Source organism: Solanum dulcamara, chromosome 2 (genome assembly GCF_947179165.1).
Source record: "Solanum dulcamara chromosome 2, daSolDulc1.2, whole genome shotgun sequence".
Lineage (NCBI taxonomy): Eukaryota > Viridiplantae > Streptophyta > Magnoliopsida > Solanales > Solanaceae > Solanum > Solanum dulcamara.
The window spans coordinates 62,358,548-62,430,636 of record NC_077238.1 but is presented as its reverse complement, the minus strand read 5'-3'; the positions used below and the strand labels follow the sequence as shown (position 1 = coordinate 62,430,636).

General features: G+C 35.6%; 2 pseudogenes; both read right to left on the bottom strand.

Moving 5' to 3' along the window:
• Positions 1 to 35,853: 35,853 nt before the first annotated feature.
• Positions 35,854 to 39,213, bottom strand: LOC129872154 (uncharacterized; annotated as a pseudogene).
• A 429-nt stretch (positions 39,214 to 39,642) lies between these two features.
• Positions 39,643 to 51,298, bottom strand: LOC129872143 (uncharacterized; annotated as a pseudogene).
• Between the last annotated feature and the right edge of the window lie 20,791 nt (positions 51,299 to 72,089).

Sequence of the window (72,089 nt, the reverse complement as noted above, 5' to 3'; positions counted from 1 at the left end):
TACCATAGATCTACCTCGGCTGAGACACTCCCTATCCTAGTGCTCTAGTGAGCCACAATCGAAGCATCCTGAAGCTAAGCGACCCGTGATAACTCGTTCGCGGTAGGAAGGAAGCAGACCTGATCCCCTCAAGCTCTGCCCTGTGGTGGAACCTCCCAAACGGGGATGACTACTCTTAACTACTAGTAGGGCAGCCTCAATTGGCCGGCTGGACTAACCCTGCTGGTACTTATCCTAATAAAACCACTGGCGTGGCATTTTATAACTATCATGACCTCTAGAATGGGACCCACTGTAGCTACCCTGATGTTTGGGTCTCTTATTGCTGCCCTCTTAGGCCTGACGATGAATAATCTCGATCATGTGGGCATGATCCACCACATCCAAAAAAGAGCGGTTGGCAAAAACAAGGTGCCCGGTCCCCAAACTCAGGTAAGGTCCCAATCCGCACACAAAACATCATACCCACTCCTCCTCAGTGGGTAAAATCATAGTGGCATATCAGGAAAGCTGATGAAATCTAGCTGCATACTCTGCAATCGTCATATGGCCCTACTCCAATTGAGTAAACTGATCCAAAAGTCGGTCCCGAAAACTTCTAGGGTTATATCGAGCCAAGTAAGCCTCTGAGAACTAGGCTCATGTTAATGGTGGTGATCCAGTTGGTCTGGACTACAAATAAGAGCACCACCACTGTCTGGTTACCTGTCTAAATTGGTGAGCAGTGAAGTCGGCGCCTCTGGACTTCACAAGACCCAAGGAATGGAGCTGCTATTGATAGGTAGTCAAGAACTCCATGGCATCATTGCCAATGGTTCCAGAAATATCGGGGGTGACAGCCTCTGAAATACCCCTAACATATTTTGATCCTGTAATGATATCATACCCTTTGGAACTGCTGGTGGGGGTGCAATAATTGGTGGAGGTAGATGAACCTCAAATGCTGGCTGGACGAGCAGATCCCGCGGTGCTGGTATGCTCGCTACTGGGTCGGGGCCTGTGTTACAACCCCAATAGCTATGAGGAGCTGCACAATCGCTACCTGTAGTACTGGGGTTATAACTGGTGCAGCTGGAGGCTATGCTGGTGGTGGTGGTCCCTTTGGTAGAGTAAGAATAAGAGCGTCCTGATGCTCCTCTACCAGCTCTGCTCTATCTTCGGGTCGGGAACTGGTGTTGCTCCCCCTACCTGTCCCACGAGGATGACCTCTAGGCATGTCAGTCCTTGGTGTGTTATCACGACCGTTAGTACCGCACATATGAACCATTCCTGTGAAAGAATGGAACAAATGAGATTTCACAAAATCAATAAGACATAAATTATTCAAAATCATTTTATTTATCACTTAATATGTTTGATATAGTCAATTAACATTCAAATTATTCAATTAAGGTTAACTATGCTAGGAATTACTCGATTTATTGTATGTTATGAATAAATTACTATGTAATTGTATAAGATAACCACCAAACTCAAGTCTAAGTACTATAATACATAGTAATCACTTTATTTATCACTTAGTATGATTGATATAGTCAATTAACAATCAAATTATTCAATTAAGGTTGACTATGCATGCAATTACTTGATTTATCGTCTATTATAAATAAATTACAATGTAATTGTACCAAATCACAACCCAACTTTGTCACGACCCAATTCCTTCGATTATGATGACACCTACTATAACCCACCAGTAGGTAAGCCAACCCGTCAACTCGAAACTTTAAGTAATGGGTTTGAGGGCAGAAACTAAATAAGAGTGATGAATTATAAAGATAGGCAGAAAGAATAAGCGGAAGTAAATCAAAACATGATATAAACAACTAAAGATCACTCTCAAAACCTGGAAGTCACAAGTACAGAGCTACTACAAAATAAAAGATGAGTACTAGTCTCGAAAGTGGACCAAAAATATATATAACAAGTGACAAGTCTTAAAAGGCAAACGACGGGCCATCCATACTGAAGGAGACTGAAATCATCCAAAAACGTTGTTTGCTCACCCTAGTCTCCGAAGCTGACTCCAACAGGCTTGATTTATCCATGGCGATAGCTGGTGCTCGGTACTGCATCACGAAAGTAGATGTAGAGTGTAGTATGAGTACTAAGACAATAGGTATCCAGTAGGCATCATAGGCCGACTGTGAAGAAAAGGTAAAAACAATATGAAAAAGAGGAATAGCCTAAATAGGAGTCAACATAAACATCAAAAGGAGGAAAGAGTACTACATATCAGAACTACAGCTAACTATACCCAACTGGGCCCCCATAAGCCCAGTCGGGACACTCGTGCGCAAGTTAAATAAAAACCCGGATGAAGCCCTATAAGCCCGCCGAGTACACAGAATAGCTACAACTACCAAGGCTAGAAACCAAGAATCTACGATGTTAGAGCCAAAGTACTATATCATTTCCAAACCCAGAATCTCCAAGAGCCAATTGATCTAGGGGTGCCTTAGGGGTCAAGGTTGGGATTGGGACCAAGATGCTCACTCGAATGTTCAAAATGGCCAAGGCTGGGACTGGGTACCCGAATGCTTGCTATAATACATAAGTACAGTCGAGGCTAGGACTGGGTACCCGAATGCTTGCCGTAATACATCGGTATGATCGAGGACAAGATTGGGTACCCGGATGCTCGTCATACTAGCAAGTCGATAGAGGTCGGGGCTGAGTACTCGGATGCTCCCTGATAATTCAGAATGGAGGCCGGAACTTGGTACCCGAATGCTTACAGATAATTTATCAAATGATGCCAAACAATCTACTTCCCAACTAGAATACAACATTACCAAAAATCTTTTCTCAAATAAGTCAACCAATATGCCACCCAAATTGGAACCGGATCCAAAGTCAACGATCACGAAATCTAGCGTTGTTGGCATATCACGAAAGTCACGATTATACCGATTTATGAATGAGGATATTTTTAAGAGCAAGGGTAACACCTAACTAAGTCCAAACTACCAGACACTATCCCGCTACACCATTCTATAAGAATATAAGTCCACCGAAGCGACGCCGAGGTATCTAAATCAAGTTTACATCCCATACTAAGTCCAACATACTCCACAGTATCAACAACATGCTCATTCAACTCTCCTTATAATACTAACAAATAACGACAAGATACACATGCTTCTAAAATTCGAAAAACTTGATAACAACCTAAAACATGATTTCTAATAGCTAAAATATACAATCAAACTACCCAACCCAAATTCCAACTATTTCAACATGCTTTCACATATTGCAGCTCAATCTAAAGAAAGGTAAAACCATAGCCTACCTGTAGGCTAAATACACAAGCTTCAAATTACTGTGCTTGAACTTTTCCCTTTCGAACGGCCTCGGAACACTTCCAAGCTATCAAAAATAATCGTTTAGACACTAATTTCATAATTTTTGGACATGGACCAATTTCGGAGTCTAAAATAGGAATTGTGGAACCCGCATTGAAATTTCAGGTTTGACCCCCCAAAAAGGTTCCAAACGTCACCCCAAGCTCAAAATTAGGATTTATAACACAATTTGGGGTGAAAACATAACGCAAGACGATCAAATAATCAATTCTCACATTTTTAAACTAAGAAAACAAACAAGGCAACCTCTTTATGCGTTGATTTCTGAAAAACAAAAATCTCCCAACCAAAACAAATTATAACATGACGTTCTTTGCGAAAACCCCCACAATTTAGCCTCAATCATCACTCAAAATGGAGTTATATTGACCAAGAAACACGCTTCCAAAATTCAACAAAATTTAATTCTGAAAAATACTAAATTTGTAGCTAAAAATTAGTTTATTACCTCGAAAGATGTGCCAAAAGAAGATTCTGAAACTTCCACGATGTTCTCCTCAAAACTTCACACAAGATAGCCTCTGGAATCACCCAAATCGGATTTATATAGGTTAAGAAATAACTTGTCAAAATCCTTTAAAAATTCAATCCGAAAATGGACACTACTGCAATTACTATCACAATTTTTACCTTAATTGAATGCTCCGAATCCATTTTCAAGCTCCCCAATGCATTCTTCATGGAAAATATCACATATTTGCCTTTTGAATCACCCAATTTGGAGCTATATAACTCAAGTTATGGGGTTTTAAAGTTGGAGAAAACCCAAAAAAAACAAAGGGCTGTTGCTGCAATTTTTTTTGATTTTGGAAAATCCAAAATCTCCGATGGGGTGCTCGGAATTCATTCGGAATCCGATAAAAATAAACCATATATGCTACCCCAATAAATTCGATGTTATGGACTCAACGGAGCATTCAAAATTCCCATACGAGATTATTTTAATAAAAATGGGTCCCACACCCAAGAACCATTTTAAGCCACATTCCACAACGGGTCTCCATATTAGTCCGGAAGCCTCGAAAAGAGAACGAAGGGTCGTTCTACACCAAAATAAATATTTTGGAACTAACCGCGCTATCAAAATTTTTATTTGAGTGCGTTTTCCAAAAATGTTGATCAAAGTCAACCATAGGCTAACTTTCAAAGTCAAAAGTGTCAAATGGCCCCAAACTCATATCGATTGCCTCGATAGTCATTCCAACAGTGCTACTAGCCTAATTTGGTTATTCCGGAGCTGATGGAACCATCATAATTTCAATTTGAGATCTCGATGACCCAAAAATCGAAAAGTCGTAACTAAACCAACTTAGACCTTCAAAATACCAAAATGGACTCGAGACCTCTAAAAATTCAACCAACACTTCTTCTAGACCAAAACCCATCTCCCGAATCCAACGGAGTCGTCGGAATTCCATTTTTACATCGGAACTCCAAAAGTTAAGTAAAGTCAAACCTCGACTTAAAGTTCCTCAAATTCTCAACTCAAGGCCTCAAATCTTCGTTGCAACTCCAAAACTAATTTCGTAAAGTCTCCTAAGCCAATCTCGACATTTTGGAGCTGTTGGAATAGATGGAATTCCATTCTGAGACCCATAGCTCCGATTGACCCCAAATACCACTTTTTAATACTTAAAGCTTATGAAACTCAAAATTTTCAAGGACTTAACTTTTCATAGAATTTTCTAAAAATCAACATCTGATAACAATCAGAAATGACTCGGGGCATCTAAAGGGAGGGGTAAAATGGTCATTTTACAAAAATTACAAAAATGACCTTTAGGTTCATTACAAACTCAAGACGAAGTACTACAAATACATAACAATTACTTTATGTATCATTTAATCTGATTGACATAATCAATTAAAAACCAAATTACTCAATTATGATTGATTATGCGTTCAATTACTCGATTTATCATCTGTTATGAACAATTACTATGTAATTGTATAAAATCATCACCAAACTCAAGTCTAAGTACTATAATACATAAAAAATATTTTATTTATCATTTAATATGATTAACATAATCAATTAACAATCAAATTAATTAATAATGTGCTAAAAACTTACTCAGCAAGTGCAACAGTCCCTGAATTAAACAACTACTTGCTGATGAATTATCTTTGCAAGTCGCGGTATGATTCAGCAACTTCTGTACTTACTAAGACAAATTTCAATAAGTTAGGCAAACTGATCCAGCAACTGTTGTACTTGCTGGACCAATTCTTAGCAAGTAGGTAGTATGACTCAACAACTGTTGTACTTGCTGAGACAAATCTCAGTAAGTTACTAAATTTGTTGCAGCAACTAAGATACTTGCTATTATTCTTATGTATAAGGTCATCACTAAACTTATGTCTAAGTACTATAATACATAAAAATCACTTTATTTATCACTTAATATGATTGATATAGTCAATTAACATTCAAAATATTCAATTAAGGTTAACTAAGCTTGTAGTTACTCGATTTATTATCTGTTATGAACAAATTACTATGTAATCGTATAAGATCACCACCAAACTCTAGTCTAAGTACTATAATAAATAAAAATTACTTTATTTATCACTTAGTATGATTAATATAGTTAATTAACAATCAAATTATTTAATAATTTATTCAAAAACTCTCTTAGCATGTGCATAAGTCGTTGAACCAAATAACTACTTGCTAAGAATTGCTTTCAGTAATTATAACAATTGCTAAATTAGAGATTCTGCCTTCTAGTAATTTTTAAAGTAATTTTAGCAGTTGCTGACACAACTATATATTTGGTAAGATTTTTCACAGAAAGTGAAGAAGTTGCTTTAACAGTCTGCTGCAACTTTTTCATTTTTTTTCAACAAGTGAAACAGTTTCTTAAGCTAGCAGAGATTTTTCTCAGCTAGTGAAGTAGTTATTGAAACAATTTGCCTACTTGCTGAGATATTTTTCTCAACATGTGAAGCAGTTGCAAAAGCAGAAAACCATTCAAAATAAACATAAAATCCATATCAATTTTCAACAACATAAAATTTATATGAAATTTTTATAAACAATGATTCAGTAGAAACATCACTTACAATAAAATAAAGGTTCAACATCAAGCAATCATTCAAAATAACATAAAAGAAAAATATAGTTTGTCTCCAATCCTAAAAACATACATAAAAGCCATATCATTTTCAACAACTCACCTACTCACCCTATGGTGTCAATTCTTTTTTAAAAACGCCACTGTCCATTTCTATCACATCCAGCTAATAGTGTTATCACTCATCAAGGTCATAGGAGTTTGAGTAATCAAGTGCTCGATATAAGCAATGAGTATGAATCGCAAGCCGCCCTACTTTCATTTTTGGGAGAATCTTTCTTCCGATCATACTTTCATTCTTCATTGATCAGATTTGCATGCAAATTTGTGAACATTTCGAATTGCTTCAATAATCTATGAAATAACTCCATTAGTGGCACCATGAATAGATTGAACTCATATTCCGCAAAAATGGAATGTTTTAATCATAAATATTTACTACTGTCTCATCGATTACAAACTTGAGAGCGGCGATATATTTTTCTTTAGATTCATCAAAGTATAAATGTTTTTTACACCGATCCATGAGACTCGGCAGGAAAAGGGCTCAATTTCTTTGCAAAATGCCATGTAAAACTCACTAAACACATGTGTATTAAGATGATCCTTCAATGAAACAACACTCTTTTGCATGCTAGCATCCAACAACTAAGTATAAAGATCTTTGAAAGAATTATAGAAATTGAGGTCTAGAATTATGTCTATTAGGTCATAGTGTTGGGATAGTCTATAGGCCTTATTTGCATAAGACATAATATCTCATCTACATGATGCAATGATGAATATAAAATCAATTAATAAGTAAAATTGTTGCTACATGTTCAATATTTGCTTAAATAATTTAACCAAATTATGTATAACAGATGCAACAACTAATGCTGCAACATAAACACACAACAGCAGTTGCTACAACTATTCCATTAAGTTATTGCGGTAGGCACAATAATTGTTGTACTTGTTGTAATAATTTTATGAAAAGATTGTAGTATCTAATGTAGCAACATAAACACACAACAATAATTGTTGCATCTCCTGCAACTATTCTATTAATTTATTGCAGCAGGCACAAAAATTATTGTACTTGCTGCAATAATTTCATAAAATAATTGTAGAAACTAGTGCAGTAATATAAACACACAACATCAGTTGCTCTATCTCTACAACTATTCCATTAAGTTATTGCAGCAGGCAAAACAATTGTTGTACTTGCTATAATAATTTCATAAAATAATTACAACAACTAATAAAGCAACATAAACACACAACAAAAGTTGTTGCATCTACTACAACTATTCTATTAAGTTATTGCAGCAGGAACAACAATTGTTGCACTTGTTGCAATAATTTCATGAAATAATTACTGCAACTACTGTAATTGTTGTAGTAGCTGCAATAACTAAATGAACTTAATAAAATTATAATTTAAATATTAAATGAAATTGTAAAAAACTGTCATGACCCGATTCCTCAAGTTATGATGGCACCTACTCTAACCTACTCATAGATATGCCAACCCGTAAACCCGAAATGACAAGTAACGAATTTTAGGGCAGAAACTAAATAAGAGTGGAAAATTTTAAAAGAAACAGAATTGATAAGCGAAAACAAACCAAAACATTATGTATACAACTAAAGATCCCTCCCAGAACCTAGAGGTCACAAGTACAAAGCTACTATAAAATAAAGTATGAGTACAAGTCTCAAAAATGAACAAAAAATACATATAACAACTGGCTAGTCTCAAAAAGGAAAAAGATGGGCCATATATACTGAAGGAGATAGAAATGATCCCAAAACTACAAGTGCTCACCCTAATCTCCGAAGCTGAATGCAACATGCTCAATCTATCCATGATGGTAACTTGTGCTCGGTCCTGCATCACGAAAGTAAATGTAGAGTGTAGTATGAGTACCAAGACAACAGGTACTCAGTAGGCATCATAGGTTAACTAATAAGAAAAGGTAAAGACAATTTGACAATGAGGAATAAGCCTAAATAGGAATCATAGTAAGCATCCAAAGTGAAAAGGGTACTATCTAAAATACTACAGCTAACTATACCCAACTAGCCCTCATAAACTCAGTGGGGACACTCGTGTGCAAGTTTAAATAAAAACTCAGATGAACCTCCATAATCCCATATGGTACACAAAAAAGCTACACTACCAAGGCTAGGAGTTAAGCATCTGAGACACCAAGGACCAAAGAATCATGTCATTTCCGAAATAAAATCTTCAGGAACTGATGAACCAGGAATACTCTAGGGGTCAAGGTTGGGACTGGACCCAGATGCTCGCCTGAATATTTAATGTGGCCAAAGCCGAGATTGGGTACCCAGAGGCTCTCCATAATACATCGGTACTGTCGAGGCTGAGGTTGGGTACCCAGATACTAGCCATAATACATCAATACAGTTGAGGCTGGGGCTGGGTACCTGAATGCTCGTCATACTAGCAAGTGGGCAGAGGATAGAGCTAGGTACCCGAATGCTCTCCGAAGGAATGGATGCTGAGACTGGGTACCTGGAGGCTCATAAATAATTTTGTTCAATGGTGCAGAATATTCTTCTTTCCAACTAGACACTAATAGTTCTGAGAATCTCCTCCCCAATGAGTTAATCAATAAACCACCAAAGCTTGAAACAAAGATGAAATAAAATGATCACAAGGTCTAGTATCGCCGACGTAACTCAAAAGTAAAAATTATGCTACATTATGGATAAGGCTATTCATACGAGAAAGATTACCCCTAGCTAAGGTCAAACTACTAGACACTAGGCAACGACATCCTTGTACAAGGATCTAAGCCCGTCGGAGTGAAGTCGGGGTATCTAAATCAAGTTTACAACTTATACTAACACCAATATGCTAAAAAATATCAACAACATAATCATGCAACTCCCCTTACAATACTAACACATAACAGAAAGGATCATTTGCTTCCAATTACCCGAAAACCCAATGAAAGCCTAAAACATAATTTCTAACACCTACGATATAAAAATAAGCTACCCAATCCAAATTCCATCTATCCCAACATGGGTTCACACATTCCAGCTCCATATACAGAAAGGAAAGTTAAAGCCTACCTTAAGGCTGAACACGCGCGCTTCAAATCACTGTGCTGAAGCTTTTTCCTTCCGAACGACCTTGAGACATTGTCATACTGTCAAAATCAAAATCACAACATCGTTACAATCGTTTAGACACAAATTTTATAATTTTTGGAGATAGACCAATTTTGGGTCTAAAAATAGAAATGTAGGACCCAGAATTGAAATTCTGAAATTGACCCCAAAAACTAGTCCAAAACAGCACCCTAAGCCCAAGGATCAAATTACAACACAATCCGAGGTTGGAAAACAACACGAATCAATCATGCAATGAAACTCTCACATTTCAAGCTAAAAAGATGAATATGGTAGCATCTATAATCAGTGAGTTCTCAAAAATAATCTCTCCCATTAAAAAATAATTCACCATACAGTTCCTTGCGAAAAACCCCACAACTTAGACTCAAAAATAACCAAAAAGGAGCTAAAATCACCAAGTTTCAATCCTCCAAAATTAAACAAAAAATTACATCTCAAAAATGTATAAAAGAAATGGTTAAATTAACAACTTATCTCAAACAAAGCTCCTAAACAGGTTTCCAAGCTCACCAATGGATTCCCCATGTAATTTCCTTGAATTTAGACCTTGGAATTACTTAAATCGCATAAATATTGTAGGAGAAATCAAGTCTCAAAGATAGACTTCAAAACTGAAATTCGGACAAGAAGTAGCCTCAGGTGTCACAAAAGAGGACACCCGGTCATCGCTTAATTGACCTCCTCAAAGAGGTGGGCCTTGCTTAAGCTAGGACCCTATCATTTAACCGAGGGGTCACTTTAGCGACCTCTTGTCGCTTTAAAGACACTTGCCCATAGGTCCTAGGAACTTTAGCGACCTCCTGACCGCTTTAGCGGCGCTCACTTTAGCGATCATAAGTCACTTTAACAATGACACTAGACTCAGCTGGTGCAAAATGGACTTCGAATGTCCAAATTCTCCGATGAGGTGCTCAGGATTCGCTTGGAACCCCGTGTGTGCAAACAAGATATGCTACCCTACAAAATTCAACATTTCAAACTAAATGGAGCAGTTAAAATTTCCATACAAGTTCATTATGACTAAAAGTGGATTCGACACCCAAGGGCCATTTTGAGCTAAATTCCACAATGGGGCCTCGGAATTAGACTAAAGCCTCGAGAATCCAACGAAGGGTTATTTTAGACCCTTCGTTCGATTCTCGAGGCTTTAGTCTAATTCTGAGGTCGTAGCATATTTGAATAGGACTAGCGTAGGTTACTTTATTGTATTTTCATGGAAGGGGAGAGTCTCCCTCATTTATGCTTTCTTTAGCCGATTTGTACTGGGATGAGTCCTCTCATAGGTTTACTGCTTTCTAGTTATAGTTAACCCCTTTTTTGTACCGGGGATGAGTTAGGCGACCTTAGTAGGTTAGCCGACTTATGAACCAACATAGGATCGGAGGTAAGGTTTTATGTCCCCCTCCTTGTATTTTTACTTTTGTTATTTATGTTAAGGCTTGGGGGTGTTGCTCAACCCCTGACTGTGCACGAGAGGTGGGAGCGTCGTGTAGGGTCTGTTCCCATAAAAAAAAGGGTTGTTTTAGACCAAACTCAATAATTCGGAGCTAACCACGCTGTCAAAATTTTCTTTCAAGTGCATTTTCCAAGAATGTTGACCAAAGTTAATCATAAGCCAAATTTCAAAAGAAAAAGGCCCAAATGGCCCAAATTCGTACTGATTGCCTCGGTACTTGTGTCAACTATGATACTAGCCTAATTTAGTCATTCTGGTGCTTATGGGACCGATAGAATTCTATTCTGAGGTCATTTTCCTGAAGTTAAGACCAAATTCAACTTGTTAAGTTATAAAAGCTATGAAATAGGAAAATGAGTCTAAAACCTAAACGGACGACTAGGCAGCCGAGCTACTAGTGCCAGCAAGTCACGATGAAATAGAAAAAGTATTAGGAAAATAACATGGAGGTTTATTACAATATCCACTACTAACAGAACTTTTATACGCGAAAGTAAGGACATGGATATACCTAGAGACTCAAATAAGATGGGGAACTGCTCCCTCATATCTTGTTCAGTCTGCTAGGTAGCCTCCTCGATTGCATGGTGGCACCATTGAACCACAAGGATGGACCTAGAACGAAGCTAGTGAACATATCTAGCTAGAATAGCAACTGGCTCCTCAATAAAAAACAGGCGATCATCAAACTCAATAGAATCCTAATGAAGTATGTGGGACTCATATGGGATGTATCACTACACCACAAAAACATGGAAAATAAGATGTATAGCTTAAAATACTGGAGGCAAAGCCAGCTTATAAGCAACCTCTCTAACTCTCCTTAAAATCTCAAAATGCCCAATATACATGGGGCTAAGCTTACCCTGCCCACCAAACCTCGTGAAGACCTGTTCGAACATCAATTTAGAATTTTGGATCATATAAGAACCTGTTGATTGTAGTCTCTAATATATTCACTAGCATGCCTCGAACTGTGACTTCATTAAATGGCTATTTTTTTAATGCTAAAGCCCTCTTTTTCTTTTTTGAGATCCCCTTGGCTATATCATTTAACATTGAGGCCACATAGGCCAAATATAACTCCCGAACTAGATTTTCACCGTAATATCCAGGGTCTTTGGTCATCCACCAAAAATGAAGCTTGTAGAAGACGTCTTTGAGATCGGGTAGGGAGGAGAGGTTATCAGGGACCACCCGAACCTCTGGCATAATATCTCATTTACAAAATCCTATAAAACCTTTGGTTAGGCCATTTAAAAAGATATCATATTGGCCTGAAACCAGCAACCTATTTCTCAGAAAAGTAATGACATTTCAGCGTGCAATTGGGTCACTTTCCTTTGCATGGGAGAACCTCTCTAGAGTCAAGTTCGTCATCCCCAGCACCAATAGCACTCTCATCACCATTATCACTGTCCTACTCTCCAAATTTTGTATCATCCCCGTTTACCTCATTGGCCGAGCCTACTACCTTCTTTTCAGACTAGGAGGAAGTGGCCTCAACCTCGGCAGCTTCTTTGGATCTAGTCTTGGGAGGAGTGTGAGGAGAGATGTGGGTGTCTACCTATACCTCAGACCTACTGGATGCATTATTTCTCGACCCCTGCTTCAACTTATGATCTGACTTATGCTCCAATTCTTTGGATGTAGAGTCATGAAGGTGGTATTAGGAAGCGTTCTTGGTGCGGAGTCGTGCCATGGTACCTGCAAAAAGCCTAAGTGGTTAGTATTGGAACAACATAATGCGACGAATTAAAGTGGGTACTCCGACTTCACCATGATTCATACTAGCATGACTAGAACCCTTAAGAAATGATGTCGCTCAATTTATCATAGGGTGATCGCAAGCGAAAATTGAAAAAAAAATAATTTTTTTTTTGTAATTTTTAGAATCTCAGAAAACTATTAAGTTTTTCGGTACGGGAGACATTCACAGGCCGTGAAGGTCATCACGGATCGTGAAGGCTTCCGTATTTCCTTCCAGAATCAATGTCTCTGGGTGATTTGAAAAGTTTCTAAGTGTAGCAACCATGGAATAGCACCGCGGCCCATGATGAACTTCAAGGTTCGTAATGCCTTCCAGAATCAATGTCTTAGGGGTGCTGTGAAAAGTTTCTAAGTGTAGGAACCACGAAATAGCTCAATGACCCATAATGAACTTCATGGTCCGTAATGCCTTCAGTAATCCTATATTGGAAACTTTCAGTAGGGAGGACAACGGGCCTCTACCACGGATCGTGAAGTGCAATATGGCCCATGGTGAATGTCATCGTCCCCGACCTCTCAAGTCTACCATTAGCGAACACTTCTCAATTGCAACCCATTATTTACAACATTGGAAGTAAAACATTCCATTGAAACATATCAAACAACAAGTACATATTCATGTTCAAACTATTATATTTATGAACTTAACTCCAATGTCGCATTATCACAATCCGAATTTAAATCATCACATTTAATCGAAAAATCATAGAGACATGAAATATGAACATATTCTAGTTATTGAAAATCTCATTTTTCATCTCCTTATAGTCTTAACAAGATCACAGCATCAATACAAGAAATTGAAAAACATACTCACTTGATATGTTCAAAATCAACTACACCATTCCCGTTCTAAGGCACGCAACTACACCCACAAAACACTATTTGGACTTTGAATCTTTGGAAGGGGGAAGGGTTTTTTTTACCCCAAGGAATTTGGAGAGGAAGAATTTTGCCTATATCGTTCGCTGTGTTAATTCATATTGAGGGAGATGAAGATTGACTCAGATTTTTGGTGGAAATGGGTAATAAACCAAAAGCCCTAATTTATTTGAACCCGAGTCTAAACTGGGTCTACTGAATATTATTTAGCCAACTAGGCTTCACGACCCGTAGTGGTTAATCATGACGAGGACCACTGATCGTATTCCTCATTTATGTTGTGAGAGATGGAAAAAATAGAGGTAGTTTACCTGGGTTGCAAGGAGAAAAAAATGGTCTGTGAAGTCTTTCACGGACCGTAATCCCTACCGTGCTCATGGACTTAACAAAAAATGAGGGACCTTACCTGGGATTCACGAAAGGAAAAATAGTCTATGATGTTCAAAACGGAGCGTTATCCCTCCGTAATCCTAGAGTTCCTCAAGACCCTGCGCACTTTGCCTCACCACCACAGGATGTGGTGATCTATACGGACCATATAGGGTCCCGTGGTGGGCAACCTTGGCCACCTTTTAATATTTTCTCTGTCTTTGAGATCCTACACTTACTGAACACATCATGACACTATAAAACATTAAATAACAAAATTTAACTTAGCTAATATTAATACAATCATGGGTTGCCTCCCAAGCAGCACTTGATTTAACATCGTGGCACGACGCAGGTCCCTTGACTACTCAGACTTCATCAAGTTGGAGTTCTTCAACCACTTTAACTTCATCAGGAGATCCCAAGTACCACTTCACTCGCTAACCATTCAGTTTGAACATATGACAATCTAGATCTTTTATTTCAACTGCTCAATGAGAAAATACTTATGTGATGGTGAAAGGTCTAGACCACTTTGACCTTATCTTGCCTGGAAACAACCTCAGCCTTGAATTAAACAGCAACACTTTGTCCTCACTGCTGAATGGGCACTCCTTAATATGCCTATCATGGTATAGTTTCATCCTTTCTTTGTAAAGAACAACACTCTCATATGCGCGCAAGCAAAACTCAGCCATCGCATTGATTTTATCTAGCTTCATATGCACAACTTCATTCCACTTCAAGTTCAGATTCTTCAAGGCCCACAATGCCTTATGTTCCATCTCCACAGACAAATGACATGCTTTTCCAAACACTAACGGGTATGAGGACATACCAGTGGGTGTTTTCAAAGATGTCTGATATGCCCATAGAGCATCATCTAGCTTCCTTTCCCAATCAGTCCTGTTGGCATTTATAGACTTGGAAAGAATCTCTTTGATCTCTTAGTTTGACACCTCAACCTGCCCACTAAACTGGGGATGATATGGAGTAGCTATCTTTTGTATAGCTACTATTTGTTGTCGCACACCGTATTTTGCAAATAGAGTCGAAAAGATCTTATTGAAAGAATAGGAACCCCTATCACTGATAATAGCCCTAGGAGTCCCAAACCTGGAAAAGATATTTCTTCAATGAAAACCAGCAACACTCTTGCTCTCATTATCTGGTAGGGCGACAACTTCGACCATTTAGAGACATAATCAAATGTTACAAGAATGTACTTCATCGCATATAAGCTCACGAATTGCCCCATAAAATTGATGCCTCATACATCAAATAACTCTACTTCTAGGATTGGTGTCATAGGTAGCTCATAACGCCTAGATATATTCCCCTGCCTTTGGCACTTGTCACAACTCTTCACCAAGTAATGTGTATTTTTACAGATAGTAGGTCAGTAGTATCCACATTACAGTATCTTTTACGTTGTATGTCTCCCACTATGGTATCCACCTGCCTGTGATGAGTGAAGGGCATCCAAAATACTTAACATCTCTACTTCTGGGATGCACCTCCTGATAACATTGTCAGCACATATCTTGAACAGGTAAGGCTTATCCCAGAAGTACCTGCGAATATCATGCAAAAATTTCTTTCACTGGTGGAAAGTAAGATCTTCAGGCATAAGGTCATTAATAAAATAGTTAGCATAATCAGCAAACCAAGGAATGAGATCAAGAGTGGCAGCTAACACTACTTCATCTAGGAAGGAATCATCAATATCAAGATCATCCTTACCTCTATGTTTATCTTCCAGCCTGGACAAGTGGTCAGCTACTTGATTTTCACTCTCTTTATAGAGATAGGGGAGACAGTTTCTCAATCTCCTCTATCTTGGTCTTGTCAAACTCTAACCCCTTTTCAGAAATCTTGTGGCCTAGCACAATACCCTCTTTGAACAAGAAGTGATATTTTTTCCAGTTCAAGACGAGGTTAGCCTCTTCACATCTATGCAAAGCCATGCTAAGATTCAACAAACAGTCATTGAAAGTACTATCTACCACTGAAAAATCATGCATAAATACCTCAATAGTGTCCTCTACCATGTTAGAGAATATAGACATCATGTAATGCTGGAATATGGCAGGAACATTACATATCCGAATGGCATATGCTTGAATGCAAATGTGCCATAAGGATATGTGAAGATGGTCTTCTCCTGGTTTTCTGCTGCTATGGAGATCTAGTTGTAACTAGAATACCCATCAAGAAAATAGTACCAACCTCTGCCTGCCAACCTATCTAACTTTTGGTCTATGAAGGGCATTGGAAAATGATTCTTTAAAATTCATGCAGACTCGCCATCTAGTGACTGGCCTAAGTGAGACCAGCTCATTTTTATCATTCACGATGACTGTCATACCTTCCTTCTTAGGGACACATTGAACATGAGTCACCCAGTTGCTGTTGGATATGGTATAGACCACACCTATATCTAACAACTTAATGATTCCTTCTTTACCATCTTGCATAGGTGGGTTTAATCTCTATTGGTATCCAATATTAGGAATGCAATCCTCCTCCAACTGATTTTTGTGAGTGCAAATGATAGGATAAATACCTATGATATTAGCAATAGTCAAACCAATGGCCTTCTTATACCTCTACAATACCTCTATCAGTGTTACAACTTGTTCTTTACTCAAATCTACAACAATAATGACTGGCAAAATGTTATTCTTACCAAGAAATACGTACTTCAAATGGACTATGAATTCTTTGAGCTCAAGTACAGGTGGCTCCTCTATGGATGGTTTAGCAGGTGAAGTCGGTATGTTCTTTAAGTCAAGGTCAAGCTTCTTGGGAGCATATGAGTGTGAACCTACACCCTGCAAAACATTTATAGATTCATTGTACCCCTCAATACCATCACCATTAAAATTCATGATTACAGCTGCTAAAGGCTAAATAGCAAGCATTTTCTCAATGGGCACATCAGTACTCTTTACTTCAATATCGAACACATACATCACAGTCATATCCTTTGGCTGTTTCATGGAGGCATATACATTGAACTTGACTTTTTTATTGTTTAGTTTAAATATAAGTTCTCCATCCTCTACATGTGCTAATGCTCTACCAGGCACCAAAAATGGTCTCCCGATGATAATAGGAACCTCAAAATCAACCTGGCAATCTAGTATGACAAAATCAGTAGGGAAAATGAACCTGCCTACTCACACCAATACATAACAAAAAATTCCAATTGGATGTTTCACAGATCTATCTGCCATTAGCAGCTGCATAGAATTTAATTTAGGGGATCCCAAGACCAACTATCTGTAGATGGCTAGCAGCATTAAATTTATGCTATCTCCCAAATCACATAGAGCCCTTGCGAAATAGAAAGCACCAAAGGAGCAAGGTATGATGAATACACGCGGATCTTCCTTCTTTTCCACAAATGACCTTGTAGCAATGGAACTACAATGATGTAAATTATCAGCTGGCTCAAAAGAAACCATTCTCTTCTTTATGACCAAATCCTTCATGAACTTACCATAACCTGGCATTTGCTCTAGCGTCTCCACTAATGGGATGTTGACTAATATTTCCTTAAGCATTGAAATAAATTTCAAAAACTTGCCATCCTCGGCCTTTTTCTTCAATCTATGGGGAAATGGAGGTAGTGGCTTGTGAACAGGTGGCAAAGGATGAGGTTTCAATGCCTCTTTTAGCTTTGTACCATTATTCTCTTCAGTCTTTTTCTACTCCAATACTATCTCATCAGCCTCATTATCATCATCGAACAAAACTGCCTTATCTTCCTGGCCTACCCATCAATCTTAGATGTTGCATCCTTATCCTACTCAGTGCCTACAACAATAGTGTTAAAAAGTAACTTACCACTTCTCGTTGTCACTGCCATTCATTGCCCATCTTTCCTAGGATTTTACATCGTGTCACTTGGAAAAGTACCAATCTTCCTCTAATTAAATATTGTTAACAACTGGCCTATCTGATGCTCCAATGCTTGATAGAGGTGGAGTGTGAATCCACCAGCTAGCTGATATTAGTCATGTCGCCTCGCATATCTCTAACTCTAAATTCAGTTGCCTCAACTATTTATAGGACCTTTTCCATTATCTGTTCCAGCTTAAAGCCACCATTATTATTATCGGCTTACTCTCTATTCATAAGTAGCATATACAACCCATTTTTATCATTCTTGAAGTTGTCTTTGTTCTGCCACCCTCTTTGATCACAATATCCTGTTCGGTCATAGTAGTTTTCTCTTTAAAAGTTCCGACCTTGGTTCCTAAATTTATATGTCCAGAAACCCCCTGGCTATTTACAAACTTGACTTCGTTCTCATAATCAAAGTCTAGATCATCATATCGACCTCCTGTATCCACAGCTTTTACCTTCTCTAATCCTCCACCTAACAGGCGCTTGGTCAAAAAATCCATTTGTGTCCTTATGTGAGCCATGTATTTATCATGATTTTCTTCTTTTCTCTTTTGCTCTACTGACATCTCAAACGTAAATCCCTAACAATCTTCATCTCTTGTATACCAAGCCCTATTGTTCTTTGTGAGCTGATCCAAAATTATTATGGCTTCCTAAAATGTCCTGGCCATAAAGGAACCGCCACAAGCCGCATCTATCACTGGCTTGGTCATAAAGTTGCAAGAATTGTAAAATATCTCTTTCAAGTGCTCGTTAATCAAATTGTGATTTGGACACTATTTTAGCTTCTGCCTGAATATTTTCTAAGTCTGATGCACTGCTTTATTAGGTTGTTGTTTATGAGAATTAATCTCATCCTTGATTTGCATTATCTTGGAGGGTGGGAAAAACCTTTCCAAATGTGCCTCTCTCAACTCCTCTAAGTTGTGATAGATTCATATGGAAGTTCATTCAACTATTTCATTGCCTCTTCGAACAGAGAGAATGGAAACAAGAGCAGTCGTATGACTGATTGGCTAACCCAAGGAATTTCAGATGACTTGCAAGTGGTGATAAAGTTCATCAGGTGTTGGTTGGCATCATCACTAGATATTCCCCTAAATAGTCCCTTCAAGTTCAGCATTTGCAGTATAGTACTAGTGATAATGAATTTCACACCTTGAGGCTATAGTGGGAGGACGATAGCTTTAGTAGCCCCTGCACCATCCGTATCAGCATCATCATTAATAAGAGCAAAGATCTCTTCCCCACAAAGCTCCATTGAGTTCATCCCTATTGTGAACACCATCCCTTACTAGATTTTCAGCCAACTCTCTCTACCTTTGCACCTCACACTCTTTCACATTCATCTTTTGAATTGATCTTTTGCAGTTTAGGATGGTAGGGAAGTAGTGGTTGACCCTTGGTTTGAGTGTTTGGCATGCAGTATATGTTCCCTTTAAAAGAACAAACAAGAAACAAGTAAAATTAGGAAATAGAACTATAAACTGAATTAGAAACTAATGGAATATTTCAATGTTGTATTCCCGGCAATGACGCCATGTTGATAACACTCAATTACACCTCTTGAAATAGATATAGATAATCGTTAGAAGTATATTTTACCCAACTAAGAGTCAGGGTTGAACCCTCAGGGAATAAGCTGAAACAAGTTCTAAGCTATCACTATTCAACCATAATTACTACTCCCCTAAAATAAAGATGCATAAAGTAAAATGGAGTTTTTTTAATTTAACTAAGTAATCACGTAAAGATGTTATAGCAAAGTAACTAACAATTACGTTGTGAACAATATAAGAATTTAGCTACGATTGTAGTCCCCATTACATGTAACTTAATAGATAGTGCATATTCATGATATCGTTCTATGCATTGCAAAATCTAGCGACCTAGGTAACATCTAATTCACCTCCCGATCCTTTTTAAATGTATCTCATTCATCTTCTTCCGGTCTCAGAATGTATACTTTACTAAACCTCGCTCAAGATGTCAGAGTACTATCTCATCTCCCTCTCAAGTAACTTAGACAAAGTTTATCCCTTCTTTTGAAGTCAGACACTTTGAATTACTATTGTGATATTGCTTTTCTAATCACTACCTCTTTCCTGGGCAAGCAATGAATACGAGAAAGTTCTTAATGCGTGCACTCACTAAGAAAGACTTTTGAATAAAGAAATCACAATACATGCAAAAATAAATCTCAACTATTAATCCTACATTTTGCCTATTTAATTAAGTCGTTATGGTTCCCACAACCCTAGTTGTGGCCTTAGATACTCATACTTGTAAGTAAAAGAAGAAGAATTTATATAGAATTCATGAATTAGTACTTACGCAGATGAATAAGTCAATTTTGAATCAATCACACGAATCACAAATCAAGAATGAAAACCAAAATGGGATTTCAAGAATCAACCTCCAAAAGTAGTTAAGCATTGCTTCAATGTGTTCACAAAGTACTCAAAATAATAATAAAATGCCAAACCCAAAAAATAAAATAAATTCGGGTATTTATAGATATACTGAACCAAACCCTAAACCAACTAGGAAAACTGAAGCCGGCACTATTTACGCTCATCACCACGGACCGTACTGAACTTCACAGTTTGTGGTACTCTTCTTTGGTGTTTAACTTAGCTCATGCTATGTAGCTTTCATCTCTTCACCGGCAACCATCATGCCTCGTGGTGCTGACTATGATTCGTACTAGATTCTGTGGTGATAGCCTTTGATAATTTTCTACTTTCTTCCATCAACCTCTACAAGCAACCACTACAGTCTGTAGTGGGCTCCACGGACCGTAATGCGTTCCATGAAGTTACACTTAGCAAAAATTTCATCATTCTCCTCTTCACAGCTTTAGCATTATGACATCCACCATGGCCCTTGTAAGGCATTACGGTCCGTGGTGGGTTACATGAAGATCTACTTCAGCAGAATTTCATCAACAACTTTCTCTTTTCATAAGCACTAAGATAGACACCATGTCTCATGCAAAGCACTATGGTCTGTGATGGGGCTAGTATCCCTCAGTTCCTCAGTCAATAGTACTAAGACCCACCGAATCACCAAAACTCATGCACGACTTAGTTTTCCTACAAACTAAAAATAACACACATCATATCTACAAAAATATGATTGCAACACATACTAATTCACTATTTTGAGCTTCAAAAAAATTGTAAATACTCGACACATGAGCTGACCCACGAAACTGGTGAGCGGTAAAGTCGATGCCTCTAGACTCCACAAGACCCAAGAAATGGAGCTACTCCTGGACGGTAGTTAGAAAATCGATGGCATTCTTCCTAATGACTCCATAAAATATCGGGGGTAATAGTCCCTGAAAGACCCCAAATATCTTCTGCTTCTATAATGACATAACACCCTCTAGAACTGCGAGCGGGGGTGCAACAGCTGGTGGAAGTGGCAGAACCTGGCAGTGCTGGCAGAGCCCGCGGTGCTAATATATCTGCCACTAGAGATGGCCATGTGATATAACCTTTATAGCCGTGAGGTGCTGAACAATCACTACCTATAATGCTAGGATCATAATTTGTTCGGCTGGAGGCTGAGTTGCTGGTAGTGGCCCCTTCGGTAGAGGAGGAATAGGAGAGTCTAAGTGATATTTTATATGCTCAGGAGCTGTATTTAGATTGGGAGATGGTGTTTATCCCCTTCTTACACCATGGGGCCGGCCTCAAGGCCTGCCGAGCCATGGTGGATCATAGCCACTGGCGGTAATGCACGTAGGAACCATCCTTGCAAATGAGTGGAACAAATGAGATTTCAAGAAACCAATAAGATACAAATATTCACAAAATGATACAACATAGAGAATATTACTAATGACAACCTGTAGCCTCCCGAAGATAAGTTATGGACGTCTCTACAACCATCCGCGAGACTCTACTAGACGTTAGCTCTGTACAAGTGAGACCAACAAACTTGTGACTCTGATACCAATTTGTCACGACCCAATTTCTTAGGTTATGATGGCACCTTCTCTAACCCACCAGTAGGTAAGCCAACCCGTAAACCTGGAATGACAAGTAATAAGTTTGAGGGCAGAAACTAAGCAAGAGTGGAAAATTTTAAAACAAATAGAATAGATAAGAGGAAGCAAACCAAAACATGATATATACAACAAAAGATCCCTCCTAGAACCTAGAGGTGATAAGTACAGAGCTACTATAAAATAAAATAAGTCTCAAAGTGGACAAAAAATATATACAACAACTAGCTAGTCTCAGAAAGGTAAAAGATGGGTCATCCATACCGAAGGAGATAAAAATGATCCCAAAACACCAAGTGCTTACCCTAGTCTCTGAAACTGACTGTAACAGGTTCGATCTATCCTCAATGGTAGCTAGTGCTCGGTCTTGCATCACAAAAGTAAATACAGAGTGTAGTATGGGTACCAAGACAATAGGTATCCAGTAGGCATCATAGGTCGACTGAGCAGGAAAGGTAAAAACAATATGACAATGAGGAATAAGCCTAAATAGGAATCATAGTAAGCATCTAAAGTGAAAAGGGTACTATCTAAGAGACTACAACTAACTATACCAAACTAAGCCCCATAAACCCAACTGGGACACACATGTGCAAGTTTAAATAAAAACCCAGATGAACCCCCATAATCCCTTCAGGTACATGGAAAAGCTACACTACCAAGGCTAGGAGTCAAGCATCTGTGATGCCAAGGACCGAAGAACCACGTCATTTCTGAACTAAAAATCTCCAAGAACTAATGAACTAGGAATGATCAAGGGTTCGAGATTGGGACTAGGACCCAGATGCTCACCCAAATATTCAATGTGCCAAGGCTAGGACTGGGTACCCGGATGCTCGCCATAATACATCATCATAGTAGAGGCTGAGGCTAGGAACCCGAATGCTCACTATAATACATGATACAGTCGAGGCTAAGGCTGGGTACCTAGATACTCGCCATACTAGCAAGTTGGCAGAGGTCGGGGCTGGGTACCCTGATGCTCCTTGATGGAATTTCAGAATAGAGGCCGAGATTATGTACTCGGAGGCTCACAGATAATTTATTCGATAGTGTGGAATATTCTTCTTTCCAACTGGATACAAATAGTTTCAAGAATCTCCTCCCCAATGAGTCAATAGATAAACCACCAAATCTTGAATCATAGCCAAAATAGAATGATCATAAGTTCTAGTATTACTGACGCATCTCGAAAGTCACAAGGCAACTCATATAAGCAAGGTTACTACCTAGCTAAGGCCAAACTACTAGACACTAGACTGGTACACCATTCTATAGGGATCTAAGACCACGAGAGCATCGTCAGGGTATCTAAAGCAAGTTTGCAACATATACTAAGGTCAACATGTTCCACAATATAAACAACATAATCATATAACTCCTCTTACAATACTAACACATAATAAAGAGTATTATATGCTTCCAATTACCCAAAAACCCAATAAAAGCCAATAACATAATTTCAAATATCTAAGATATAACAATAAGGTACCTAACCCAAATTTCATCTATCTTAACATGAGTTCACACAGTCTAGCTCAATCTAAAGAAAGGAAAGTCGTAGCCTATTTATAGGCTGAACAGGCGCGCTCCAAGTCACTGTGTTGGAGCATTTCTCTTCTGAACTGCCTCGAAATGCTGCTATGCTAGCAAACAGAATCACAACGTCGTTATGATCATTTAGACACTAATTTTATAATTTTTGGAGATGAACCAATTTCGAGGTCTAAAATGAGAAATATGGGTCCTGCGTCCAGAACTATATAACTGACCCCAAAAACTAGTCCAAAATAGCACACCAAGCACAAGGATCATATTACAACACAATCTGAGTTGAAAAACAACACGAATCGGTCATGCAACAAAATTCTCACATTTCAAGCTAAAAAGATTAATATAGGAGCATCTATAATTAGTGAGTTCTCAAAAATGAGTCTCTCCCATTCAAAATAAATTACACCACGCAGTTCCTTGTAAATAAAACCACAACTTAGCCTCAAAAATTACCAAAAGAGGAGGTAAAATAGCCAAGTTTCAATCCTCCAAAAGTCAACACAATTTCATCTCAAAAATGACTAAAAGCAGTGGATAAATTAACAATTTACCTCACACAAAGCTCCTAAATAGGTTTCCATGCTCACCAATAGATTCCCCATGCAATTTCCTTGAATTTATACCTTGGAATCACTTAAATCGCATAAAAATTGAAGCTATTTCTGTTGACCAGCCACCGTCTTTGAATTGTTGATTGCCCTTTTTCTAGCACTTGATAGTGCCTTAGAAATCTATTTTCTCCTCTTTTTTACACCAATAGGAGTGTAAGGGTCTAAGATTTTCAAAGACGGAATGATACCTCTTTTGTATATCAATGTATTTATGGTTGCCTCTAGAATCTCCACCTTGGAAATCAAATGATTCATTTGTTCGGAGCATTTTTCACATTCACAAGAACATGAAGGCACCTTAGAGGTACCAACACCAACAGCCAAATATTTCCCCAAGGTGTAGGGAGTTTTTAGAGGACGTCGAACAGTCTCCCTAACCAGAGAAAATGACATTCTAATATCTTGACCACCAACAACACCAACACTACCACCAGCACCATCACCAACAGTACCAACACCAGAAACACCAGCACCATCACTACCACCAGCAACACCACCAATATAAAATATTTTTTGCTGAATCTTGTTGAATTTTTATTCGCACCACTGGCAAAAACTTCGTCAATAACTTTGGAAAGATCAAAATCCTTTTCGACCACAAGCATTATCCCTTTTAATAGTTGATGTTTCAATTAAATACTCTCGAAGTTTCTCAAGCTTTGGATCTAACTTGTCTTCTTCCAGTGGAAAAAATTCAGAAATAAATTTCATCTCCATCTCAGTGGTTGAAGAAGCTATCCATTGGTACATAATCTATGCATAAAAAATAAATATTAAGGAAGAAGTATTAATAATATCCAACAAGTATGATAATTACACTAGTTATTCTCTGTATCATTAGTAACTACTTTAACTGTTTCAGCAATTGTTATGATAGATACAACAATTGTTGTGATATATACAAAAAGTATTATCATAAATACAACAATTGTTGAGGCTAGAAACAGCAAATGCTTACATAAAAACTTTCGAGGCTAGGCAAGATAATTGTTGAATATTATATAACGGTTGCTTAGACTAGTAGAGAAATTGATCAATTTTGTTGAATAATATTCAATAATTATGAAAATTGTTGCCACAAGTTCCAATTTGTTGAGGTAGAAGTAGCCTGTCAAAGTAAATTTTAAGGGTATATAAATATAAAATGAGGATTATCCAGTCAGATGGAGGAACAAACAAACCATCAATTTTAATAGAAATATTTTTCTTTACATTAAGTCATCTAAGAATTCTCGGACTAGTTTCTTCATCAGATAATTGAGTCCAAAGATGGGGAATAACTTCAAATGCCTAAGCCTATATAAAATAATATCACCAGAGATAAAAATAATGAATAGTGAACTAAATATTAATAAAGATGAAAAAATATTGAATAATGTTTACCATGAAAGCCCAAAAAAAGCCAAAAAGATTTGTGGTTTTCCCTGTAGGGTTCAAATACTTCAACAGATATTCAATGGTGACTATGAAGCTTTCATGGCCCCATGAATTAGTATGAAATGCTTTGTGGTCGGCACAGAGCTCAATCCACTCAATATGAATTCTTGTACTTGGATAGCATGCACAATAAATACTGTGCACAAACCAGAGTAAGCACAGTGACTTCTTGCAACTTTTAAAAACTGCTTCGTACTTTAAAAGGACAATCAAATCCTTCTCTCTGAAACTTTTTCTAGGTAACTTAAGCAGTTTCTTATGCTTCTCGACAAACTTATAACTCTTGGATAACTTCTCCAACCTAGTAGCAACACTAAAAGTATAATAATTGCTTAAGCTTGTCATTATTGCAAATTCTTTCATGCCGAAACAAACTGGTATGCCACAATAATTTATCCAAATAACTTTTTGTTCATCACTAATTATCTTTCGCCGAAGAAGTTGATACGCCAAGCTCATTTGAAAATATGGAACTACTCCCTCACCTGTGTTCAAAAACATTCCAAATATACTAGATCAAAAAAACTTTTCTAGATTTTTTTCCGCAAGAATCTTTCTAAAATCATTGAAAGATTTTTCCATACCTAATCGAACAACGATATCACCTTTTAAATAATAGAGATGATTGTCCAACACAGTCTGCAAGTTATAGTCTGAAAATTTAATTATCATAACAACAGCTTCTGTTGAAGGACTATTAGGAGGAGAATAAGAAATAGAGGCAGAAGGGACATTGATATCATGATGAAATTTTGTTCTTGTTTCATCCAACACAACATCATCTAATTTGCTTTCTTGTTTTGAAGAAGAATTAGCCTTATCACATACATTTTCTACTTCTTCTTTTTTATTTTCTTGTTTTGAAGAACAATCATCTTTATTCATTGTTGATTGTTGTTGGGCCTCAAAATCCTCATCTTCTTGCATAGGGCTTGAGGATGTCTCACCATCTACCATTGTGGCATCAACCAATAAAGTTAATTTATTAGTAGATAAGTGTGCTTCTGTTTCTTTTGCTACTACTTCTGCTTCTCTTTGGGATTGATGCTTATTCTTCTAGATTTTTTAGGAGTATTGCTTAAAGTAAGTTTTCTTTTTGTTGAGCCATTTTATCTTCACATATGAGATAAAACACATAAATTAACACAAGTAGTTCTTCAATAAAATAGAAAAACAAATTACCGTACCTAATTTCATATTTTTTTTCAAATGAGTGATTTGCTACATAAATTTAAGGAGTTTATGCAGAAATAAGTTAAGTAGATGCAGCAACAACAACAACTTAAGGTAGCAATTTAAGAAATTAAAGTACAACTACTTAAGAAGTTGCTTTAGAAATACTTAAGTTATTACGATAACTTAAATGCAACTTAAAGAATTTAGTGTAACAATTTTAGTAGTTGGTACTGTAACACCTTAAGGAATTCTCAGTAGCAACTTAAGAGTTGCTTCATCAACTACTTAAGTTGCTCCAACAGCTTGTTGCAGCTACTTAAATAGTTGCAACTCAAAGAATTTACTACATCAGCTTAAGCACTTGCTTCATCAACAACTTAAGTTGTCGCATCAACTTAAGCAGTTGCTTCATCAATAATTTACGTTGGTGCATCAACTTAAGAAGTTGCTTCATCAACACCTTAAATAGTTGCAACACCTTAAGATTGCAACTCAAGGAATTTACTACATTAACTTAAGCAGTTGTTTCATCAATAACTTAAGTTGTTGCATCAACTTAAGGTATTTACTGAAGCAATTTAAGCAGTTGCTTCATCAATTACTTAAGTTGTTGCGACAATTTAAGGTTGCAAGTTAAAAAATTTGTTGAAGCAATTTAAGCGGTTGGTTTATCAACTACTTAAATTATTGTGACTTATTAAGAAACTAATGATTTTTCTTCAACAGCTGAGTGGGAGGGTACAACAAGTACCTCGTTGCTGAAAAAAATCAAACAAATTTTGAAATTGCTGTAGCAACTATAAACCTTTTTATTCTTATTTTTCTACTATGTCATTCATACATCATTTGTTTCTTCAGATTTTCATGAATGTCACATCATCACAATAATGAATACAATGAATTAGGGCAAAACACAATAATAATCAATGCATATTCTTCTTCTTTATTTTTTAAACTATGAAAACTCAAAACCCTAACTATTTGGAGAAATATTTACCTCTATCTCGATGAAAATGTCGAGGACAGGAGAAAAAGACGACGATGATGAAGAGCAAAATGCGAGATGAAAAAAACTTGAAGAACTTTTGGACAAGAAAGGTAGGAGATCTTTGGACGGTTCTTTTTTTTTGAAAGAGGAGGAAGACGGTTGAGTCCTTTTTCGGAGAAGAATGACTGATTTGAAATGGTGTTAGTTGAGGGGTCCTATTAGAAAAGTTTGTATTTTTTAAAAGTTTAACAAGTTTTAAAATTACACTTCACCCCATTTAACTTAATTCCTTAATTAGTAAATATTTGACTTGGCTTTGGTCAACATGTCACATTTTTTAATTGGACTTTTTTGTCACCTGTGACACAATTTTCTCCGGTCTCTTTGTATTTTTAAAAAATTAATTATAGACTCTCTTTAAAATGTTTTAAAACAACTTTTTCTCTTTCATCCTCATTCTTCTTTCCCCAAATTTGTTTTTTTACTCCTAAGTTATTCCATTCCTTCATCTTCTATGTGTTTTGATTGTTGAAAACATGAAGAAGGAGCTGGAATTTCATTAATGATCAATAAAAGAGCATTGAAACTTTATTTCAAATGTTTGGGTTATCATAAACGAGCTCCGTATTAAGGAAAATTCAAATCTAACATTTGAAGAAATTTGGGAGGTTTGACATCGTTTTATATAGATTTGCAGTAACTAACGAGCTATGTTTCAAGTGATGATATCTTAAAAGAACTGGAACGTCAAGGAGAGTTCATATCAAAAATTCGAAGTAAATTAGTTGAGATTCGACATGATTTCATATCGAGTTACAACAGTTATTCATCTCAAACGAAGAAGTTGATACTATCAGAAGCAGTATGTAATAATTTTATTCAGCATTATAATAAATAGATATGAGATTTGAACTCAAGTGAAGAAGATTGTAAAATAATATTGAATGTGAAAATCACAATTTTTATGTCTCTCTTCTTATCTCTCTTCACTGGGTATGTTGTTGTTATTACCTCTCTACGTGAGACAATAACTTGATTATATAGTTGTGCATGCCTTCTCGATTTAGATTGCAATCCTACTCTAAGTAATATAATTAATTTTAAGTTATGTTAATATTAAATTACTAATTCTGGCATAATTAGACTCTACTATACATTCTATCTATCATCCTCCCTCAAGCAAGGGTTGACAATGATATTACAACTTCGAGCTTGCTTCAGATTTCATTCAAACGGATCTTGTATTTTCTGAAAAATAATATTATCCACTCAAAGAGTTCTTGGGTAGAGGCAGTCAATACATCAGGTTATCTTATTAACAAATGTATGATTCAACCAGTGCTATAGAAAACTCTCAATGAATTACTAAAAGGTAGAAATCAAATCTCACCTATGTCAAGTCTTTTGGATACAAATGTTATGTATGCGATAATGAAAAAGAAGCCCTAGGAAAGTTTGATGAAAAAAGTGACAAGAGAATTTTTCTTGATTACTCCTCTCATAGTAAGGCCTCTCAACTTACTCTGGCTCCGGGTCTTTCCTTTCTATTCCTCTGTAAGCAAACCATGGGAGCTTGGAGGGCGGTATTTGATTTTTACTGATTGAAAGCATCTCTATTTTTTCCCTCCTGATCAAACTCGCCAAAAAATCAATAAAATTTTCTTCTAATTTAATAATTACAATAACTTTTTAATTTATAATTCTCATTAATAAAATTACTTTATACCAAAGGTCTTTTTTATACAAACTAAAAGAAATCTCAGAACCTAACTATGCATCTAAACCAACAACTCTGTATACTTTTTGAGTTTTAATAGTCATTAATAAAATCAGTACATAACTATGACCTCCTGAGATTTATATAATCCCGACTTCTTACCACGAAAAATAACAAACACCATCAATCGATTTGAGAATTATTTTACCATCAGTTTTTTTTTCAAAGTCATCGAATGTTGATAGGATGCATCATAAAATTTGAAAGTCTCATAGATGTTACCTTTGACCCCAATAACCATTGGAAAATTCACTCCATGAATAGTACAATCCTGGCTTCTTGCCTGAAAAAATGATATATATTTCTAAAGCGCTACTGTTTTCTAATGAACCATTGTTGAACAATTCTTTCATCTATTCCGTCCCACTTACTAAAATAAAAGAGGTTAAGAGATGAAGAAAAAATATGTATTATTTATAAGGTATATGATGGCATCCACATTGGCATACTTTCATTAAAATTGACGGACTTCAATGAAAATCAATAAGGGAAAATCACCTAAATGTACAATATTCAAAAAATATTTACCATATAGAGCAACATAATTATTTTAACCATATATAGCAAATTATTTGAATTAAATTAACTCTCACCCGCTATTTTCTCTTCTCCTGTTTCTCTCCAAATTTGCTACACCAATATTCTCTCCAATATTCTCACCCATAATTTTCTCCAAAATTAGGGCAATACTTAGCTTCATAGCTTCTCAACCACAACTTTCTACAATATTTGTACTCCAATTTTGGAATTAAGTGATGTGTATTCGGTGGAATCTCACTTCTCAGAAGAAAACTTTTTGTTCTTCATAGTCAAAAAGAGGAAGAAGCAAACATGACCAACAAATAGGACGATATTCAACAATATTCATGCGAAATTTTCTCCATTTTTTTTATTTTTATTACTGATTTTCATTTTTTTGATTGCAGCGATTACTTGTTCAAACTATTGTTAATCGGCGATTTTTCTGTCGGCAAATCCTGGTTTCTTCTCAGATTCGCCGTATATTCATCTATTTAACTTTGATCTCCTGTGTTTACAGTTTAATTCAAGTTTAACGTGAGTTTAATTCCTTTGTTGTTCAACTTTAATTCATTTTTGTGGCCTACAGATCACTGAAGGCTGATTTTGTTAGATACATGTTTCATTCATGTCTAATACTCTTCTAATTCAAGTTTAATTCATTTTTGTGGCTTACAGAGAAGGCTGGTTTCATTAGCTACAAGTTTCAGTCATCTCCGATTCTCTTTTAATTCAAGTTTAATGTGAGTTTAATTCCTTTGTTGTTCAACTTTAATTCATTTTTGTGGCCTACAGATCATTGAAGGCTAGTTTTGTTAGATACATATTTCATTCGTGTCTAATACTCTTCTAATTCAAGTTTAATTCATTTTTGTGGCTTACAGAGAAGGTTGGTTTCATTAGCTATAGGTTTCAGTCATCTCTAATTCTCTTTTAATTCAAGTTTAATGTGTGTGTAATTCCTTTGTTGTTCAACTTTAATTCATTTTTGTGGCCTACAGATCACTGAAGGCTGGTTTCATTAGATACATATTTCATTCGTGTCTAATTCTCTTCTAATTCAAGTTTAATGTGTGTGTAATACCTTAGTTGTTCAATTTTAATTAATATATTGTGGAGAGGCAGGCCACTTTTCTAGGGAATGCACTAGCCAATCCGTGAACTGATCATGTATATGATCTTTCTCTTTTTTCTATCCATCCTCTAAGTACTTATTTTCTTTGCAGTGACATGTTTTTCCAGTTGTTATTTGATTAGCTATATGATCAGTTAAATTTTTGGTTGATGAATTTATATACAAGTGTATAAAAAACTGAAGGTTCAATTCTTGCACTTCAGGAAAATCTTTTATGCTTATAATAAATATGATACTATATACAATACATAGAGACACTCATATATTTGTGCTTCATGGGAAAAACTTGAGAATTCACATGATGCATGATGCTGATTAAGTTGAGTGACTTCAATTGCGAGCCTGATAATAAGTTTGTCCTACTATATTGCCCTTTATTTGGAATCTTTGTGATCTCTGTTTGTGTTTATATTTCTATTTTTCTTATTTGTTTGTCGAGAATATACTACTTTCTTGGTCAAAGTAATAGTGACAACAACATAGCCAAACAGAACATTGGTTTTATTTCCAAATCAGCATTTTCATTGGCATCTTCAAAAAAATATGCAGGAGAAAAATATGGCTAATCTGGTTGTGCTACTTTACTTCAATGGATGATGAGATTCTAGCAATAAGTATATTAATTACTTGGCAGATGGTGTGTTGATAAATACCAATTCAATATTTGCTAGCCTCGTTTCTGTGATTACTGCTCAATTGTCAATAGATACATCATCAAGTAGAGTTGAAATTAGATATAAAATTGATGAAAGGTCTCCTCCAATTCAAATTCATAATGATATGGGAGTAAAAGTGTATATTGAAACAAAAAAGGAATACAGATATGTCAAAATACCCTTTATGTGTCACAACCACTGAATCGGTCAACTTGGAGAGTGATTCCACCTTAATTCCAATATTATGTTCAGACACTTCAGAAGACATAAGGATTACATACAATTCATACTTTTCTAATGCATTTAGTGGTATCGGTGATGCGTTGGAGTTAATTGGCTTTGGATCATGTGAGGAAGTTGATGAGCAAGAAGAAATACAACCAGGCATCATTATTAACCCCAACCAATCTTTTTTTGAGAAAAATCAAGTTTACAAAAATAGATATGTCCTTACCAGTGCACTAAAAAGATATTCCATTCTTAAGCACTTCGAATTCAAGACATTGAGATCAAGCTCAATATGGTAAGACTCAAATTCAAGTTAGTTTATACTATTGATTATCTATTAATAAAAAAAATTCAACACCTATTCAATACAATGCCTTGGAGAAAACTGTAGTTGGAATTTACATGCTTCAAGCATGAACAAATCTCAAATGTTTGTTATTAGAGATTTTGAAAGAGAACACACGTGTTTGTTGCTACATAATTCATTATCGGAAAGACAAGCAATAAAAACAGTTGTTGGGAGTATTATTGTTGACAAATGTATTGATTTAGATGCCAACTACACACCAAGAGATATACAAAATGACATGTTACACGAATATGGTGTGTGGCTCACATATATGAAAGCTTGGAGAGCTAAAGAAAAAGCTCTTGAATTAGTCCGAGGTGATCCAGCTCAATCATATGCAAAGTTGCCAAGTTACTTTCACATACTAGAGGCAACTTACCCTGGTTCTTATATAAGATTGCACAAATCAGAGGATGACCATTTCCTATATGCATTTGTAGCTCTGTTTACATCGATAAAAGAATGGGAGTATTGTACACCAATTATAGTTGTTGATGGAACTTTTCTAAAAGGACAATACAAAGGGACAATGCTAAAATCTAATACCTTAGATGCAGCAGGTGAGACTTTTCGAATACAATACTCATGCTTTTATAAATAAAATTCTAATTTTAATTTGTATTAAAAGTCTGCACAATGTATTAAAAGTGTATTACACATAAAACAAAAATGTATTAAAAATGTATTAAACATTATACTTGATGCAGGAAGTATACTGCCTCTTACTTATGCCATTGTTGATTTAGAGAATGATGCATCTTGGAGGTGGTTTTTTGAATAATTCAGAGAGGCATTTGGTCAAAGATTAGAGATGTGTATCGTTTCAGATAGGCATGCAAGCATTATTAAGACAACTTCAACTGTTTATGATGAAATACCTCATTTCACGTGTATATGGCACTTTTTGCAAAACATAATGAAAAACTTCAAAAAGAGTCAGCAAAAGGTAACATAATTGTTCTACTCTATGGCAAAAACATACACCACGGTAGAGTTTAATTAACATATGGAAATTGTTGACAAGATAGACAAGAGGATTAAAGACTACTTGTTGAACATTGGATACAAAAAATGGCCACATGTTCATACTCAGGTAAATAGGACTTGGATGATGACATCTAACATTGCAGAATCAGTCAATTCAAGAACAAGACATGCCAAAGTTCTTACATTCTTGCACCTCCTAGAATTCATGAGACAACTTGTTCAAAAATGGAATAACAATAATAGGTCAAAGGCAATATTTTCACGATTTTACCTTGGGAAAAAGTATGAAAAAATTCTACAACATAACAAAACTGCATCGGAGAAATTAAGAGTATGGTATCTATAAATTTCTTTTTGCTAATATATTTTCTTCTGATTCACATGTAATATCTCTCTTGCTTATATTTCTTCTTATTTTTTATAGGTTAGGGAGACAAATGAATATGTGTATACAGTACTTGATGGCATTACATGATTCACGGTATGTATTCAACAACGTACATGCACATGTGAGAGATTTCAATTGGATGAGCTGCTATTTCCACATGCTTTGGCTGTTTTAACAACAAAACACACTAGTTATGAAAAATATTGCTCTGATTTGTACACAAGAAGGAATTTATTGTTGACATACAAGTTTCACTTGAATCTCCTCCCAGATGAAAGCACCTGGAATATACCAACACACGTTCTTGAAGAGGTTGTACTTCCACCACTTGGAAAGAGACCTCCTGGGAGGCCAAAATATAAAAGACACAAACAATTGAGAGAAGATGGATTCAAAAAATCAAAAATAACATGCAGCTATTGTGGACAACAAGGTCACAATAGGAATACTTGCAAGAATATTATGCCTTTGGATTAAGAATAAAGAATGACATTTAAAATAAAGAATAAACTCTATTTGTTTTAGGGCATTAGTTTTCTACAAGAATTCATTTTTTAGTTCAAGTTTAATTCATTTTTGTGGTCTATAGATCACTGAAGAATTTTTCATTAACTACAATTTTTATTCGTTCCTAATTCTGTTCTAATTTAACTTTAGTGTGTATTTAATTCATTTTTAGTTCAAGTTTAATTCATTTTTGTGTTCTATGGATTACCGGAGGCTTTTTCAATAGCTACATTTTCCATTCTTTTCTAATTCTCTTCCAATTCAACTTTAGTGTGTATGTAATTTATTTTTGTATTTTTATGATCACTGAAGGCTTTTTCATTAGCTACACTTTTCATTCGTGTCTAATTCTATTCTAATTCAACTTTAATATGTATATAATTTATTTTTTATTCAAATTTAATTCATAATGCAGGTTTCATAACACTACTGAAACACATCACTGAAGGCTTTTTCATTAGTTATAATTTTCATTCGTGTCTAATTCTCTTCTAATTCAACTTTGGTGTATATGTAATTCATTTTTAGTTCAAGTCTAATTCATTTTTGTGTTCTATAGATTACTGGAGGCTTTTTAAATAGCTATATTTCCATTCTTATCTAATTCTCTTCCAATTCAACTTTCGTGTGTATATAATTCATTTTTGTGTTTTTATAGATCACTGAAGGCTTTTTCATTAGCCACACTTTTTATTCTGTCTAATTCTATTCTAATTCAACTTTAATATGTATGTAATTTATTTTTTATTCAAGTTTAATTAAGTTTTTATTCAAGTTTAATTCATAATGCAGGTTTCAGTTTCATAACACTACTGAAACACATCACTGAAGGCTTTTTCATTAGCTACAATTTTCATTCGTGTCTAATTATCTTCTAATTCAACTTTGGTGTGTATGTAATTCATTGTTAGTTCAAGTCTAATTTATTTTTGTGTTCTATGGATTACTAGAGGCCTTTTCAATAGCTACATTTTCCATTCGTGTCTAATTCTCTTCTAATTCAACTTTAGTGTGTATGTAATTCATTTTTAGTTCAAGTCTAATTCATTTTTGTGTTCTATGGATTACTGGAGGCATTTTCATTAGCTATAATTTTCATTCATGTCTAATTCTCTTCTAATTCAACTTTAGTATGTATGTAATTCATTTTTGTATTTCTATAGATCACTGAAGGCTTTTTCATTAGCCACACTTTTCATTCATTTCTAATTCTATTCTAATTCAACTTTAATATTTATGTAATTTATTTTTTATTTAAGTTTAATTCATTTTTATTCAAGTTTAATTCATAATGCAGGTTTCCGTTTGATAACACTACCGAAACACTTTAACATTAACGTAGCTATGTATTGCATTATAAAAAAAGAAGATATATTTTACATGAACAAAAAACTATATTAAAAGTGTATTTTACATGTACAAAAATCATTTTAAAAAGGATAGCACAAAACAATCTTCAAAACCTAACTAATATATCAGCTATAAACTGTTTTTAGACAATATAGTTTTCATAGACATTTTAACTAATAAAACTACATTTATTCATTTATGTGGTCTTTTGTCTTCACTTTGAATGTTACTCTTTTGCTTCTTCACTGCATATTCTCATAGTAGAGCCCCAAACCTCTTTCGGAGACTGTCTGCACTTAGTTGTTGATTTGCAATATCCTGGCCATTGCTCACTAACTCCGCAAATGCAGCCACAAAAACTCCACAGTCCCTATGAAATTTAAGATATAAAATTATTATAAAAATACTATTGAGTTTAATAAGACCAATACAAAAGATAGTATTTATTTGATAAACAATTAAACTTACAATGAATCTTCTTGTTGTCTTGAAATCCCTTCAGTTATGAACTTACATTCAATTATCTCAAACTCATTTTTTCCATTGTATTTAGGTAATTTCTTCAATTCAAGAAGCTTATCATAGAACTTGACCACACTCAAGTAGTATGGTAAAACCGATGAAATCATGCCAGCAGCATTTTAAGTCAGAAAATTCATCCCTCTCTAGCCGGAAATGAATCATACACCTTCAAACACCTTTCAAGAATATCAAACACAACAAAAATCCAATGATAACCCTCTTTAACATTTACTAGAAAGAGAACATAATCCACTTTGTCCCATGGGGTGCTTTCCAATAAATGGCATCCGCATATATACTCAATAATAATATCTGAAGTTTTGATTCCAAATTTCTTCTTATTTTCATGAGCTTCATAAAGTTGAAAATAAGATTGAGCAATCTTTGTCTTGAATAGACAATCAGTAGTTGTAAATCGAATATTATTGTTGGTTTCATACTTCCCCTTCTTTCTAATATAATAAAAAATGATGTCAATATGCTGCAAAAGATTTAAAATGATGTCAAGTCTCAGATAATACTTCAAATCTGTAGCAAATGTCAATCAATACAGTGAGCTCATTAAATCTTGACAAGAAAAATGGGAGAAGAAGTTGATTCAGAAAAATGAGAGTGTTCAACTGGAGTTTACATAACTAACCTCATCATTCCATGCTTGACCAGAATGTGCCAATTTGAAAAACCATTCTTTTGCTTGTACATTGCAAACACCTAATTTAAATGTTGGCTTGAGGACATTAACAACATCTGAATACGGTTTCTTTCCCATTTAAAGCATAAAAAACTAAAATTTTCAGTCAGTTAACTCATTTAAACTAAAGAAATTTTTTGACATATAAAACAACAAACATAAATAAATTACCTCTTTTTTGTACCCGTATAAAGCCACAAATTGAATGAATCTATCAAATCAGATTCATCATCTACTTCGATTACAAGTAAAAATGGATGTTTTATCTCAAATATTTGATGTGTTACACATAAAGTCCCTCTAGATTCAAAATGTTGTATATAAGGAGATTTAATTGACTTTCCTGGAATTTATTTCCTTGCACGCTTCCTCAGTGTCGCTTTCTTTTTATTTTCATCAACGGTTGCTTTCTTTTTCTTTTTGTTTTCCTCAATAGTGGCTGCCTTTTTCTTTTTGTTTTCCTCTACAGTGGCTTTCTTTCTTAGATATGATACTTCTGCCTTATAGATCTGGGAAAGATCTTCAGCACACAACATGAAGTCATCAAGCGTTTGAGGAGTTTTTTGACAACCCTTTACCGCATCGGCATCAGTAGACGCACCACAATCTAGTTCACCTTTGTTAACTGCACTACCATTAGGTTGTGCCTTAACTGAATTAAGATCAACAGCCTCTTCTCCTATATACAAAATAAATCTTTTAGTAATGCATTAAGGAAGGAGCAGGTAGAGTAATTAGAGATCAAAGAGGTTTATTTGAACTTTCAAAATAAAGCTAATACTATTTATATCAGCAACAACCTCAGATAAAACTTGTTCAATAGCAATTCCTGCAACATCTTCATCTGTACAAACATGAACAATTTAAACAAAGTTGAATGAAAGTATATGAAATATATATTATATTTGTATTAAACCCTTCATTACCAATTTTCCTTTCAGAATTCCCAACAGTAGCAAATTTAACGATAGCTTTACACACTTGAGATTTTTCATGTTGAGCTGATTCTACAACTTGAGTGTCATGCCCTATTGACACATGTATTGATGCATCAATACAAGGAAAAAATGTTGTGTGTAATTAAAATATATTACAAGAAAAGCATGTGAATAAAAGTTTGGGGAAAAGTGGAAAACTAATCAATTTTGACAAATAATGTTCTATGTTGCTCGGACTCTTCAAAAATATAGTTAGGTGCGTGTCGAATCCTTCAAGAATAGTATATTTTTGGAAGACCCAACATGGGTGCGATAACATTTTTGGAGAGTCTAAGCAAAATAGGTCATTTTTGGTTCCTTAAGAAGAGTAAGAGAGAAGGAAGATGGAAAAAGCCAAATGGATAATTACCCAACTATTCTGCTGTTATTACAATTCCCTAATTTATTTCACTATCAAACTTGGAAAATGGATGACACCTATCCACTTTTACTTTCACTCCTCTTTATTCCAAGTTACACATAGAATTCGATAAGTATAAGCATTTCCATTATCATGGGAACATATTTTAGCTAGAATAGAGAATTTTTAACATATTAAAAATCTCCAACTTCAAACAACAAGCTCTGTTACAATGAAAAATCTCTTCCATCTCATTTACATCCAATTTTTCTATTCAAGATACTTTAACCAAATTTATGGAGTGAAATGGAAGACTATTAACTAGACACTACATTAGAGAGTATGGAAATCACTAAAGCTAAACTATTTATGACAGTGCTAGTCAGTGTCACTTGAAAACTATAGTACACAAACAATTTTAGTTTGGTAAAAGAACTCATCCACATTAGCACAGAGAATACAAGCACGCAATCCACTATTCAGCTCCGCAATGCCTATGATTATGAATAGTAATACTAGCAGCTAAACCATATACAACAACAACATACCCTGTATATGGGGAAGGTAGAGTCTTCACAGACCCTACCCCTACTTTGGGAGGTAGAGTCAACTTTAGTGTGTATATAATTTATTTTTGTGTTTCTATAGATCACTGAAAGTGTTTTCATTAGCTACACTTTTCATTCGTGTCTAATTATATTCTAATTCAACTTTAATATGTATGTAATTTATTTTTATTCAAATTTAATTCATTTTTTATTCAAGTTTAATTCATAATATAGGTTTCAGTTTGATAACACTACTGAAATATATCACTGAATGCTTTTTCATTAGCTACAATTTTTATTCGTGTCTAATTCATAAAAATGTAACTCCTCTACATTAGCACAGAGAATACAAACACATAGTCCACTATTCAGTTCTAAGGTCTATGTTTATGAATAGTAACAGTAGTAGCTAAAACCATGCAGCAAATTATATTCATAGTCAAAGTTCACCATTCTTCTAAGTGAAAACATGTGAATAAAACATTCAAGCTTAAACTACAACTTAGATAAGTAAAAACTCTAAACAGTAAATAAACTTAAGTCCCTGCCAGCAAGCAAAACAAGATAATATAGATGTATTTAAAACATAAAAGAACCTCCATTGAAGTCTAATCCACCAAAAAATATCTCGCCAGCCTTTTTGTTAGATGATTCTGTGGTTTTTTAAGTAAAAGAACTGTTGTCTCTCTTAGCAAACAACAAAGAAATATCCTTCAATAATTGTTTGTTAGAATTCATCACAAATTCTTTCATTTGAATAGATTGTAAGTCTATCTTCTCTTCTAGATCTTTTTGATTTTTATTCGCCTAGTATATAATCAAATATAACACAAATATTAGAATAATAGTTTTGAAAAAGATAAAGCCTAAAGGCATGTTAGCTTATACCTTTGCAAGTTCTTTTCTCAACTCTATAACCTCTCTGATCAACATATCTAGACTATGATTTGATCATTTCGGCTCCAATTTCAAGATTTTAGAATGGTAATCACGAGGTTCAGGAAGCCTCAATTTAGATACCTCATCTTCACTCGTCACTATATTCTCAAACTGAAATTAAAATACAGAAACAAATAGATATATTAACTTGAGTTGAAATAATATATATATGTATCATAAATTGTATTAACTTTGTATAGATACCTTGCATTTCGTAGGCATGAAGATGCCATTTTCAATATGCTTTTGCCAAGGACTTTCAACAACTGTTTTCCACCTCAAAATTCTTGGAATAGAATCAGAAATTTGAAGAGCTAAATCTTCATCGACTCTATAACAACACTCAAATATCCAAATTTGAAGGGCAAGAGGCAATCCACCTAATCTATAGTACTGATTGGTTGAATAAAGCTTGTTCCTCACATTATCAAGCAACTTCTTGTAGACATCTAAACCCCATAGGTAAGAATTAAATTGTCCACTTTTCACAAGGTAGAAATCTCTATTACTAATTTGGTATTCATTGTTCTCATATGAGAACAAAAAATCATTAATAAAGAACAAAACAGCTAGTGAAACGGCAGAATCATTAGCTATGAATTTTTTTGATAAAAACAACTCGCGTAGATGATTCTTTTGAACAGTAATTTGTTCAGGGAAATAATTGCTCAACAACTAACAAGGAGAATCTAGAACATTAACAGAGCAACCATCACTAACACAATTTAAGCCTGTAATTAACCCAAATTCCCTAAACTCAAAAAACAACATCTTCTCATTTAATTCAATAGCAAACACATCATCTGGTGTGTGTTTTAACTCCCTGTTCATAAGGCAATGAATAAGTTGGAGTTGTGTGGTCACTTTCGAAAGGTCAAGAAAGTAACCAAAATAAGTATTCCTAAACAACTCGAGTTGTTTTTCAGATAAAGAAAGTTTTATCTTATCAATCACATCATGATTAGTATATGACGACCACCTACTTGAAGAATACAAAACATCTGGATATCTCCAGAATTTACGATCCTGCATATAAATAATATCAATCTATCACTATAGATAATTATATCTAACATAACCCTCAAATAGGACTTAAAAGATATGTGAGATTTCAAGGAAAGAAGAGTAGCTTTATCAGTGCTAATATTAGCTAGTAAAGAAGAATGGTAATGAAGCATAATGAAAACTGCAAGAGAAAATAGAAGATTGCAAATTCTACCCATGACTGTTTTTATATTGGAATGTCTTTTATATGACAATAATTGATAATACAAAGCAATGATCTTAGAAGATCTATTTATTGATATCAAATCTTCCTTTGGTCTTAAGCTCAATAATAAGATAAGATAAATATAAAAGATTAAGGGATTATGAATCTAACGTAAGAAGTGATTTCAAAATAGAGAAACTGCACTCGACAATAAATCAGAATTTTATCAAACTACACTTGATTTAAAGTGAACATACAGAGATACTGTAGAGTGTAGATATATAAAAAGGAGTTAGTCATGCAATAGTTATACATCTAAAGATTTCTTGTAATGAACCGTTAGGTCATTTTGAGAACGAATCCTCCTCCTTTCATACGAGACCCTTCCCGTAAAATTTTCATGGGTTATTTGGACTATTCGGTAACTTTGGTTAATTAGTTGAGGGATAATTTTAGAGAATTAATTTAATTGATAGGCTAAAGTGTTAATTTATATATAGATACTTAATCTGATGGCTTAATTAATTCCATAAGATGTACGCGATGCGAGAAAACAAGAAATAGAAACGGGAAGAAAAAAATACGGAGGAAGAAAGAAAAGAAAGGGGAAAAGAAAAATAAAGGAGAAGAGAAAAAATAAGGATTTTCATTCCAAAGCATCAAGGTAATTATTCTCATCCTTTCCATTAAATTTGTATGCGATTATGAACATATTTTTAGGGTATATTGGTGGAGGAATAATGCTAAAATAAGAAAATATGACCCTAGGGTTCTTCACATAAAATCTTGATTTGGGGGTCGAATAACGATCCATTTTAGCTGAAATTTGATATGTGAGCTTATTTTATCATGAGTGAACATAATCAGAAAGAAATTTTTAGATTTGACTTCAATGACATATAATGAGTTAGTTCCCAAATTTTGATATATTGAGATAGACAATTAAATATTAGGTATATTATATTTTATGAATTCTATTAAATTTATGGTATTGAGGAAATTAGAACCTAACCCTAGGCTTAAAAATTTGGAAATATGAGAGTTGACATATTATTTGACATCAATATTAGGAACTTGATTATAGATTTGGGTACGTTTTGGGTCTAGGCTAGACATATAATAATATGGGTGTTGTTAGTTTCGAAATATTATTGTGGTTATTTATTTGATTAGATTATACTTATTTGGAGGCCCAACGAAAAGGAAAGGCTCAAGTACCGGAGTAATTACTTGATTAATTAAGGCAAGTGAATTTCTAAACCTCAGTTTAAGCTTGTAGATGCTTGTATTTCTGTGTTATGTGTACTGGAAAGTAATGAGAATTGGATTGGGTTATTGACTGTATGATTAGCCTTAAAGATGGAGATAAGGGGTATAAAATGGTGATATAATGACATGTATTGGTGGAATTGATAAGTTGTGATTGTGGATTTATTTTGGACATATGAAATGGCTATGTTGATGTGAGATAGGAAAAATTATGGTTGTTGTCATATTATTATCGTGAATTATATGAATATGAATTGATTGTATTGGTTCTGACATATTGTGTTGAGATTGAAAATGATATGAAACAAAAGGGGTCGGATCACATGCTCTATGGCAGGTATTATGAAACAAAGAGGTCAGGCCACACGCTCCGTGGAAGGTATTATGAAATAAAGAGGTCGGGCCACACACTCTGTGGTAGGATATGTATATTGGGGGGATGGGCCACACGCTCTATGGCAGGTTACATGGATAAAAATGTCCCCCATGGATTCTGGACTGTAATTCAGTGGATGTGTACCGATAGGACAGACATGCATCATCTCATTGCATTTCATCGTATTTTGTTGATATGTGTGAATTCGTGTTTACCCCTTTATTGATCTGTATATGTTGAACTTAACATAATATGATTCATTGATGAGACTATTGATGAGTATTCATAGACTGTATTACCGTTATTATTGTACAAGTGTAGAGTTGGGCTGGTTTCATACAGGTTGTTGTTAAGGAGGTTCAGTTGGGAGGACAGGAGTACTTGTATCTATTGAGCTTTGCTTAGTTTTAGTGGTCTACTTGCTGAGTACCATGTTGTTTGGTACTCACCCCTTGCTTCTACACTTGTGTAGGTTGTGAGCCCGGACTTGCTTGATCTCCTACTGTTTTCTACTACATCCACGGCTATCATTCTGAGTATTGAGGTAGCTGTTACATCTCTCTAGCGGACACCTCTTATTTGTTAATATGTTTTAAGTCCTATTCTACAGACAAAGACATTGTGATTGTATTTTCCTTTCGTACTTCTTCAATATATTAGTGGCTTGTATACGTGACAACTAGTCTTGGAGGAATTTGAGATTATTTATTTATCTTTGAATAAATTCAGCCTCACTTTATCTCAATTACTTCCGCATTCACTCTCCATTGATTTTTAGGCTGACTTATCTCGGTGGGTTAAGATGAGTGCCATCACACCCAAATTTGGGTCATGACAAAAATGGTATCAGAGCTCCAGGTTCATAGGTCTCACGTATATATAAGCCGAGTCTAAGTAGAATCTTAAAGATCGGTACGGAGATATCTGTACTTATCTTTAAGAGGCTATGAAGACTTTTAGTAAATATCTTCACCTTTTGATTCTCTATCGTGCGTCCTTGATGCAATCTATTTTCTATTGCCTCACTCTGTTCTCTCATATATAGTAGTGACTCTTGCCTGATTTTATATGCGTATAGTTGAAAGGTCATCACATGGTCTAGATCTAATTTGGAGGTGAAAGTAATAAACTTATGGAAAGGGTGTATGGTGAGACTTGTAATGCACAACGATTTTAAAAGAGTAAGTAAGGTTATGGTTCAATAATGTTAATTGAGGATATGGTATAGGAAGAGGAATAATGGTGTGGAGGATTATATCAACGTCTTATATTTTTGGATAGTGGTTGTTTGGCCTACCCGATGTTGAAATGGTTCTACAATTGAGAATGGTATAATTAAGGGAATGACTATTTTGTGAGCAATGTGCCCTCGAAGACTATAGACTGTGAAGTTCGTCGTGAAAGAATGAGTTACATAGTGTGTGATGAGGATGATTTTGCGCTAATCGAGATCAGAATATCTACAGCAGTTTGATAAGGTGGATGTATATTAGGAAGGGTTATTATAAGTCTACTACCGTGGTACTTGTGATTATTTGGTTAGGGTTATGGGTTGTGTTGCTTCTGCTATTGACCTTTCCTACTGAAGGGTGATATCGATTTTGAGTGGAGACTAAAATGCATTGGTAATGCATGACAGTTACGCAATGGATAGGAAGGTGTAGACTATCTAGGTATGATCTTTATAGTGGGTATGATGTATTCTAGTGGTGGATCTATCAAACTTTTACGGCGTGGTACTATTGGTATATAAAAACAAATACATCGATTATAAAGTGTGATTACTAACTACTGAAGGAGTTATCAGTTGTATCATCTTCTCATATGATGAGATTTGATGTTGCATTCACATTTGAAAAACAACCCAACTAGTTTGTCACTAGGGATGCTTGGGGTAGGCATTGTTTATAAAAAAGATCTTAGTGGTGGATTTTGGTATGATTAATACATTTACGTTGTGAAGTGTATCCCTAGAATTCTAACTAAGGACTTGTAATTTAACCGTAAACTCCAAGGGAGTGGATCGATAGCAGAATGATAAGCTTATGGATAAAAAAAGTAGCAATGAGTATACTTGTGTGAATGCAATTAAGAAGTTTAGTGAGAGTGTGCATAAAATTGAGTTATTCCATTAGATTTGGTTGGTATAACTGGGTTTAAGGTGTCTTGTCGATTAAGAAGGTTGACTTCGAGATGATGGCAATGGTTATTGAGCATAATGGTAATAAGAATTTGTGATGGATTATGATCCGGACACAACCATACTTTAAGGATTTTTGGTTAAATAGATTCGATATGATAATAATGACTTGCAAGTATCTAAATTACGGTTTCCTACTATTTGGTGAGTGGCGTGGTGGTATGAAAAGTCATAGAATGTGTTAAGACACCGCTCGGATAGAATTGAAAGAATCTAGATTCATAAATGAAAATAATTAGTGAAATGTAGTTTAGCCATCAAAACAAGGCGAGAACAATTATATTTACTCTATTTGTAAGGGCCGAATGTATCTTCAAAGAGAGTGGAGAATTAAATTTAGTAACACGTGGTTCTGTTTATTTTGCTCTATTTATGGTGGCAGTGTTATATGTTATTCATATGGGTTAACGATTATTGGATAAGATTTGAGAAATAACTCTATAGGCGTTTGACTCGAGTGTGGTAATAAGTTCTTTTGTGGTTTCAAATTTGGTAACTAATATAATTAAATTTTAACGAAGGATACAATAAGATCAATGAAGAGGTGATCAATGATAGCTAAGATATGTGAATTCATAAAGGTCTTCAATATATGAGCTAATATTGATAGATAATGGGATTGGGTTACATGGATGCAATTCGAAATTCAAGTGGTTCATTTTAAGTCTACATTATGGTGGTAGGTTTCGTCAAAGTATAGATCGGCAAGATGAAAATTGATCGATCACATAGGGTATTGAGCAGTTGAAAGAACTTGTGCAGGGTTTGGATTGCAGAGTTTATTGCTTTTGATCATTAAAAGGCCTAAGAAAGGGGCTTCACTTAAAGTTTTGATTCAAAAGATGAAGTAAAATGTCATGATTTATTGGTCAAAGAATAAGGTTGGTAAACAAGTTAGCAAAAGGAACAAGAGTCTGGTATATTGAATAGTTCAAGGTATTTGGAATTTGCATCATGGGAAGCATCTAAGAAATGATAAGAAATAAGACACCATGTGTAGATCCTTAGTTCAAAGTCAAAGATTGTATGAATTTTTGTCCTTGTGTTCAGATATGACTATACAATGTAGATTGGTTCGACATAGACTTATGAGGGATGTAACAACAACTTTTCTGAAGGTTTGATTTTGGTTTGAATGACAAATGGTGAGGTGTTGAAGATTATATGTTTTATGTAGGGTTAGACTCTCAAATTATGGTAGGTGACTTATGGATGCACTACAAGATGGGTTATAGTTCTTCATGGTTATTAAGAATTTCGAATTGGATTGATACTACTATGTTGATGGGTTATACGAACTATTGTGATGCATTACATAGGCACTAGAGGGTAAATAGAGGTTATGTACTCATAGTATATAAAATTATTCAGGTGACCAAGAATTTCTCTAAGTTTTGGTATGGGGTATATGATGGTTTGAATGGTAGTTGAAACTTGATATATAAAAGATTGTGTGAAGTTGGCATTGGGTGCGATTCAATATCCAACCTAGATGGGAAAGTACTATCAGATTTGAAATTAGTGCTATCAACCTTGGGTATGACCCGTATCTATCATGGAATACTTAAGTGGAAAGAGAAGGAGCCATAATTCAAATTATTTGGTGGCGACAATGTGTTGCTAAGAAGACTTGAATACTAGTGACAGTTTGGGAGTAAAGTAAATGGCTGGCGTGGCTATGATGTTTTGTTAGTATTGAGAGTGCTGGCTTCAGTGGAGTACTGTGAGAAACATGTAGGGTTTGATAAATCAAGTATGCATATGATTGTAATGAGGACCAGATTGGTTGATTATGGGTAGCTACAAATCAAAAAGATGGGGTCAAATGAATGGAAGTGTTTGATATGGGTACAATGAAAGGAGTATCTTATGTTATTCGACCTTGGTTTCGTGCATTCTTATGTGACCACATGTGTTTCTTCTTCATTTTGTGCATGATTTAGAGTATGATTCCCTGCCTATGCCCACATATATTTCTACATCGGTGGACGGATCCCTAGTGGTGGATCGAGTGTACCGATTCTATGATGTCCTTTTGGTATGGTAGGATGTTTTTGCAAACTTGGTTATTTTAGTTGTGGCAGATTTGGTGTTGTTTGGGATAGTTGAAGTATGTCAGTAGTTCTACATGCACAACTTTGCTTATGAGAATTTATAGATGAGCCACCACGAATACTTACAGTTGTCCGAGAGTCTTAAGATTCATCTCTTCATCAAGGTCACGCTTCGGCTATGTATAATTGAAAGTGGGGGCCATTGGGTCTAGTGTTACCGCTCTTAAGGGTTGTTTACAATCACAACTACTAATCTACCATCTTTAATAGTGTCGTTAAAGGTTTTGTATGCTTGGGGGTGTTGCTCTCTAGGAAGTTACTCGATCATTTCCTTCTTTGGATTAGATAAGTTTGATTTTCTCGTGATGAATACCCGATGTCTAAAGATCAAAATTTTATAACTTAAGGGAGATTGTGATAATTAAATCTTGACAAAACCTGTGATGGTTTGCACATTATGAGTATATGGTGGTTGTTCAAGTTCACTTTTGGTTGTAGCCGGTATTAATTTAGAACTTCATCGTAGGTATGTGAGAAAAGACTCGCCTTGGTGGTTCTGCTATGATTCAATAGGTTTCGATTCAGATTGAATTCATGGGTTAGTTTGTGGCTTGGTAATCACTCCTGATTTGTAAATCTACCAAGGTTTGATTCAAAAATTCAGTTCTTAGTAGTTGATCTTGATGGAATGGTCTTAAGGAGGAACTCACTTGGAGGGATGAACACCGACTCTAGAATATAATAACTCAAGCTTTAGGTAACGTCGGCTATTATTCCTTTTCCTTCTTTATGTTCGAGGACGAACATGATTTTTAGTGGTGGATAATGTAATGACCCGTTAGGTCATTTTTAGAACGAATCCTCCTCCTTTCATACGAGACCTTTCCCATAAAATTTTCATGGGTTATTTGGACTATTCGGTAACTTTGGTTAATTAGTTGAGGGATAATTTTAGAGAATTAATTTAATTGATAGGCTAAAGTGTTAATTTATTTAATACTTATACCACTTTTCTTATATTTAATACAATAGGTTAGTAGGGTTTGTAAATTTTAATATATAATCAGTTTGGAAAAGGAAAAAACATATAATAAAAGAAAAGAACAAAAATAATTATATATAGATACATAATCTGGTGGCTTAATTAATGCCATCAGATGTACGCGATGCGAGAAAATGAGAAATAGAAATGGGAAGAAAAAAATACGGAGGAAGAAAGAAAAGAAAGGGGAAAAGAAAAATAAAGGAGAAGAGAAAAATAGGGATTTTCATTCCAAAGCATCAAGGTAATTATTCTCATCCTTTCCATTAAATTTTTATGTTATTATGAACATATTTTTAGGGTATATTGGTGGAGGAATAATGCTAAAATAAGAAAATATGACCCTAGGGTTCTTCACATAAAATATTGATTTAGGGGTCGAATAACGATCTGTTTTAGCTGAAATTTGACATGTCAGCTTATTTTATCATGAGTGAACATAATCGGAAAGAAAATTTCAGATTTGACTTCAATGGCATATAATGAGTTAGTTCCCGAATTTTGATATATTGAGATAGACAATTAAATATTAGGTATATTATATTTTATGAATTCCATTAAATTTATGGTATTGAGGAAATTAGAATCTAACCCTAGGCTTAAAAATTTGGAAATATGAGAGTTGACATGTTATTTGACATCAATATTAGAAACTTGATTATAGATTTCGGTAGGTTTTGGGTCTAGGCTAGACATATAATAATATGGGTATTGTTAGTTTCGAAATCTTATTGTGGTTATTTATTTGATTAGATTATACTTATTTAGAGGCCCAATGAAAAGGGAAGGCTCAAGTACCGGATTAATTACTTGATTAATTAAGGTAGGTGAATTTCTAAACCTCAGTTTAAGCTTGTAGATGCTTGTATTTTCGTGTTATGTGTACTGGAAAGTAATGAGAATTGGATTGGGTTATTGACTGTATGATTGGCCTTAAAGATAGAGATGAGGGGTATAAAATTGTGATATAATGACATGTATTGGTGGAATTGATAAGTTGTGATTGTGGATTTATTTTGGACATGTGAAATGACTTTGTTGATGTGAGATAGGAAAATTATGGTTGTTGTCATATTATTATCGTGAATTATATGAACATGAATTGATTGCATTGGTTCTGACATATTGTGTTGAGATTGAAAATGATATGAAACAAAAGAGGTCGGGTCACACGCTATGTGGCCGGTATTATGAAACAAAAGGGTCGGGTCACACGCTCCGTGGAAGGTATTATGAAATAAAGGGGTCAGGCCACATGCTCCGTGGCAGGATATATATATTGACGGGATGGGCCACACGCTCCGTGGCAGGTTACATGGATAGAAATGTCCCCCATGGGTTTCGAACTATAATTCAGTGGATGTGTGCCGATAGGACAGACATGCATCATCTCATTGCATTTCATCGCATTTTGTTGATATGTATGAATTCGTGTTTACCCCTTTATTGCTCTGTATATGCTGAACTTGACTTGATATGATTCATTGATGAGACTATTTATGAGTATTCGTGGACTGTATTATTGTTATTATTGTACAAGTGTAGAGTTGGGCTGGTTTCATACAGGTTGTAGTTAAAGAAGTTCGGTTGGGAGGACAGAAGTACTTGTATCTATTGAGCTTTTCTTAGTTTTAGTGGTCTACTTGCTGAGTACCGTGTTGTTTGGTACTCACTCCTTGCTTCTACACTTGTGTAGGTTGTGAGCCTGGACCTGCCTGATCTCCTATTGTTTTCTACTACATCCACGGCTATCATTCTGAGTGTTGAGATAGCTGTTACATCTCTCTAGCGGACACCTCTTACTTGTTAATATGTTTTTAGTCCTATTCTACAGACAAAGACATTGTGACTGTATTTTCCTTTCGGACTTCTTCAATATATTAATGGCTTGTATACGTGACAACTAGTCTTGGAGGAATTTGAGATTATTTATTTATCTTTGAATAAGTTCAGCCTCACTTTATCTCAATTACTTTCGCATTCACTTTCCATTGAGTTTTAGGCTGACTTATCTCGGTGGGTTAAGATGAGTGCCATCACACCCAGATTTCGGTCGTGACATTTCTTCAGCAATCAAAGAGAAAGGAAAAGAAACAGACATGGCTCCGATATAAAATAAACGCAAATTAAATATTTTATTTAAAAATCAACTACTGCCAATGTGTACTCCTCACGTTTCAAGGAAAACACATCACCACAAACATACTAAACTTTAATGATTGCTTTGCTTTTCGCAAAAAAAGGGATATTACTGTTTCATTTTTACTCCTCTTTTAATAATGGAAGACTCTTGAAAGCAGTCTTAGCTTAGATTAAACTATTCTCATTGAAAAACTAATAGTTGTGAGGGAGAATAAGCGTGAAGAATCATATGGTAAAGAAATCTGCTTTGGATTTATTTTTGCCTGCAGTTTTTGCTGGTCTACATGTGGCTAGTTCTAAAAATATTAGATTTATGGGACGATGATGAATGAGATTATTGATTGTTCCAATAAGTAGGAAGATGCTAACATAGGTTGCATATTAGTTCAAAGTTTAATTCATTTTTGTGGTGTACAAATCACTGAAAACTTTTTTTCATTAGCTATAGGTTTTATTCGTCTCTAATTCCCTTCTAATTCAACTTTAATGTGTGTAATACATAATTTCATTCAAGTTTAATTCATTTTTGTGGTGTACAGATAACTGAAATTTTTTTCAATTAACTACAGATTTCATTCATCTCTTATTCTCTTCTAATTCAAATTTAATGTATGTGTAATACATTTTAGTTCAAAGTTTAATTTATTTATATTTATTTATTTAAAAACTAAACAAATTGCAATATAAAAGATCTAACAATTCATGGCAAAACTCCCAACAATCACTGATATAATAAACTTGAGCAAATAAATTTAAACTATAATAAAAGTATCAAATACACAAATTTTTCTACAACATCTAGCACACAAGTTCAAAACAACAACAAACTAAGAAAATATACATAAACAGATTAAAAATACTATCAGTTAAATAATGTGTTGGTAGAATGACATACCGAATATAAACTCTCCGGTAGAACCGTATTTTTGCACAATCGATTTCGAATTTTTGGATTCTTCTCCTGAGCAACTGTAGGTTTCACTTTCTTTGACTGAAATTGAGGAGGTAAATCCTCAAAATCATCATTACTGTCAACAATTTTCTTAGATGCCGATGCAACATCAACTCATTTTCTTTTCTATTTAGATTTAGAACTCAATTCATTGGTTTTTTTCTTACTTCTACCGCCCTTTTTCTTCACATGCAATGCTTGAAAATTTTGATTAACCTCACTACCAGCTTCTTCTGGAGATTGATTTGCAAAAATTCTCAAACTAAAAGTTGGACCGACATTCACTTCACCACTGCCGGTTGAATCAACAATTCGAATTCGTGGGCTTCTTCTAGGAGATTTCTGACCTTCCATTACAATTGTGCACCTAAAACCTATAAGTTCCGTCTGAAATAAATAAGAAGATGAAGGAATAAGGAAAGAATGAATAAGAGATGAAGGAATAAGAGAGAGACGCAGAAAATGAAGAAAAACCTTAGAGAGAGAAAACCCTTTCCTCTTCCTCAAATAAAAAGGGTATATAATGTTTTTTTAATTAAAATATTGCTATTGATTGTTAAAAATGGTAATAAAATAAAAGTATATTTAAAAATGGTAAATATTTTTTAAAACACATTCACTAAAATAATTTTCCCAATCAATAATATGTTTATCACAAAAGAAGTATCCAAATTCAAGCCCCAAAAAGAAGATGACGGGGCCACATGAAGCCCCAAAACAGAGCCCAAAAAGATGAACATTCAAAGTCAAAGTTTTCTAGTTTAAAAGTTCCTTATTAGAAAGTTTTCTACTTTAAAAGTTTTCTAGTTTAAAGTTTCCTAGTTTAAAAGTTTCCTAGTTTAAACTTTCCTAGTTTAAAAGTTCCCTAGTTTAAAGTTTTCTAGTTATTATTTGCAAAAAATAGGAATTGAATCCCATTCTATTTGGGATTTATTTTTCCTATATATAGGGGTAGGTTTTATTATTTTAAAAAGACATTATTATTATTAATTGAGAGTTTCTCTTTTTTTACACCTTTTTGTTTGGCTACTTGGAATTTATCTTACAACCTTATAAGAACAATTCGTAGGAGGTAGGATTAATTCTTTAACTTGATATCTTTGGTTCTTATTCGTGAATTAAAGAAGACAATTAGTCTTATACTAATTATCGTCTCGAGATTCATCGAAATAGAGGTCTAAATAACTTTTGATCTAAGTTATTGAATTGGTTCTGTTAGTATCATAAATTAGCTTTACTTCGCTAATTTTTGAATACTAAGATCAATTAAGATTCTTAGCACTTCTTTTGAATTTGAGGATTTTCTTCTCCAATTTCGCATGTCTTTAATCTATTTATTTTCACTTCCGCATTAGTTTCATGTTTATTCAGGTAACCCGATTCTTATCAAGTGGTATCAGAGCCGTTCTATCAAGGTTCCGTTCTTGATAATCTTGGGAGTTTTAAAACAAAAAAAGGAAAAAATTGTCCTTTTTGGAGTAGCTTAAAAGTTAAGTTACATCTCAAAAAAGCAAGAAAAAAGAGCAAAAAAGAAAGGAAATTTGAAGTTTCTTTTCTTGTTACACAAGTTGGTCTTTTTTTTTGTCTCATCAACCCCAACTTGTCTTGGTATTGATATATTCTTTCTTTCTACATCTTAAGGTTGTTACTAATAGGGTTTATATATAATCCTGAAGGATCCATTCAAAGATTGTAATTTGAGTGCCAAAAGGCAAGAGATAGTGAGACCAACAGAGAGAGAAAAAACCAAGTTGAGAGACTTGTTTCGTTGATATTGTTTGAGATGTTTGAAACAGGTAAGGAAACTAAAGTTGGAACTCAAAACGACATCAACTATGCTGAAGTGTTGATCACATGATTGGAGAATATGAATGTCACCTTTGATGATTGAGAAGAAAAAATCTTTTTCAGACAATATGTGGGATAAAGGGTAATATTTGCTCTATGATTATTGGTTGTGGAAGTGGTGTTAATGTAGTATGTTCATACGTGGTGGAGAAGTTAGAACTTACATGTATCAAACACACTATGCCTTATAAACTACAATGGTTGAATAATTTTGGTGGGTTTAAGGTGACTAAGAAATGCATGATTTCTTTCTCCATTGGGAGGTATTCCGATGATGTTCTTTTTTATGTAATTCCAATGCAAGATTGGCATATCATGCTTGGACGTCCCTAGCAGTTTAGTAGGAACAAAATTCATGATAGGAGAAAGAATAAAGTTTCTTTTGATCTAAACAGTAGAAAATATATACTTTTAGCTTTAACTCCATCCCAAGTTTATGAAGATCAGAAACGTTTGATAGAAGCAATGAAAAATTTTGAGAGAGAAAAGAATAAGATGAGTAAGGGAGTGCATGTTGACATAACAAGAGAGGAAAAAGGAGAGGTTGTATTATGGGAAGAGAATGGGATGTCAAGTGAGGTAAAAGGTGAGATCGAGAGAAAATAAAAGAGAGATGATCGTGAGATCATAAAGGAGGGGTATGATCGTGAAGTAGAGAGAGAAAAACAAAAGAGTTTAAGTGAGGTTATTTCTTATTTTAACTCTAACATTCCAACTTCTTCTTCTTGTAGTTGTTTCGACTCCCTTGTTGGTATTAATGGAAAAGTTGTATTGAAAAATAATCATTGGATAAACTTAATCCTAAGGTTGTTGATACTACATGTCGCATTAGGAAAGTGTATGTTGATGAGAAGAATAAAGAGCATAAGAAGTCCAAAAAGACAAATGTGAATCTAACACTCATGCAAAAGGAAAAATGAGGTGATATTGTTCCTTTGTCATCACATAACACCAAATACAGTATGTATAATTTGTTTATTCACATTCTTGGTATTCCTAGAACAGATAAGGTATTTTTGGAGATAATGAACTATACTCTTAATTCTTATATTAGTGACTATATTAATTTTGAGGATGATGATACTTTTCTATATAATAAGTCATTAACCGTAATTGTCAAGTTCAGTACGAGAAAGTTGAGCTCTTTAAAAATTGAGCATGATATAGTTGATTGTGGATTCCCACTTGTTGAAAAGAGGCGTGATATTTGTGCAAGGAGGATTGTGAATGAGTTAGATGATTCTTTCCTTATTCTAGGGCTGAATCGATTTTTGTGTGATAACTTGTTAAAATATAATTCTTTCTATACGATGAGACATAATTCTTCAAGTCTTGATTATTGTGAGCTTAAAAATGTGTTTGTTACTAGTGATAAGGAGATGCATGACTATCATGATACTAGTGATCAAATACTCTTTGTTGAACCTATTCATAATTTCTTGTTTAAGAATTTGAGAAATTACTTAGAATTTAATGGAGATTCTAACTTGAAATATAAAGGTTCTTCTAACCTTCTTGTAAATTACTGTATCTATGTGAATAGTTTTTTTGTGGAAGAATATATGGGAGGTATAATTGAGTATGCTTGGCTATATCATAAAAGTGTAAATTTGATTCATATTTTGTATTGTCTTTTGCATACCCATTGGAGTACTTTATTGATCAAACAAAATTGAAGTTGCATGTATCATTTGTAATGGCATCTAGACGAGAAATTTGGTGTGCTTATTTAGGTAGGAGAATTTTCTATTGGGATGATAATGTCCACATGCTTTATACGGAAGTATTTGTACATGCTAGGATTAATTGGGTTAAGTGGACACATGATCACTATCTTGTTTGGTTCCTACCATTGTTGCTTTCAATTAATGGGTGTTGTTTGCTAATGCATGTGTAATGACCTGTTAGGTCATTTCGAGAGTGATTCCTCCTCCTTTCATAAAAGACCCTTCCCATAAATTTTTATTAGAAATTTTGGACTATTTGGTAACTATGGTTAATTAGTTGATGGGCGATTTTAGATAATTAATTTGATTGGTGGGCTAAATTGTTAATTTATTTAAGACCTTGTACCACTTGACCCATATATATATTAAATAAGTTAGTGGGGTTTAATATTGTTAAAACATAATTTGAGAAAGGAAAACATTTTTTTTAAAAAGAAGGAAATTAGGTTATATGTGTGGCATCGAAAGTTGAACAAAAAGGTACGAGCTTCTTCGGCTACAACTTAACTCTTTGTATTTCTTGAATATGGATGGATTCATATACCATTAATAAGTTATTGGAGTTGTGGGGAAAAATATTTATATAAAAAAAGGGAAATAAAATGAATTATTTGGATTTGAAGTATGCGGTTCTGTGTATTGATAATTTGGTGGGGGAATAAAAAACAAATATATAGGTAATGACATCAATGGGTAATGATGACTATGTCACTTGATAAATGAATCATTAGGAATTACATATTTATTATATATAGAGAAGAATTGTAGGAAGTTAAGGACGTGAAAGTTATTTTCACGGTTAAAGTTATTGGTCACGTAGTTTCAGTTAAGAGAAATTCTTGCGGTTTATCATATTATAAAATAAGTTTTTATATGTTGAGATAGGAAATTAAATAGTAGGTGTATAGTATTATATGAAGATCATTAAATTTATGATATTGGAGAAATGGAACTTAACCCTAGGCATGAATTCAGAAAATATGGGAGTTGACATGCTAAGTGACATTAAAATTAGGAACCCGATTATAGATTTGAATGGGTTTCTGGTTCAAAGCTATACATATAGTAATATGGGTGTTGTTAATTTTAAAATCTTGTCTTGGTTATTCATTTAATTGGATTACATTGAATTGGAAGCCCAACGAAAAGGCAAGGCTCAAGTTTCGAAGTGATTGCTTGATTACTTGAGGCAACTGAACATCTAAATCTCGGTTTAAGCTTGTAGATGCTAGTATTTCCTTGTTATGTGCATTAGAGAGTAATGGGTATTTTATTGGTTTATTGATTGTGTACTTAACCTTAAAATGTAGATGAGAGGTGTAAAATGGCAATCTAATGACGTTTATTGGTATGATCGATGTGATGAGATTATTGACTTATTTTGGATATGTGAATTATTTATATGAAAATGAGATTAGAAAATTATTGTTGATATCATGATATTGTCATGAATTATATGAATATGAATTAATTGCATTGGTTCTGATATACTGTACTGAGACTGGAAATGATATAAAATAAAAGTTAGAGCAACACGCTTCGTGGCAGGTATTATGAAATAAAGGGGTCAGGCCACACTCTTCATGGAAAAATATGTATATTGAGGGGATGGGCCACACACTCTATGGCAGGTTACATGGACAGAGTTGTCTCCCATGGGTTCCGGACTGTGATTCAGTGAATGTGTACCGATAGGACAGATATATGCATCATTTCATTGTATTGCATTGCATCACACCTTTCTGATATTTGTGAATTGTGTTTACCTCTCATTGCTTCTTGTTTTCTAAATTTGACTTGATATGATTCAATTGGTGATATTATTACTGAGTATTCGTGAGCTATGTATTATTACTATATAACATGTAGAGTTGGATTGGTTTTTATGCAGGTTGTAGTTGAGGAGGTTCGGTTGGGAGGACAAGAGCACTTGTATCTATTGATATTTGCTTAGTTTTAGTTGTACACTTGCTGAGTACCGTGTTGTTTGGTACTCACCCCTTGCTTCTACACTTGTGTAGGTTGTGAGCCCGGACCTGCTTGTTCTCCTTGTGTTTCCTACCATATCTGAGGCTATCATTTCGAGTGTTGAGGTAGTTGTTACATCCATCTAGCGGACACCTCTTACTCTTTTATTATGTTTTAGTCATATTCTAGAAACAAAAACATTGTTACTGTATTTTCTTTCATACTTCGGTAATGTATTAGTGGCTTGTACACGTGACATTCTTTACACCTTTGTGTTTGGCTACTTGGAATTTATCTTACAACCTTATAAGAATAATTCTTAGGAGGTAGGATTAATTCTTTAAGTTGATATCTTTTGTTCTTATTCGTGAATTAAAGAAGGTAATTAGTCTTATACTAATTATTGTCTCCAGATTATCGAAATAGAGGTCTAAATAACTTTTGATATAAGTTCTTGAATTGGTTCTGTTAGTATAATAAATTAGCTTTACTTCGCTAATTTTTGAATACTAAGATCAATTAAGATTCTTAGCACTTCTTTTGAATTTGGGGATTTACTTCTTTTATTTCGCATATCTTTCAATTCTTGTCTTTAATCTATTTATTTTGTCTTCCGCATTAATTTCATGTTTATTTAGGTAACCCGATTCTTATCAGTATACCTAGATTAAAAATAAGATTATGAGTATTAATAAGATTAAAAATAGACCAATGAAAAATTAAGAAAACTAAATGGAATATGGGAAAAAATGTATTTATGTGTATAATATTAATTCCTAACCATAAGTCTGTGAATAATTAAAAGGACACAATACTATCAACATTGAATGTTTATGAGAAAGGAGTATGCGTGTGTGCATTTTTTTGGGATTCTTCATGCATTGAAAAAATAGAAAATTAAATTGATGAAAGAGAATTCATTAAACTTTTGAATTGAGATAAATTTTAGCGGGGAAGGGTAGAAAAGTAATTATCAAAGCTAATCAGTCGTGTGAATAGACACTGCAACACTTATTTGGGCCATTGTAGACAAGATTAGTGTGGTAGAAAGGATTTTTCCCTAACACTATCTATGGGTAAAAGGATGACAACTAGGAAGGAATTGTTTATTATTATGAACAGTAGTAAGAGATTTTAGTATTAGTGTATCCTAGTTGACCATGCAAAAAGACAATTTCTTTTTTCTATGGTTTGATCCAACATCAAATAGCATAACACCGCATCATTGAAGTTAATCACATGGAGTATGAAAAATATGATATTTTTTATAACCGCACAAAATGTTAAGCAAGTGTATTCTTCTTCTTATCCTTAAGTTTTAGTGGTGGATGGTTATTAAAACTAAGCTTGTGGTTAGATGAAATTAAAGTCGATAATGTGTTAGGTGTTGTGTATCAAAAGGACATATCAAGTGTTCACCAATGGTGGATGAAAGTAATTTAGAGCATCCTCAACACATATTATAAGAAATTAATAATGAGAAAACAACGTACCATCCAAACAAAATGAGAAAGAAGAATCAACTGGGGCAAAAAATGAAACATGCGAACTATTTTTTTTTTATGAAAAAGGTCAAAATTATTCTTCAACTATTCGAAATAGAGCACATATACCCTTAAACTATATTTTGGCCCAAAAATACCCTTCCCGTCATACTATTGGTGCACTTCTACCCCTCCGTTTGACGGAATAAAATGTGGCATCTCATTTGTATAATTAATTTCCGCCATGTAGGATCTCCACAAAAGCACTCCACCCCATTAAAAGGCTCAAATCCTCTCATTAAAAGACCCAAATTCATCCTTAACTCCCGTAGTTATGGTTTTCTTGACTCCTGTAGTTATGACTGGCACAATTAATTAGCAGCAGTTTTTAAGGAAATTATTAATTGGCTATTTAATTTGCTAAACTATAGTTTTCATCCACTAGTCATAGCTAACAAAGGGTGATGGGTTTAATTTTCCAAAATGGCAATTAAGCAAATATGGTGTCTGATCAAGCAGGTGCTTTTATAGGAAGAAGATAGGTGCGGTCGGGTCTGGAGTGAGTTGCAAAGCAACATAATAATACGTTCAACGTGATCAATAGATGCTTGGGAAGTAGCTGAAGTGTTCTTCTACAAGCCAGGTCGACAAGCAAGGGTGTTTGTGTCACGCCCCGGGAGGGTACCCTAGATGTGACCGGCACTTAAAAGCCATTTCTGACCTTCAAGCGAACCACCTAACTCAATCATTCTGTCATTCAGTCATATACGCTCAAAGGAAGGCTCAATTATAACATGTTATTTACAATATGGGGGCCGAAGGCCAATTATGTTTAACTCAACCCAATAAATATAATAGGACTCCTCAAAATAACAGTCCAACCTCCCCACACTCTAGTCTATGAAGCCTCTATAAAAGTCTAGAAGGTGCCAATGACAAGCCCATGGCTACCACAATCAAAATAAAGGAGACAACATGAATCTATACAGGGAACTTAAGATCCTCCGGAAGCTGGGAGGACTCACCACGTAGTTGGAAGTGCGTAAATAATCAACGGTGAGCTAGTTGATGATCTCTAGTACCTGTCTCAGCATCATGAAATGATGCAGGCCAAATGGCGTCAGTACGTGGAATGTACGAGTATGTAAAATGGCTGGATGAAACCACATCAAGAAAACATCAATATCAACTCAGGATCTCAACTCATACATATATACATGACATCTCACTCAAATGTCCTAAGTCTAGTAAGTATAGTTTAGACGGGACTAACTCATAAGCCACTTAACTCAACTGACTAGGAGCACTATCAAGACCTAAATGGGAGTTTCTCTTATCCGACGACCATCACCTATGAGACGGTGATAGTACAACAATCAAACATTGTTGCCACGTCCTTCCATACCTTGCCAGGGCATGAACGCCTCCCTAATCATGGATACCATCGATTAGTCAAGTCCTATCATTTCAGGACAATAAAATGGGAAATATTCGACTTTAACGGTTCGATTCCATGGGAAGCATCCGACTTTAACGGTTCCATCCCTACCTACGTTGGCGGCGTAGTTTCTGGGGTTCGAGTATGGACTATACTCTTACCTTCTTCGGTGCTCGATACTCCTCCCATGACTCCATGCTCATAAGACTCCCTATAATCATCTCAAACAAGACCTTACGGCTAGTTTCATGTGGGACATTGTCAACTCATCAACTCTATCCTCATTTTAACTCAATTAAGTCATAATGGCAAGTTCTATTTAGGACCTCGTCCACTCGTCAATTCTATCCTCCAATCAACTCAATTAAGCCTCATTTAGGTAAGCATTTATGACATCTCCTCAAGAATCATCACAACTCTATGACTTTAGCTCAACAATCCAAGTAGAATGACACATTCAAGGAAAATGACTTAAGCAACATAATCACATGGCTAAAGAGACCAACAAAATATAATAATAAGTCATCTCCATCAACTCACACTTACATGAAGGTTTTAGGAACTTCTTAGCTCAACAACATCAACACATATAACATCAAATAAATAGGGGACAAAACTCATTCAAACATAAACCCTACCAAGAAACTCTATTTTCATGGACATCTAGCCTCAAAGCAAGAGTAGGGCATATGGGTGGACTCAACCCATGTTTTGGATAGCCTTACATACCTTAGTGAAGACTTCAAGAAAACCTTGATGTTGGGTCTTCAATGGGGAACTCAAATCTTGAAGCTCTTGGAACTCTCCTTGTTGGAAATGGAGAAGAAGAAGAAGAGAGAGAGAGAGTAACTCCTAGGGCTTTTTAGATAGAGAGTGAGGGATTGAAAATGATCCCAAAATGTGCTAAGGTTCATACATATATAATTTGGGGGAATTCCCAAATTACCCCTTCTCAAAAGTTCTGAAAAATAGGCAAAAATGCTCCTGGCGCGATAGTGGCGCGTCGCGTTATTGTAGCACCAGGCTGATTACGCCTAAAACCTGCACACCTCGTAGTGGCGCGCGGCACCAAGGACTAAACTACTGAGGCATGTTTCTGGCGCGATAGTGGCGCATCGCGCCCTTATAGCGCCAAGGCCAATATTTTCTGGGTTCTGGAAATTGGCTTGAAAACCCTGCACACCTTTTAGTGGCGCGCCGTGCCAGAGACAAAACTACTGAGGCTTGTTTCTGGCGTGATAGTGGCACGTCGTGCCACTTCGGCGCCAAGCGCAGTTTTCCAACAATTGCAACCCAAGCCTGAAAATCTCTGCTGTGCTAGTTCATCTTAGGATTGTCATATCTTTTGACTCTAAACTCCAAAATGTATGTTCTTGGTGGCGTTGGAAAGAAGACTCGACGACCATTAATTTAATAGGTCGTGGGCCACCCATATCGTCATATATCAAAATATAGGGTCATTAGAAGTCAACCCCTCATGCAAACTCCTTCTCAAACTTAGCCACGACGAATCTTTTGGATTGATTTGGTCCTAGGGATCTTTCATGACCCCATATCACCTCTAATGCTGCTTAGTTTCTCAGAGACTCACCTTACTCATGCAAATGTCACACAATACTCGAGTTCGACCCTACCTGAATACAAGAAGGGTCTGAATCTTAAGGAAAAAGTTTGAGGGGTGGTACATTATATCCCCCTTGGGATTATTTATCCTCGAATGACGAGCAAACAAGAATGGACTCGGGGTACAAATCAAAGTCAAAATTTCAGTCATTCAACCAATCAAATTCTCAAACAATTACCAATCAAAACTCAAAATGCACAAATGAATTCAAGTCAAGGAAATGGTCATTACCTTCAACATTCTCCTCGGTAGGCACGAATAGATGTGGATATTTAGATTTCATGGCTTCCTCCACTTTCCATGTGGCTTCCTCAACAATTTGGTTCCTCCACAGGACTTTGACTGAGGCGATCTCTTTATTTCTCAGTTTGCGAATTTGGCGATTAAGGATTTGGATCGGAACCTCCTCATATGATAAGCTATCCTTAATTCCAATGCTATCAATGGGGAATACCAACAAGGGATCGCCCAAGCACTTTTTCAACATTGAAATGTGGAACACCGGATGAATAGAGGCTAGCTCTGAGGGTAACTCCAATTTATAGGCAACACTCCCAATCCGCCTCAAAATCTGGTAAGGACCGATGTATCGAGGACTGAGTTTCCCCTTCCTTCCGAACCTCATGACACCCTTCATGGGTGACACCTTCAAGTATACCTAATCACCCACCTCAAACTCCAAATCTCTCCTCCTCACGTCGGTGTAAGATGTTTGGCGGCTTTGGGCCATATTTAGCCTCTCTTGAACGACTCTCACCTTTTCCATGGCTTGGTGAACAAAGTCAGGCCTAATTAACTCAACTTCACCAACTTCAAACCACCCGATGGGCGATCTACACCTCCTCCCATACAAAGCCTCATAAGGATCTATTTGAATGCTTGCATGATAGCTATTGTTATTTGCAAACTCTATGAGAGGTAAGTGATCATCCCAATTTTCCTTGAAGTCAAGCACGCATGCCCTCAACATATGTTCCAATGTCTGGATGGTGCACTCTGCCTGACCATCTGTCTGGGGATGAAAGGCCATACTCAAGTTCACCTTTGAACCTAGTCCCTTCTGAAAGGATTTCCAAAATTGGGAAGTGAATTGAACTCCTCTGTCTGAGATGATAGACAAGGTAACCCCATGCAGTCTGACGATCTCTCGAATGTACAACCTTGCATAATCTTCTGCGGTGTCAGTAGTCTTAACCACCAAAAAGTGAGCTGATTTTATCATTCTATCCACAATTACCCAAATCGAATCGTGTTGCCTTCGGGACCTCGGTAGACCTATAAAAAAGTCCATGTTGATCATCTCCCACTTCCATTCTGGAATTTCTATGTTTTGAGATAAACCACATGGCCTTTGATGCTCAACCTTCACCTGTTGACAATTCGGGCACTTGGAAACGAATTCCACAATATCTCTCTTCATCCCACTCCACCAATAGATTTCCTTCAAGTCATGGTACATCTTTGTGGAGCCCAGATGAATAGAGTATCTGGAGCTATGTGCTTCAGCCATAATCCTCTCTCGAACATCATCGATATCAGGTACACACAATCTACCTTGGTACCTCAACACACCATCTCCCTCTTTGGTGAAAACCATCAACCCTTGTTTGTGAACAACTTCCTTCAATTGGAGAAGGACGTGATCTTGGTCTTGCTTTTCCTTTACCTCTACTACAAGTGAGGACGTAGCCCCATCTCAAACGTTTACTCCACCTTCATCGTTCTCTTCGAGTCGAACTCCCAATCGGGCTAATCTATGTACCTCCTTCGCCAATTCCCCCCTTCCCTCCTCCATATGGGCAGTCCTACCCATAGACAACCTACTAAGAGCATCAGCAACAACATTAGCTTTACCTAGATGGTAGAGGATGCTCATGTCGTAGTCCTTGAGTAGCTCGAGCCATCTCATTTGCCTCAGGTTGAGTTCCTTCTGGCTTTAGACATATTGTAAGCTCTTGTAATCGGTGAATACGTAAACATGCACTCCATACAAGTAGTGGCGCCAGATTTTAAGCGCGAATACCACAGCTGCCAGCTCAAGGTCATGAGTTGGGTAATTTCTCTCATGAACCTTAAGCTGTCTTGAAGCATAGGCTATCACCTTCCCTCTTTGCATCAACACACAGCCCAACCCAATTTTGGATGCATCACAATAGACCACAAAGCCCTCTATTCCATCGGGCAAGGTCAGGATAGGAGCAGTGGTTAGCTTGGCCTTTATTTTCTGGAAACTCTCCTCATAGGCATCGGACCATTGGAACTTAGCCTTCTGTTGGATCAGCTTAGTCAATGGTGATGATATGGATGAGAATCCCTCTACAAACCTTTGATAATAGTCGGCCAAACCCAAGAAGCTTCTTATCTCTATCGGGGATGTGGGTCTGGGCCAATTCTTCACAGCCTCAATCTTCTAAGCACTAACCTGAATACCATCTCCAGATACAATATGACCTAGAAAGGCCACCGATGCAAGCCAAAATTCACATTTGGAGAACTTTGCATACAGTACCTGCTCTCTCAAAGTTTGCAAGACGACTCTAAGATGATAGGCGTGCTCCTTTTCATTCTTGGAGTAGACCAGAATATCATCGATGAATACGATCACAAACATATCAAGATATGGTTTAAACACTCGATTCATGAGATCCATAAAAGCTGCAGGGGCTTTAGTCAACCCAAAGGACATGACCAAAAATTCAAAATGGCCATAACGAGTACAGAAAGTAGTCTTCGGATATCGCATTCTCTCACCTTCAACTAATGGTAGCCGGATCTTAAGTCTATCTTTGAGAAACACGTGGCACTCTAAAGTTGATCAAATAAATCATCTATTTTGGGAAGAGGGTATTTGTTCTTTATGGTGACCTTATTTAGTTGCCTGTAGTCAATACACATTCTAAGGGATCCATCCTTCTTTCGCACAAATAGGACTGGAGCACCCCATAGTGAGATACTTGGCCTAATGAATCCCTTCTCTAACAAGTCTTTCAACTGTTCTTTGAATTCCTTCAACTCCGCTGGGGCCATTCTGTATGGAGAAATTGAGATAGGCTGGGTATCAGGAAGAACATCAATCCCGAAGTCGATCTCCCTATCAGGAGGGACTCCAGGCAAATCTTCAGGAAAGACATCCAGAAACCCATTGACGATCGGAACCAACTCGAGGGATGGAGACTCAGTATTTCCATCTTTCACTCGGACAATGTGATAGATACACCCTTTTGAGATTAGCTTCCTGGCCCTAAGGTAAGAAATAAACTTACCCTTAGGCATAACAGGACTACCCCTCCGCTCTATGACAGCTTCGTTCGGGAATTTGAACTTGATAATCCGAGTCCTACAATCAATAGAGGCGTGATAGACATAAAGCCAGTCCATGCCAAGGATCACATCAAAGTTGACCATATCCAACTCAATTAAGTTGGCCAAGGTGTCCCTATGATGGATTGACATTGTGCAATCTCTATAGACTTTTTCAGCTAAAACAGAATCACTGATAGGAGTAGCTACGCAAAAAGGCCCAAGAAGACATTCGGGAATTTTATTAAATTTACTAGCCACGTAAGGAGTCACAAAAGAAAAGGTGGCACTCGGATCCATCAAGACATAATAATCAAGAGAAGAGACTCATGTCATACCCGTCACGACGTTTGGAGAGTCCTCTTGATCTTGACAACTACCCATGGCATATAGGCGGTTTGTACCCCCCACCCATACCTGAAGTAGTGCCCCTCTGATTACCCTTAGCCGGTGGTGCAGTGGCAGAATACTGGACTCTACTTCCCCCTGTTGGGAACTCCCTCTGAAAATGGTTCATTTGTCCGCATTTATAACAACCAACTCTTCCCGCTCTATATTCTCCCAAGTGGATCCTACCACACTTGCCGCATGGTGGTTTCCCCCTCGAACCTTGACTTACACTGGCCTGGGATTGAGAACCCTGGGGTCTGAAATTCTGGTGACTCTGTCCTTGCCGGTCATACCTATTCTACGGTATAGGTGCACTTGCGGTAGATGAGGCATAATTGGGAGGCCTCTTCTGGAAGGACCTGTTGCCCTTGTTTTGCCTCTGCTCATTCTCAATCTTGCCTTTTTGCTCAGATGCTCCTCTTTGTCCTTTTTCTTCTCATCCTCCACCTGTTGAGCATACACCATTAGTCTGGAAATATCCATATCGAAGATTAGTAATGCCGCTTTGCACTCCTTCTTCACATGCCTCCCTAACTCGGAGACAAACTTCCTCATCTTTGATCTCATATCTGGGATCATTTCTAGAGCATACCTGGACAGCTGGATGAACTTCAGGCCATACTCCTTAACCGTCATACCCTCTTATTTTAGATTCACAAATTCCTTCACTTTCGCTTCCCTCAACTCTCGGGGAAAGAAGTAGTCAAGAAAGGCTCCCTAAAATTCATCCCACATAGCAGGTTCAGTATCCTCACCTCTACCTTGCTCCCATTGGTTATACTAAATGTTTGTCACATCCTTGAGTTGATAAGACACCAACTCAACCCCCTCAATTTTCAAAGCATGCATAGCTTTCAGAATTTTCCACATCTCGTCAATAAAGTTTTGAGGGTCTTCATCAACCTTAGAACCCGTGAATGCAGACGGATTCATCCTTAGAACGTCTCTAATTCTAGTGGCAGCAGATGGCTCTTGGGGACTAGAGCTAAGAGTCAGTGAACTCTAGTTACCATTTCGGGCAGCCATTAATTGCCTGAGCATTGCAATCGCCCCTCAAAATTCTGCCTCTGATGTGGGTGCAGGCAGAGTAGCAGGCACTTGGGTTGCCTCCGCATACCTCACAAGTCAACCTCTAGCCCTTGCTGGGCGTACCTCTGATTGGAGCATCTCAGCGTTGTCAACATTTCTCTGGCTAGCCGTACATTTAGGAGGCATTATCTGTAACGTACAAATGCACGAATTAGAAAGGAGTTTTATAGGGTTTAACTCTATTGCACTAAGTCAGAGAATAAAAGAACTGAAATAATTCCTAATGTCCTATAGCCTCCTGCTTATAAGTGTGGTGCACAACACACCCATAAGCAAGACTCTATTATACATGGCTTCATAGACTCCCTAGGACACATGAACTCTGTGCTCTGATACTATGTTTATCACGCCCCGGGAGGGTACCTTAGACATGAACGGCACTTGAAAGCCATTTCTGAACTTCAAGCGAACCACTTAACTTAATCATTCGTCATTCAGTCATATACGCTCAAAGGAAGGCTCAATTATAATATGTTATTTACAATATGGGGGCCGAAGGCCAATTATGTTTAACTCAACCCAATAAATATAATAGGACTCCTCAAAATAACAGTCCAACCTCCCCACACTCTAGTCTATGAAGCCTCTATCAAAGTTTAGAAGGTGCCAATGACAAGCCCATGGCTACCACAATCAAAATAAAGGAGACAACATGAATCTATACAGGGAACTTAAGATCCTCCGGAAGCTGGGAGGACTCACCACGTAGTTGGAAGTGCGTAGATAATCAACGGTGAGCTGGTTGATGATCTCTAGTACCTGTCTCAGCATCATGAAATGATGCAGGCCAAATGGCGTCAGTACGTGGAATGTACGAGTATGTAAAATGGCCGGATGAAACCACATCAAGAAAACATCAATATCAACTCAGGATCTCAACTCATACATATATACATGACATCTCACTCAAATGTCCTAAGTCTAGTAAGAATAGTTTAGACGGGACTAACTCATAAGCTACTTAACTCAACTGACTAGGAGCACTATCAAGACCTAAATGGGAGTTTCTCTTATCCGACGACCATCACCTATGAGACGGTGAAAGTACAACAATCAGATATTGTTGCCACGTCTGTCCATACCTTGCTAGGGCATGAATGCCTCCCTAATCATGGATACCATCGATTAGTCAAGTCCTATCATTTCAGGACAATCAAATGGGAAATATCCGACTTTAACGGTTCGATCCCATGGGAAGCATCCGACTTTAACAGTTCCATCTGTACCTACGTTGGCGGCGTAGTTTCTGGGGTTCGAGTATGGACTATACTCTTACCTGCTTCGGTGCTTGATACTCCTCCCATGACTCCATGCTCATAAGACTCCCTCTAATCATCTCAAACAAGCCCTTACGGCTAGTTTCATGTGGGACATTGCCAACTCATCAACTCTATCCTCATTTTAACTCAATTAAGTCATAATGACAAGTTCCATTTAGGACCTCATCCACTCATCAATTCTATCCTCCAATCAACTCAATTAAGCCTCATTTAGGTAAGCATTTATGACATCTCCTCAAGAATCATCACAACTCTATGACTTTAGCTCAACAATCCAAGTAGAATGACACATTCAAGGAAAATGACTTAAGCAACATAATCACATGGCTAAAGAGACCAACAAAATATAATAATAAGTCATCTCCATCAACTCACACTTACATGAAGGTTTTAGGAACTTCTTAGCTCAACAACATCAACACATATAGCATCAAATAAATAGGGGACAAAACTCATTCAAACATAAACCCTACCAAGAAACTCCATTTTTATGGACATGTAGCCTCAAAGCAAAAGTAGGGCATATGGATGGACTCAACCCATGTTTTGGATAGCCTTACATACCTTAGTGAAGACTTGAAGAAAACCTTGATGTTGGGTCTTCAATGGGGAACTCAAATCTTGAAGCTCTTGGAACTCTCCTTATTGGAAATGGAGAAGAAGAAGAAGAAGAGAGAGAGAGAGAGTAACTCCTAGGGATTTTTAGAGAGAGAGTGAGGGATTGAAAATGATCCCAAAATGTGCTAAGGCTTATACATATATAATTTGGGGGAATTCCCAAATTATCCCTTCTCAAAAGTTCTGAAAAATAGGCAAAAATGCTCCTGGCGCGATAGTGGCGCGTCGCGCTATTGTAGCACCAGGCTGATTACGCCTAAAACCTGCACACCTCGTAGTGGCGCGCGGCGCCAAGGACTAAACTACTGAGGCATGTTTCTGGCGCGATAGTGGCGCGTCACGCCCTTATAGCGCCAAGGCCAATATTTTCTGGGTTCTGGAAATTAGCTTGAAAACACTACACACCTTTTAGTGGCGCGCCGCGCTAAACACCAAACTACTGAGGTATATTTCTAACGCGATAGTGGCATGTCGCTTCACTGCGGCGCCAAGCCCAGTTTTCCAGCAATTGCAACTGAGGCCTGAAAATCTCTGTTGTGCTAGTTCATCTTAGGATCGTCATATCTTTTGACTCCAAACTCCAAAATTTACGTTCTTAGTGGTGTTGGAAAGAAGACTCGACGACCATTAATTTAATAGGTTGTGGGCTACCCAGATCGTCATATATCAAAAGATAGGGTCGTTAGAAGTCAACCCCTCATGCGAACTCCTTCTCAAACTTAGCCACGATGAATCTTTTGGATTGATTTGGTCCTAGGGGTCTTTCATGACCCCACATCACCTCTAATGCTGCTTAGTTTCTCAGAGACTCACCTTACTCATGCAAATGTCCCACAATACTCGAGTTCGACCCTACCCGAATACAAGAAGGGTCCGAATCTTAGGGAAATATATTGAGGGGTGTTACAGTTTGATTGCTGTAAATTGTTACAAGAGTTGCTTAAAAACAGCTGCAAATTAATTATGAAAGCCACAACTATGGGAGTCAAGGAAATCATAACTACGGGAGTTAAGGATGGGTTTGTGTCTTTTGATGGGTGGGTTTGGGTCTTTTAATTGATGGAGGTGGGGTGGGGTGCTTATGTGGAGATCTTATGTGGCGTAAATTAATATACAAGGGATGCCATATTTCGTTCCTTCAAATGGAGGGGTAGAAGTGAGTCAATAGTATGACGGAAATAGTATTTTTGAGTTAGAATATAATTTAAGGATGTATATGCTATATTTCAAATAGTTAAAAATAATTTTGGTCCTTTTCCGTTCTTTTTATGATTGAGCTTTACCATACTCAAGAGAAATTTATCTCCATGCCAAATGTTTTACCCTTTCCAAGTAGTACTTCATTGTCGATGTCGCTATATAGCTAGAACCGAGAGTGGGGCGTTTAGATAAACAGAGACATAAACTGATCTCTTACTACTCAAAAAGAAAAAATGTATGATTTCTTGGGTACTTCAAAATTAAAACTTCAACCAAGTACAATGTGTATATAGAGAGAGAGACTAGAAGTGGTAATACGCAAAAGGATAAGTAGATAATGAAATTTCATTGATAATTTCATATTAAATTTTTTATTAATCCTTAAATTCATGATATATTGATCAATTTAAATTATTAATAAAGTTGGATCAATATTTAAGTTAAAATCATATGACTTAAACAAGGAAAAATTAGCTAACTAGGCAAATTTTACAACTTATTCATTGAAAATAACGACACTTCAAATATATAAGTAAAAAGGACAATATTTTAGTCAAGTAGCAAATTAATAGTATCCTAAATCACTTCCTAAATTATCTGATTTTTATCCACATTTTATGCACAATTTGAATTTTTTTCCCCTTTCTTTCAATTATCTGATACTTTCTCTCCCTAAATTCAAATTAACTAAAAGGTGAAATATTTTTTTCTCTCTATTTCCCTCCATTCCTTGTAGAGATAAGATTCTACGTTTTTTTTTCTCACATGCATTCATCTTTTTCTCTCTCTATTTCCAAAAAATTGTAGCCTTTTCTTTTTATTTTGTATTTATTTCTTTTATTTTCTCTTTAGTTTGTATCCACTCCAAAGTAATGCTAATTAGAATTGTATTTTATTTTAAAATTTATAGTTTTAGGTTATTTTGTATTCATTTAATTCTTCATTCGAATAGCTATAGAATTTAGTATCTCTATTTTTTGTATTCATACGAATACTAATGTTTTTTCAAAGTAAATGGATACAATTGTTTTTACCAAATTAATTAGAATTGTATTTATTTTTTAAAAATGGTTGTATTACGTATCGAATTTATTGCTTTTTCATAAAATTGTACCCTTTTCTCTTTAGTTTGTATTTATTCCTTTTATTTTCTCTTTAATTTGTATCCACTCTAGAGTAATGCCAATTAGAATTGTATTTTTTCTTTATATGGTTTAATTACGTATTCAAATTGTTACTTTTTCAGACAATTGTATAATTTCTCTACAATTGTATTCACTCTGATATGTATGACTTTTGTATATCTATCCATTTTAAATTGGGAAATCATGCATATTTCATGAATCTTGTTTTTTTTGTTTGTATTCACTCCAAGATTATGCCAAAAGAAATTTCATATTTTCATTAAAAAACATCTAGAAAGATCCTATCAAAATATTATATCTTTTTTGAAATTCTATTCATTTTAATTAGTATTCTTTTTATATTTATATCACTTCAGATTTCATATATCTATCACAAACCCCTTTTTCCTGATGATTTCTTTCAAAGAATTCAGCATCCTTCACAGAAACAGTTACACATATAGGATACTTTAATAAAGCTTTGCTATCTTTCTTCAATGATACATACATACGTATACTCATCTCTTTATGTATTTTCAAAGGTACACTACTATCTTCGATCTTATACTTCAGTTTCATGCAATTATATCTCGAATCAACACCAATTTATTTAGAAACATCCTCCACTAAATTTTGAAATATTGCATACTCCTTAATCATAATAGCCTTTATCATGTAATCAGCATAACAATTATCTTCGTTCCATCTTCCCGAATGCATGATCAGAAAACTAATGCTCCTCATATCTAATTGTATTCCAAAACAAATATATTACAATCAGACAAAAACTGTATTCCAATAGCAAAGAAGCACATTGTATTTCCAAACCATTATTATACAAATATTCAAAACCATTCAACATCTTATTCGTATTCAAAATCATATCAACAAAAAAAATGATTATTATACAAATATTCCAAATGTATCACAAAACAAAATGTATCACAATCACTTTAAATAAGATTAAAAAAAATTATCTAGAGCACATCGTATTCCAAAACAAAATGTTTTACAATCATTTTGTATTCCAAAATGATTAATATACAAATATTTAAAACGATTCAACATTTGATTTGTATCTATAATCCATACTGCATAACTGATTAGTATGCATATGTTAAATTGTTTTTACTATGACCAAAATTGATGGGATAGTAAATTCAGGATATAAATTTGATATCAGAAAAAATACAATTATAAGATACACATCAAAATGTATCTATATTTTGTTTGTATTCCAAACAAAGTGTAACGGACTCAACAAGTGATTTGTATCCAAATTATTTTTTCACAATTCTAATTTCTAATAAAAAACACATGACGAAGTAAACTTTGTATCAAATAAGATATGCACAATGCATACAATATTTGTTTTGCCTTCACCATCAACTGAGAGAATTTGAAAAAAAATTGTATTAAAACAAATTTGAATTCACAATAAGACATTGTCACGATCCAACCCCGTAGGTCGTGACGGGTGTCCAAGCTGGACACTCGCGTATACCTGTAACACCCCCCAAAAAATTTTCCTAAGATTCGGACCTTTCTTGTATTCGTGTAGGGTCAAACTCAATTATTGTGAAGCGTGTGCATGAGTTAGGATGAGTTCCTAAGTAATTAAAGAGTGTTAGAGGTGATGTGGGGCAATAAGGGATCCTTAGAACTAAGCTAAGTCCAAAAGAATTCGTCTTGGGTAAGTTGTCGAAGGAGTTTGTTTAAGGGTCGACTTCTAATGACCATATCATTTGAAATATGACGATATGGGTGGCCCACGACCTATTAAATTAAAGATCGTCTGAGTCTTCTTTCCAACGCCACCAAGAGTGTAATTTTTGGAGTTTGAAGTCAAAATATATGACGATCCTAAGACGAACAGGTACTGAAGGAATTTTAGGCCTGGGTTACAACTGCTGGAAATCTGGGCTTGGTACCACAGTGGTGCAACGCGCCACTATCGCGCCAGGAACAAGCCTCAGTAGTTTGGTCCCTGGCGCGACGCACCACTACGAGATGTACAGGGTTTTCAAGTCTATTTTCCAGAACCCAGAAAACTTG